We start from the raw sequence: 72,089 nt of genomic DNA on the forward strand, positions 1-72,089 counted from the left end.
TTGAAAAAGGAAAAAGATTTAGTAAAACAAGGCTTTTCTGCAGTTTTGTGAAAAATCTGCTTGAATCCGTCGTTTTTCCATATTTCAACCGTAATAGATCCCTTAAAATAAAATTAAAAGTCATTGAATATATGTAACATATCTGAATCATTTTAATTATTTATTTTAGAATAATTCACCTTTACTATTGAATAATCTTCAAATGCCGTCCAATGCCAAGTAAATTCTTCTCTATTTGTACTGAATACTTTCCGCACGATATATGTCGAATTTAACATCTTTTCGTAAACTGGACCGGAATTATCACATTCATATGTTCTTTGCATCTGTGCATAGTAATTACCCTAAATGTAGAATTGTACATATTTAATATATGCATACATAATGTTAAGTGTAGATATCTATAATATTATTGTAACTCACGAATCCATATTTAGGCACACTGTCATTATGATATTCAATAGCTTGACTCAGTCTAAGCAAAAGTATGAGAGCCATAACTCGACGAACCATTTTGTATGATGTCTGAAATGATACGTGAATATATAATATGAGCCGTTCCAATTGAAAGTGACATGAGTCCATAACGGCATGTTTGAACGTGTATGTATGTTTCATTATCGAATTTTGTTTTGCGCTCTTCTTATATTCCTCAAATATATAGATAAAGTCATGGGTTGGTCACATCCAATTTTTTTTTAAATCCTTCCATGACCTAATCATGGCGGAATTTATTTTTCACTACGCAGATAATTAATTGCACACAAAAAATTTTAAATACGCAATTTTCTCGAAAAGTAGCATATTTAAGAGGTATAGAAAATATGGAAGTGTTTTTTTAACAAAAATAATTTAATTCCTCTTTTTATGTAATTCCTTTTTCTATATACGATACAAATTCAATCCGGTGTTCAATACGTGTTTTTAATTTTTTATAATTTACATATTGACTGTGAATTAAGCAAAAATTGTCAGTTACCATCCAGATCTTGCCGGCAGCGTATATACATACATACATATGTAAATCGAATGATTACTCGATTCCGGATGCGATTTGAGACCACAACCTTTTTACTGGTAAGCAAAGGCTTAACCGGTGAGCCTTTGTGTATGTATGTGTATATATATATATATATACATATACAAGTAATTACATTAAACATATTTATTTTCATGACCCATTAGCTACGGTCATTTTAACTAATTTATTATGTTATTTTTACTGCTATTAGTAATGCTATTTTTCTGAAACATACCTTACGTAGCGGAGTTTTCGATTATGCAATTATCTATATATGAGGGAGTTTGGATACTACCCTCAACTGTTTCCTAGTGCTTTTGTGCAAGGTTCTGTTGGCTATACTTCCCTATCTCATCGGCGGGATATGCATCTTGTGTGTCATTTCTTCAAATTATTAAGAGGTGATATTTACAACCCAACTATATTGGAAGAAATGAAATTTTGGGTTCCATCTCGCCTCATTGATTATCGATTGCGTCCATTGTTCCAAACTATTAAAGCAAGAACTAATGTTCTTGCTTTTTCACCAATCGCTCGAGTCTTACGCTGCTTGAATTTGGTCAGCAATCACATTGATATTTTCAATATTTCACCGGATAATCTATCCGTATTTTTACTGTTTTTTACTTTTAATTCAATTTAAACTATTTATATATGTGTTTTTTTTTTTTGTGTATTATTTTCATTTTTGATTTTTCAATTTATTAATTCTCAATTTTTCAATTTTTAATTTTTATGTACAATTTTTTAAATGTTTTATTTTATTTGTTTTTCTATTATTGTTGTTTTATTTTTTCTTATGTATTTGATCTTTTATGTATTGTCTGGCCACAGTGTCATATTGGGGTGACCTGTAAAGACTCTGTGGTATACTTGTATATTAAAATAAATAAATAAATAAATAAATAAATAAATGTAATCATAAATACTCGTTTTTTATTTATTTATTTAATGTTTTACAAATTTATTTGATATGTATTGTTTTTTGATAAACGTATATACATATGTACATAAAAATATCATGTGTACATATGTATGTGCTTGGATATAATGTTTTTTTATAAGCCAATTCTATGTTTCACTTCGATATCGGTTCAGTATCTATTCTTACAGACTTCCGATCGTTTGGATACTTTGCCATTTTATACATTTTTGTCAACGACGGAAATTTAAATCGTTTCTGATAGTTCGATGGTGAAAAATAATCGTAATGAACACGTTTAAAATATGCTACAATTTTGACCATCTCGACGTCTAATGGTAAGTTGCCGTATGTATTCTATTGGTATATTTATTTTATTGTATATGTAATACAAATGTATAAGAAAAAAAATGTTCTATTGCATATTTTCATATTTCAAAAACGTTCAATTGCATTTTGCAAACTCTCCCGATGTTTCAATCAAAAATAAACTCCCATAATGACGTTCTTGTTTCGAGAATTTGGCTACATTCTTCAAATTTTCGGTTCGCATCCTATATGTAATTAAATAAAATAAAAAAAAAAACAGTTTGATTCATTGATTTGTTTTTTACAAATAGTTGTACCGTCTAGTAATTATTCATCGAAACAATCCACCTAATATAAAAACTGCAATCACATTGATTTTATGTAAAAAAAATCGGATGTGACCCTCTCACGACTTTATCTATGTATTTGAGGAATATAAGAAGGATAACAAAATTCGATAACACTGAGCAACAAAAAATCACGTTTTTGAGTTACCAGAGCGCAGACTAACCAATCTTTACTAACTTTGACCCACTAAATTTGAATATGATAATGATTTTTGTTGGTTGGTGATCGTTTACGAGATATGAGCGCTTAAAAAAATGCGCAATTTTTACAGTTTTTTGGCTTTTGCGGTCTTTAACTCAAAATCTACTATTGTTGTGCTCAAAGTGAGTATTGGATTTGCAAAATAGCAAAATTGCAAAATAGCACGGAGAAAAAATCCGTAAAAAAATATATTTTTGACTTTTAAAATTAGCTAGAAAATTAATTAAACAAAAAATAGTGTGGCCAGAAAACTATCCTAATAAATATGTTTCAATAGAAAATACTCAATATTATATAGTATTAACAGTGGGAAAAAAGTGAAAATACGTATTTTGACTTTTGATTTGAACTGGACGACTACTTAGAGAGATTTGAAAGCTAAAAAGTACTACAAATGAAAGATAAAATACCCGACTATAGATTGCAATATTCATTTTGAACAGAAAATTAACAGATTTAGAGAAATCGACCGAACAACACCAAGATATAGAAAAATCGCGTGATTTAAAAAACACACATACATATCTCCGAATCTCGAGCCAATCAATACTTTTTACTAGCAGATTCGTGTTTACTGGGCATAGATCTATAAGAAAAGTTACATATATCTCGTCTCTGAACCAAAAAAAAAGTCGTCATTTGTCGAACAGTGTATTTTATAATTAATAATTAATATTTTCTATTACATGTAAAAAAAATTCAGTCTGATTCGTTTATCGGTAAGGGAGATAATTGAATCCAAAAACTTAAAAAAGAGGACACCTATAAGGGTAGGTACCATTTCCGGTCATCTTGAAAATTTGAAAAAAAATTACGTCGTATCGATACAAATTTCAGTAACTGATACTAAGTTTCAGTTCGAAAGGACGAACGGTATTCAAAAAATCCCCAAAATACACTTATACACAGACACTTACACAGATGATAAAAACGTGATCAGTGATCGATTCTGAGTTCGAATCAGTCAAAATATGCTTCAAATATCATTGCAGCTAACCACAAAATCTGCGAAACAATACAGGCCGTTCATACCATTTCGTGGAAACGGCGAGTCGGCGTCGAAACGGTCAGAGCAAATTAGTGGACTATGACTGTCATTGCTCATCCCACCATTGTTCATTATATAATATTGTTTTATGTTTTTTCCTTATTATTTTTTAAAAATTATATTTTTGCCAGCACTTTAATCCCGGTATTCAGACTGGTTTTAGCACCGGGATTCACGGTACCAAAAAACACCGGGATCCCGGAATCCCGGGATTGGAAGCCTTATCTACAACTAAATGTGTATTATCAGCAAAAGAAAGCCTTCAGTCAGCTAGAAATAAAACTGAAGTCAATTTGGGAAAGGAATCTACCCAGGAGAAGAAAAAAATAAAGAAATAACTTTTTCGGTGAAATTAAATTTTATTTTATTTTTTTATTTTTTTAACGTCAAGGATTCTACGAACCAACAATAGTTACATGGTTTCATACAAAGTCTCTTTCCAAATTATTATATATTAAGGTTATTATATAATTATATATTAAAGTATTTAAAGATATTATATTTCATCAAACTTGATTGTATGTTATTTTTTTTCATGTTTCTTGTTTTTTGACACTTTTCTTTGCATTAATATTGGTTTGACTATAAGTTCGACGTTCGCACATATAAGAATTCCTTTTTTAGAATAAAATTCCAGTCTGCTTCTCACTTTTCCGTAAAAAAATCTACTTCCCAAAAATTTGTGCAAGATAATGTTTGGATTTATCGGATTCATCGTATAATTTCCCTAAAAATTCACATCAACTTTGGTAATTTAAGATAATAATTGAATTGTTGTATCACAATTTCATACATTACTTTTGAGAAAATACAATGTTTCAAATCTATTGCGTTTTTTTTATTAATAAAAATATCGAATGACTTAAAATGACATGGTTCATCTGAAGATTTGTTAGACAAAATTTGATAGGCGCCATCCTTCCATATTTCTCCTGTTGTTAATCCCTAAAAATAACAATTTTATTTTTAAATTGATGTAATAAAATCTCAATATTGGATTTGTAATTGATATATTAAATATTTGAAAGTTGAAAGTTGTTTTTTTATTTATATAATTTCACCTTATTTATCGAGTAATCTTCCTTCGAATACAAATGAACATAAAACTCTTCCTTGAATTTACTGAATTCTTTTCTTGTGATGTTGATCGAAAATGACGTTCGAAGATTTTCAGGAGTGTCGTTTAAATTTAAACAATTTTCAACTTTTTGTATTTGTGCGTAGAATGCACCCTGAAAATTAGGAAATTTAGAGTATTTTATGTATACTAAATATTTTTGTGAGATAAACTTACAAATCCCGGTGCGGGTGTGCTCTCATTATGATATTGAACGACTTGACACAGTATATTTATCACAAAATAAAGATCAAAAATCAATATCAATAAACTTCGATTCATTGTGTCCAGTGTGTAAAGTTAAAGTGAATTAAATTTCACATAAAACACACTGTTATAATCATTCAGATTCTAGATATGATATGCATTTTATATTGTGCATTGAATTTTTTTATGTCTCGTTTTGATCCATTATTTTTATAACATTTATAATGATATTAGTATAAATCTATTAGATATAAGATATATGTTGATGGAATTTTAAATGGTTGAACCAATCTGATCCATCCCAACCCGCAAATTTTTCTAATTTCGTCCACCCATCATACTTTCGGGCCTCCTTTTTCAATCTCTCGGGTACTATTACAGCACTTATTTTCTCCATCTTTCAATTCCTTTTTCGTTTCCAGATCCGGATTCCTGTTTCAGTTCCAGATCCGGATTCCTGTTTCATTTCCGGATCCGGATTCCTGTTTCAGTTCCGGATCAAAATTTTTTGTCAGTTTTGGTTCCCTTATGTATATAAAAAAAAAACATCATTAGTGGTGTGTTTGTGTGTAATTCATTTTTGATGCATGTCGTTAATTTTTTTTTCTATTTAAATAAATTGAATAAAAAGGAAATGAATGTTTACTTTTAGATTAGCCATGTTTAACCCTCCAGAGACGAGAGATTTTTTTCATTAATAAAAGAATATTACAACCATATTTCTTTGACAAATATTCATCTTAATCAAGCAAAAATAATAATAAAAAAAAAATTAAAGCGCTTTCAGGTAAAAATCCATGTAGCCATATGGCTACGCTCGTCGTTATAGGGGGCGTGTCAGTAATTCCGCGCGACAACAGATCGCAATACGCGAGACGAATATCCTGCCTTCCAAAATATTTTTAGATAAAAGAAAAAAATCCAAGATGCCTTTAGTTATGTGCTTAGTCTATTTATAACCATGATCATGCGAAAATTGGAACTCGAGATTTTGACTGATTCGAACTCAGAATCGATCACTGATCACGTTTTCATGATCTAGAAAAAAATGTGTGTGTGTGTGTGTGTATTTTGGGGATATTTTTAATACCGTTAGTCCTATCGAACTGAAACTTAGTATCGGTTAATGAAATTCTTATCGACACGTCGTAATTTTTTTTCAAATTTTTAAGTTGACCGAAAATGGTACCTCCCCTTATAGGTGTCCTCTTTTTTTTAAGTTTTTGAATTCAATTATCTTCCAAACCACTAACTTAATCAGACTGAATTTTTTTTAAATATGATAAAAATAATAATTTTTATAACCTTATTTTTTTTAAATATTTCTATCTGAACCGGAAGTAGTACTTTTACTCTAGAGAATCGAGGTTTTTTATGTTTTTCTCAGAAACCTTTTGTTTTATTGAACTGAAATTTCATATCTAATAGTTTAAGCTTAATACCAAGTTATAAATAAAATTTAGTAAGTATCTGTCAACCGGAAGTGGCAGTTTACTCTTGTTCGATTTTTCTTCCACTATTTTTTTCGACCCCTTAAACATGTGTGTTCGTCACAAAATCTTGTCCTCGTCAAGAACTGCGCAAAAATATCGACACCAAATGCCCTTCAAGCCCTGTCGTCTGATCATCTACCGATAATCTTCTCAATCGACGGGAAACCCGAGGAAATCATCAAGCATAGTTGGGATTACGGGAGAGCTAACTGGCGAGAGTTCAAATCGTACATAAATGACCAAACTATTCTAATATCTACCACACTCACAAACAAAACGGAAATCGACAGTTCCATAATACACTTGACGGAATCAATAACTCAATCCAAACACCTTTACATACCTAAGACACAATACATTGAACACGAACTAGATATAACTGACTTTGTTGCAAATCTAATTAAAAGTAAAAATAAACTCCGTTAAATTTGGCATATATCAAAAAATCCAGCTCCATAAATAAGCTCACATATCAAATTAAAATTAGAATCAAAGAAATCAAAAAATGAAGCTTGGTCTAAAAAATTAGAAAAATTAAGCTCAGTTGATGGCTCTCTATGGAAATTAGCTAAATCGATTCGCAGGACAAAAAACTCGATTCCTCCATTAGATGATGCAAGAATCACAGTGACGCGTGATTGCGACAAAGCAGAACTATTATCAAAATCTTTCCAAAAACATCACACACTCTGGCACAGTGGCGGCTCGTTCATATATGTACACTGCGGCGCTGCAGCACCCCCAAGAAAGTTTGATAGAAATGTAATTTTATATACATTAATTGTATCTATAATAGATACAATAGCGAGCAGTGTCGAGCAGCGCAGCGTTACACTCTCGAAAACGACAACGTTTTTACTTTCTGCTAACACCTCTTTGTAAGCGTTTTATACTCTAAATTTTCATGCCAAGCTTCCTATTTATTGAATGCAACATTTACCCCATTACAGGATTAAAGTCATGGCTCTGAGTGTAACGGAAATAAAAGTTATAAAGTTTTCAATGTTGTCCCTAAAAGAAAAGGTGAAGATCAAACAACGAGGTCGTCCAACCTCGGATATTTTAATAGCCCAATACGAAACTAGCCACATTAAAAAATATATTCGGGCTTTTAATTCAGATTGGTACGAAAAGAAGAAATGGCTCTGTGGGTGTGACATACAAAATACACTATTTTGCTTTCCTTGTTTATTAATGGGCGGAGATTCAGTCTGGACTGAAAATGGCTTCAATAATATAAGCAGTTCAATAGAAAATGGCTTCAATAATATTAAAAATTTATCCAAGCTAAGTATGCGGTGTTCTTGGAGAATTAACGAAGCTCTTAAAAAATTTGATTACACTCTGATGACATCTGCAGAACCTGAGCGATGCTTTTCTACGGTAAATAGAATCAAAACTTACCTCAGAAACACAAGAGAGATTGACAGCTTTATCTATGCTTTCAATAGAGAAAGATATGATGAGAAAAATAAAAAAATAAAAATAATGAAAAAGCTATAGACAAACTTGCCAATAGCAAAAATAGACGGATGAATTTTGTTTTGAAATAGCTTTATCTCATTGTTGTTATTATTTTTAATAAAATATAAGTGATATCCACTTTTACTGGTTTTTAATCTACCACAGCACCCCCAATTATCATATCCACGAGCCGCCACTGTTCAATATACCCAATATTTAATCGCCATAGTTCTTTATCAACTCAAAATAAAATAAAATTATATCGCGCGCTCATATTACCATTATTAACCTATGCTTCACCTAATAACGCCTCGAATACTAACCTTTCCAAGCTCCAAGTAATACAAAATAAATCCCTAAAAATAATTTATAATACATCCATATATACTAACTTGAAAAAACTGCATGCCATATATAATATTCCGTTTGTTACAGACATTACTAGCAAACTAACCAGTAGATTCTATGAAAGAATCACTAATAACCATACTAACACACTTGTGAAGAGACTCGGTGATTACAACAACATATCTATACCCTTCAGGTATAAACACAGATTATCTAAACATAATCTGCTTTAGGTAATCGACTTTAGAGAGGCTTTAATTAATATTATGTATTAGATGTATTAGAGCATTTATAATAATTGTAAAATAGAAAATGATCAGTAGATCAGTAGCTATTATAATACATAGATATAAGATGTATTGTGAACATAAGTTCGTAATAATAAAAAGCAGTTAAAATTATTATTTTGAATAAAAATACCAATAATTTTATTTTACTAGAAACGGTGGATAAACGTCAACGACTATCTCGCCGGGCAGATTTCAAACGCGTCTTACACGATATTTTTGCACCATCGTAATGGCGGAGGATCCATTTACTTATATTGATGACCAAAATGAGCAATATGGCAAAGTATGAAAACGATCGGATAAGAGGCAAACTTTTTCCTGAATTGTAATCGTAAGTGAAACGTAAAGGAGGTATGTAAAAAAAAAGAAAATAGGGGGTAAGGCACAGAACAATATTGAACGCAAAAGAGGGCCACGGTCATAAAAAAATTGAGAAACACTGATATATATAGTATCATTAATACGTTCTTACATACATACTAAAAAGTATGTATTTATGATAATATTATACATATACATATGTATACACAATCGAATTGAAATATCGACTATCATGTAGGTACATATGAACATATGTACATGTATGAAGTTTTATAACAATTTAAATATTTTGAAATGTTTTCTTTCAAGTCAACAGTGTCTTATATAGTTTTGATTAAATACCGAAATAAACTTACAAATCCAAAAGTTGGCGTTGTCTCATTATGATATTGTACATAGTCGTCGATTTTTTCTATTTGCTTGTATTTTATATCCTGAAAATTCAATATTTTCATTTAAAAATTGAATATGTTTGTTGGAATTAAAATAATTACAATTACAGTTTTAAATTTGGACACATTTTGATTTGTGATGGCTCGTATTTATCTTGTATTTATCGTGAAAAGGGAAAAAACCAGGACCAAAATACGACAATCCATATTATTTGGTGGGTAAAATTCAAGTGATCTGAAGTTCAATAAAAAAAGAATTATATATGTACGTACAAACATATTTACACACGTAGTTAGATAATGATTGTAATTATTGTCTGTACAACAAATGTACACACTTATCCAAACTTAATGAAGTTTTTAATACCATATTTTATTAAACATTATATTTTATGGACCATATGTGGTTGATTATTTTTTAATCGTCCGTAATAAGTCAACCTAATACAGCATCCTAATGGAGATACATTTAAAATTGAATAATTTGTAGCTTAAAAAAATGATACATCTATTGTATTTTATTTTCTCGGACGTTCGGAAGTAACAAATGGAATATTAATGAATTTTAAAACTTAATTTTTTTCAAATACAGTACACTCTCGATTATCCGGGCTAATGCTGGGGAGGAAGGGCACGGATAATTGAAAAATACGGATAATCCGAATAATCAAATTTTGGAACCAAACATCCATCGTTTGTTTTCAATATGCCGTCGTTGGGATGAGAAGGAGCATTATCTAATAACAATACTACTTTCTGTGGCAATCCCTTATTTTTTAAACAATCTTGCACCTTTGGAACCCATTTCTTTATGAACCAATCTTCAAAAATCTCCCTGTCCATCCATGCCCCTTTTTGACTATGTATAATAATCGACGGGAAGATTTTTCATTTCAATTCCCTTAAAAGATTGAAGTTTCTTTATTTTCCCAATCACCAAAAGTTTCATTTCATGAGTTCCTGATGAGTTTCCGCAACACATGACAGTTATCCTTTCTTTATACAATTTATGTCCAGGAGCGGACTTTTCTCTCATTGAAGCCAGCGTTTTTGTCAGCAAGCTCTTCTAGTACAGGCCTGTTTCATCTGCATTACAGATTTGATCGGGTTGCAAATTTTCTTTTTGCAAATATTCTCAGAATTCATCATCAATTGAAAATAATTAAACATACGTATGTTACGAAAAAATCTGCACGAATACACCACGGAATACATCCACTTGTTACTTCTTCAAAAGCGACTGAAATAATTAACGCAATCGTAAACGACGTTTAAAAAGGGAACGAAAAACATTTCTATGTGACGTCATTTGTTTCAAATAACACGCGTGTTTACAGTCGAAATCAATCGGTGCGTCTAATAATCATATAAGAAAAAAATTAAATCAATTTAAAAAAATTAATTATTATTTTTCAAGCACGGATAATCCGCACCCGGATAATCGAGAGTATACTGTACTTGATACCTTTGTGAAGGAGTGGTTATTTTCATAAGACATTAGTGCAGTGGCTCTTAACCTTGTTGTAGGTACTGACCCCCACCAGTTTCATATGCGCATTCACCGAACCCTTCTTAATTGGAATCCTTCTTAAATTATTTTAATCTTTTTGATATCTATTGTGAATAATACTGATAGTGACTTAACTAATAACAAAAAAACATCGGGATCCCGGGATCCCCGTGTTTTCTGGTACCGTGAATCCCGGTGCTGAAACTAGTCTGAGTACCGGGATTACGGTGCTGGCGGAAATTTCTTTAAAAGAATTATTTTTACAAAAATAATATGGAAAAAAACATAAAACAACATTATATAATGAACAATGGTGGGATGAGCAATGACAGTCATAGTCCATTTGTTTGCCACCCAATTATTCAACCCGTTTCGACACTGGCTTGCCGTTTCCACGAAATGGTATAAAAGTAGTACTTTTAATTTAGAGAATCAAGATTTTTTTATGTTTTTCTAAGAAATCCTTTAATTTATTGAACTGAAATTTTATATCTAGAGTTTTAAGTTTAATACCAAGTTATGTATATAAGTTGGTAAGTATCCATCAACCGGAAGTGGCAGTTTACTCAATTTTTTCTTCCACTATTTTTTCGACCCCTTTAACATGTGTGCTCTTCACGTAAAAATTCAAGTATAATTGTTGTATCAATGTGATGAAAAAATAATCACTAAATATGAATTCCGGTTATGAATCACTAAATTCATAACCGGAAGCGGGATTTTTTCCTCTTGGAAAAGTCAAAAATGTTGTGACAACGATTCTTTCCACGCCCTGAACATATTTAGCTGAAAATTTATATTTGTATTCTTTTTTGGTCGGAATTCGTAAGCCGGAAGTAGAGCTTTTGTCTTGTGTAAGTGTTCCTACATTTGTGTTCAATTTGTATTGAAAATGCTCATAGCCGGTATGTGTGAACGTGTATGTACATATGTACATTATACATACATATGTTCGATTATCGAATTTTGTTTTTTATCCTTCTTATATTCCTCAAATACATAGATAAAGTCGTAGGTTGGTCACATCCGAATTTTTTACATAAAGTAAATGTAATTGAAGTTTTTTTATATTAGGTGGATTGTTTCGATGAATAATTACTAGACGGTACAAATTATTTGTAAAAAACGAATCAATGAATAAAAGCGATATTTTTTACTTTATTTAATTACATTTTTGGATGTGTTTTATTTAATCTTAGAAATTTATGGAAGCGAACGGAAATTTAAAGAATGTACCCAAACTCCCAAAATTACTACACCAATATGGGAGTATTTTTTGCGTGAAACATCGGGAGAGTTTGCAAAATGCAATTGAACGTTTTTGAAATATGAAAACATGCAATTTAATTTTTTTTCTTATACATTTGAAATCCCCGGATCGGAAATTCCCAGCACCGCAATCCCGGTGCTGAAGTAACCTTCCGGGATTGGAAGCACTAGTATCCACCAATTTGAAAATATTATTTATATTATTAAAATTAGTTATCGCGACCTAAAATAATTATTAAGTTACTTTAGGCGATGAGCATTAATTTCATCTCAAATGTTTTATATGTACTCGTATGTGAGTACAAACGAGGCGATTCTGCATTTTTCCATTTCATCTACATATGTATGTACATCTGGGTCTACCTCACGGGCCGGAATGTGAAATTACCGAAAACGCAAATATCGGAAGGCAAAGATTGAAAATCGAAAGATCAAAAAAAGGGTGCATTGTAAACGGTACATACTCACGTGCACACTCACTTAATTTGCGCGAGCAGAATACAACAGGAACAAGAGGAACAGGCTTTTCCTCCCGTATTCTGCGCGCGCACATTATTACGGGAGGAAAAGCCTGTTCCTCTTGTTACTGTTGTATCCTGCTCGCGCAAATTAAGTGAGTATGTACCATTTACCATGCACCCTTTTTTTATCTTTCGACTTAAGATCTTTCGATTTTCGATCTTTGCCTTCCGATATTTGCGTTTTCGGTAATTTCACATTCCGGCCCGTCACGGAGACCGGTACATCTATATATAAAGACGCGTAATCTGTATGTGTTGGGTGTGTATGTGTGTGGGTGTGTGTGTGTAGGTGTGTGTGTATGTGTGTGTGTGTGTCTTAACGTTGGCCGAACATAATGAATGAATCGATAAAAATCGATAAATTCATTTTTCGTCGGAGACAACTTTGCCGCGTGTCGAGAACCGACGATCTCAAATAGCCTCATATAGGTCTAATTGAGTTTCACGGTCTCAACCACGAAGCCAAAGCCACTTCTTCTATGGGAGTCTGCTTATTTTTAAGAATTGAAAATTATTACAAATAAAGAATTGAAAACTATCTATGAGAGTCTACGAAAATAACGGTTCCGGTTCCAGATTTTTTTTTTTAGTTTTATACGAGTATATAATAATGTTTCATCGGGCTATTCACTAGTATGTACATAAATATATTCGATATATTACAGAACGACAATAATCCACTTAATTACATAAGTATATAAAACATATATATTTTTATATTATATTTATTTAAGAAGTAATACATAAGTATTACTTCTTAAATAATTATAATATAAAAATATATATGTAAATACTAAAATCCTCGATTTGCGTTGATTAGTTGGATTCTTTATCTGTTGATAATCTCCAAATAAATTCTTCTCTATTTTACTGGACATAACTACATACAATGTACATATGCAATTTTTAGACCGGAGAAATATGCAATTTTCTAATTTCCCTCGATGATGAGTCTAATGGAAAACTTGAGTTGTATCAAGGAAACGTTAAATAAACAACCAATCAATCGAAACAACCAATCCAACCCGAACTATGTCGGGCGAATCGGCCAGTTAAAAAAAAAATAATTACAGTAGCAAAAATGCAGTCAATCATTATATCTGGTTTCAATCAAAACAAACAAATGACTCTCATCTTTATTTTTAGCACAAACCTTGCCGAAAAAACATGGGCAAAATCTCATATTTGAACGTATTATTTTAAACGAGCAGAAATGAATGATAATTGGTCTATTTTTGTATCATTTGATTTATATCGTCGAAAATATTTAATTTCACTTTGAACAATGAGAAATTGCTTCGTTTTTTTTTTTAATCTTTTTTAATTCAAGTCCAGATAAATCGATTATTAATTGTTATTTTAGGTATTGCAAATCAAATATTCACAATAGATACTATTTTTTTTTAATAAAATGAATACGAAGCTAATATTAAATTGATATTAGACGTATAATATTTTATCCTAATTGACCGACGTTGGTTGGGTGGTTGGAAAAAAAATAAAAAACGATACTTTTTCCAAAAATTTCCGTATATTTAAAAAATATCGGTATCGATAATGGATATATGTATGTACATATATTGTGTAGCAATGGAAAAAAAATTGTTTTGTAATTAAGAACATTCACCGAAAATTAAAAGACAAAGGTTTAGATTCAACTTATGTATTGATATATCTATTTGAATAAATGTACATATATTTTATGAATGTATATGATTTCCTTTTTTGATGTTTAAAATTTTTACCAATCCATTCACGGTTTTATATACATATTACACATACAAAGCAGTTGTCCTTAACAATATGTAAGTAATATGTACATACATACATACTACTGTTGCAGTATGAAGTTTATATTTTTCGTCGTATATTTCTCGGCATAATCATCCCTTCAACGTTTGCGCAGAAAGTTAATCCTTTTTCAGAATAAAATGAAACTGTCATTTTTGCTTTGCCATAAAAAAATTTGCTCCCCATAAGTGAGTGAACATAAAGGTTTGGATTTATTGGAGATGTCGAAAAGTTACCCTAAAAAATTTAAAACTTAAGCAACATACGTATGATATGTGGATGAAATTGATTCTAAAATTTTAAAAATAGATATCACAAATTACTTTCATATATTTGCAATTACTGAAGTTGTTCTTCAATCCTGCATTGCTTGCAAATAATGCAAAAGATTTATAAGAACAAGGTGCTTCCGAAGTTTTGTTGAAGAACTGTTGGAAGCCGCCATTTTTCCATACTTCACTTATAATCGAACCCTTAAAATACCATAAAAATCATCATTTTTAATTTCGATAATTGCAAATATTTCAAGAGACGTCTTTATATAATATTATCACCTTAACTACGTGGTATTCTCCGTCTACGGACCAATTCCAAATGAATTCTTCTCTGTATCTGCTGTATACCTTGCGAACGATATAAAATGAATTGTATATACTTTCGTGAATTGGACCGGAATAGTTGCATTCGTTTGTCCTTTGAAGTTGTACATAATATGGGCCCTTAAACCGGATTATGTATTAGAAAACTTAAACTGTTTATTCGATTTTGATATAACTTACAAATCCTTGCACAGGTACACTGTCGTTATGAAACTGTATCGCTTGGCATAATCTAAACGAAACGATTGCTATTATCAATATATGTTGATCCATTTGGTCTGATTTATAAAACGGTAATGAATTGTGCATTCAGTATATTTTATATATAATATAAAAGTTGTGAAAATAATACCACATACATTAAGATATTTAATAATATATAAAACATATTTAATGACGAGTGTCATTTTAAATGTTGTTATCTATGAGTGTTATTTATTTCATTTTATACTCATACCAGTATATTTTATACTCATACCAGTAGTGGCCACCTTGTTTGTTATTAGGATTTATATTTAGTACTAAATTACATACATTATAATAATTCGAATCTCTCTGAGCATTAGCTCAATGATGTATACATGTATGGTCGAAGTCAAAGTATGTAATGGTAAATCGATCCCAATTTAATATCTTCGATTCAATTTACTTTATATTTTGTCATGTCATTTTTATATTTATTTAACAGGAAGGCCTAAAAGGTAACCCCAATGCACCTTCCTGGCCAGAAACATTGTACATTTGATACAAGTATAATTAGTATTATACAAAGTAAATACATATCAATTAACATCCACAGAGACATCTATGGTCAAATTTGTTTTTGATTTTAAAATGATTTTTATTATTACGAAATTATGTTAACAATACATCTAATATCTATTTTAATAGCGAATGATCTACTGTTCATTTTCTATTTTAAAATTTTAATTTAATTTTGTTAGTAATCATAGTATTATTATTTATGGCCCTAATAACTATGTATGTATTACATATTAGTAGAGGTCGAACCGGAAGCGTGCCGTTTATTGTTAATTTTTCGCTGTGCTTTGTTCAATTTTATGAAGAACCTTTTATTTTTGAACTCTAACTTTAATTATTAGTATTATACAAAGTTTAATTAATATAATACTAATAATTTAATTTTTTAATTAGTATAATATAATTTAATTTTTTAATTAGTATAATATAATTGAATTTTTTAATTATTATAATATAATTTAATTTTTTAATTAGTATAATATAATTTAATTTTTTAATTGGTATAATATAATTTAATTTTTTAATTAGTATAATATAATTTAATTAATTATTAGTATTACCGAACAACATCAAGATATAGAAAAATCGCGCGATTTAAAAAACACATATCTCCGAATCTCGAGCCAATAAACATTTTTTATTACTAGATTCGTATTCACTGGGCATATATTAATTTTAATTTTGTTCAGTGTAAACAAAGAATGGGATTTATGGATTTTATTTTTAATTTTTACACTTTTGTTATTTTTTTTTCTCTCTGAATGATGTATTATTTTCCTTTTGTTACTTTTTTTTTTATAATTTTATTTTACCATGTTTTCTGCTTTTGCTTTTTTCCTTTATTTACAGTTTACTTATTTTTATATCATGTTTTTATATATTTTTCAAATGTAGGCCATTGTGGCGCATTAGGTTCTTCCTGTAATGCCACAATGGTCCAAAACTATTAAATAAATAAATAAATATATAAGAAAAGTTATATCTCGTCTGTGAACCAAAAAAAAGTCGTCATTTGTCGTACAGTGTAATTACCCTGAAAAAAAATATATTGAAAGTGTATTATACATAACTATATTATGTAGGAATCACAAAACATTTTCACGAATTACTTTATAGGATGCATTCCTTATTGTTTTTCATCTTTGATCTATCAACTAAAAAAAAAGTGCAAGGCTTTTATGCAGTTTTATTGAGGAACTGTCGATAGCCGCCGTTTTTCCACATTTCACCTGTTATCGATCCCTAAAAATATATTAATAATTTCGATTAATGAGAAACGTCAACTTTTTTAAATACTTCAATCTCTGATTCACCTTGATTATTTTATAATCTTCAACTGCCGTCCAACTCGAAGTAAATTCTTCTCTGTTTTTACTGAAGACATTGCGAACCATTTTAAATGAATCGTTCATACTTTTATGAACTGGACCGGAATCGTTACATTTGGATATGCTCTGAGTCTGTACATAAAAATGACCCTGAAAACAGATTATATACATGTAAATACATATATATGTACATATATTATAAATTTTACGCTCTGTGCAAGATCAAACTTAAGGTCTGACCTCACTATTGCGTCTGCGACACGAACGGCAGCGTGCGGCCAAATATTGTTTGTATGATATTGAATGAGATATAACACAAATATTGTTTGTATGATATTAAAATGAGATATTTCATACAAACAATATTTGGTCGCACGCTGCCGTTCGTGTTGCAGACGCATAGTGCGTTCAGAGCTTTACAAATCCTTGTGCGGGTAAGCTTTCATAATGAAACTGTATGCTGTATATTAAACAAAATCTAAGCGAAAAAAATATCTGAAAATCCCCTCTGGATATATGTAGTCTGAAATGATAGTCAGTAATAAAATATTTAGGAGTAACGTTCGATAAAAGAATGAGATGAAAGGCGATGCGGGGTATATCCTCAATATATCCAATATTTAATCGCCATAGTTCTCTATCAACTCAAAATAAATTAAAATTTTATCGCGCGCTCATATAACCATTATTAACCTACATATGCTTCACCTGTATGGAAACACGCCTCGAATACTAACCTTTCCAAGCTCCAAGTATTACAAAATAAATCCCTAAAAATAATTTATAATACACCCATATATACTAAGTTGAAAAAACTGCATGTCATACATATATAATATTCCGTTTATTACAGTTAGCTATTAAAATGTGAATAAATTTTTTAAAAAATCACTTAGTTTAATAAACCGGAAGTGGGATTTGTTCCTCTTAGAAAGGTCAAAAATGTTGTGGCCACTATTCTGGACACCCCTGAACATATCAAGTTTATATTTGTATTCTTTATGTACAAACTTAGAGCTGATAAGGTTTTGGTCAGAATTCGTAAACCGGAAGTAGTATTTTTTATTAAAAGAGTATTTCATTATTTTATTTTGACCTTTTAAATTATTTTAATCTCTTTATTTATATTTATTGTGAATAATACTGATAGTGACTTAAGTAATAAAAAAAACACCGGGATCCCGGGATCCCGGTGTTTTTTGGTACCGTGAATCCCGGTGCTGAAACTAGTCTGAATACCTGGATTACGGTGCTGGAAAAAATATTATTTCGACTCGCCATTTCCATGAAATGGTATGAACGGCCTGTATTGTTTCGCAGATTTTGTGATTTACTGCAATTATATTTGAAGGATGTTTTGACTGAATCGAACTCAGAATCGATCACTGATTGATTGTTTTTATGATCTAGAAAAATGTATGTGTCTGTATGAGTGTGTGTGTGTGTGTCAGCGTATTTTGGGGATTTTTTGAATACCGTTCGTCCTATCGAACTGAAACTTAGTATCGGTTACCGAAATTCTTATTGATACGACGTAATTTTTTTTCAAATTTTCTAGATGACCGGAAATGGCACTTCCCTTTATAGTTGTCCTCTTTTTTTTAGTCTTTGAATTCAATTATCTCCCAAACCGCTAATCGAATCAGACTGAAAATTGTTTACATGTAATAGAAATTATTAATTTTATACCCCAATATTTTTTTTAAGCCGAAAGTTACTCTAGAGAGTCAAAGTTTTTTATGTTTTTCTCAAAAACCCTTTGGTTTTCATATCTAGAATTGAAATTTCATATCTAGAATTTTAAGTTTAATACCAAGTTTTGTATAAAATTTGGTAAGCATCCGTCAACCGGAAGTTAAGTCGTGAGATGGTCACATCCGCATTTTTTAAGTCAATGTGATTGCAGTTTTTACTTACCTCCTTTACGTTTTTATATTAGGTGGTACACTATTTTTAAAAAACGAATCAATGAATCAAACTGTTTTTAAATTTATTTAATTACATATAGGATGTGTTTTATTAAATCTTAGAAATCTAGAAATGCAGCTATGACTCTCAAAACAAGAACGCCATTATGTTTTTTTTTTTGGCTGAAACATCGGGAGAATTTGCAAAATGCAATTGAACGTTTTTGAAATATGAAAATATGCAATTGAACATTTTTTTTTATACATTTGTATTCCCGGTGCTAGCACCGGGATCCCTGGATAGAAAATTCCCAGCACCGCAATCCCGGTGCTGAAGTAACCTTCGGGGATTGGAAGCACTAATTGCGAACCACTTATAATAATTCGTATATTTTTGTCAACTGCACCGTGAAATTTACATTCGGATATTCTTTGGACTTGTACATAATACCGCCCCTAAAATATATATAAATAATGTATAATATAATTTCTATGCTTTGTATTTTTATATATATTACAAATCCTTTCACGGGAACGGTTTCATTGTGGAACTCAATGCTATATACTGAACATATAAATTTAAGTGCAACAATTGTTATCAGTATACGATAGTCCATCGGATCTGTCCAATGGATAATAAAATGAAACTGAAATAAACATTGCATTTTAATAATAGAGCGTGTAAATTTCGGTGTGCAGTCAAAGCCGCTCGGTACATACGCGCCCCGACATAGCTGTATGGCGACAAACCGGCGAAAGACATAAACGCTTGGCGACAAAACCGCGCCAGAATATATGAAAAAAATTAAATATCTAGTTCGATTTGATTAATATAACAGAAGCATAATCCATTAGTGATTCCCCGCATTCAACGTTAACTTAAGCAATGCATGCTCTTGTATCCTGCAAGCTGTGTAACAGTAAAATAAAAATTTGGTAAATGAACATACATATATACATTTACCAAACCCATTTTGTTTTTATTTCGCAAACTTTTATATTAAAATGATATTGTAGAAATATAGTACATATGTAGATACACTATATACAATAATATGAATAATCTTATAAATTTTAAAATGTGTAATACAAAAATATTTATTTTTATTGACATGTATGTATGTATGTTCATACAATGTATGTACACTGGGGGCGACAATGGAAGTCGAAATTGATATTTTAATTTTTCCATTTTTACAATTTTCATATTATAAAAACCAAATATAGTATATACATATATGTACAGTTAGTACCTACTCTAATATGAGCTGGGAATATAATACAAAGATCTATTAAAGTTTCATTATTTATATATTTATGTATTTCCAACTTTCACCCGCACGAGCTATGACGAGCAAATCAGCCAGTTAAACAGTTCATTATATCAGGTTTCAATCAATACACACAAATGACTCTCATCTGTATTTTTAGCACAAAACATGCCGAAAAAACATGGGCAAATTCTTATATTTGAATGTACTATTTTAAACGAGCGGAAATGAATGATAATAGCTCTATTTTTGTATCATTTGATTTATATCGTCGGAAATATTTAATTTCACTTTGAACTAATGAGAAATTCCTTAATTCAAGTCCATATAAATTGATTATTAATTGTTATTATACATAGGTATTGCAAATCAAATATTCACAATAGATTATATATAAATCTTTTTAAATAAAATGAATACGAAGGTAAAATTAAATTGATATTAGACGTATAATATTTTATCCTAATTGACCGACGTTTGTTGGGATGGTTGGAAAAAAAATAAAAAACGAAACTTTATCCAAAAATTTCTGTATATTAAAAAAAATTTCGGTATCGATAATGGATATATGTATTTACATACATATATTGTGCAGCAATGGAAAAAATGTTTTATAATTAAGAACATTCACCGAAAATTAAAAGACAAAGGTTTAGATTCAACTTATGTGTTGATATATCTATTTGAATAAAGATATGTATACATATGTACATATATTTTATGTATGATTTCCTTTTTTAATATTAAATTTTTTTACCAATCCATTATCGGTTTTATATACATATTACACATACAAAGCAGTTGTCCTTAACAATATGTAAGTTTTATGTACATACATACATACTGTTACAGTATTACGCTCTATATTTTTCGTCCTAAATTTCTCGACATAATCATCCCTTCGACGTTTGCGCAGAAAGTTAATCCTTTTTCAGAATAAAATGACTGTCATTTTTGCTTTTTGCACTATATTATCAAGACGACATAGGTATGTATGTATGTACATAACATTTATCTTAAGCAACATATGTATGTACGTATGATATCTGTATGAAATTGATTCTAAAATTATAAAAGTAGATATCACAAATTACTTTCAGATATTTGCAACTACTGAAGTTGCTCTTCAATCTTGCAAATAATGTCAAAGATTTATAAGAACAAGGTGTTACTGAAGTTTTGTTGAAGATCTGTTGGAAGCCGCCATTTTTCCATACTTCGCTTATAAACGAACCCTTAAAATACGATAAAAATCAACATTTTTTCCTTTCCATTATTGCAAATGGCTCAAGAGACGTCTTCATATAATATTATCACCTTAACTACTTGGTATTCTTCGTCTACGGACCAATTCCAAGTGAATTCTTCTCTGTAGCCACTGAATACCTTGTGAACGATATAAAATGAATTGTATACACTTTCGTGAATTGGACCGGAATAGTTGCATTTGTTTGTCCTTTGAAGTTGTACATAATATGGGCCCTTAAGCCGGATTATGTATTAGAAATATTAAACTGTTTATTCGATTTTGATATATGTAACTTACAAATCCTTGCACAGGTACACTGTCCTTATGAAACTGTATAGCTTGGCATAATCTAAACGAAACGATTGCTATTATCAATATATGTATGTTGATCCATTTGGTCTGATTTATAAAACGGTAATGAATTGTGTATATTTTGTACAATTATGTTTGTCCACAATCACAATTGTACACAATATACACAATTGTAATTGTGATACAATATGTAAAACATATTTTATGACGAGTCTCATTTTGAAATGTTATCTATGAGTGTTTTTTTATATTTTCTATTTCATTTTTTTGTATATTTTATACTCATATCAGTAGTGGCCAACTTTTTTGTTATTAGAATTTATATTTAGTACTAAATTACATTATAATAATTCCAGTCTCTCTGAGCATTAGCTCAATGATGTATATATGTATATACATACATGTATGGTCGAAGTCAAAGTAATGGTAAATCGAACTCAATTTAATATTTACGATTCAACTTACTTTATATTTTGTCATGTCATTTTTATATTTATTTATTTTTAATTTATACCAGGCCTAACAGGTAACCCCAATGCGCCTTCCTGGCCAGAAACATTGTACATTTGATACAAGTATTATTAGTATTATGCAAATTAAATACATATCAATTAACATCCACAGAGACATCTATGGTCAAATTGGTTTTTGATTTTTAAATGATTTTTATTATTATAAAATTATGTTCACAATACATCTTATATCAATTTTAATAGCGAATGATCTACTGATCATTTCCTATTTTACAATTTTAATTTAATTTTGTTAGTAATCATAGTATTATTATTTATTGCCCTAATAACTATGTGCGTGGTAGACATCATCATTTGATAGCTGAACCTCCTGCCCGCACAGTTCTTTTTCGAATGGCTCCTATTCCAAGAGCTATTCGACTCCTTAATGAAATTATTGTTGCCGAGACTTAATGTGATATTTTCCACCTTAGTGAGCGTAAATTTTCGGATATTACTCTAACCCATTTATCTGGTAGTCTGCGCTCATTATTGTTTTCATGATTGATTGTGATTTATTAGTGGAATTTTGATTTACTCTCTTCCATTTGGGCCTCACAGGGATGTTTTTTTTATTTGCAGTTGGTTCTTATTTATTGGCTCTGGCTATAGGTGCAATGCATTCCTTGTTATATTTTATTATTGATATTTTTACTTTACTATTATGTTTTTTTTGATATAACATAATAGTAAAGTAAAAATACATATATGAGAGATAATGAGAGCTTATGATACAAATTATATATGGTATAGTGTGAAAAAGATAAATTTATAGGCATTTAAACAATTAAAATCTGACAAAACAAGTGGGTGGCGGAAAGTAAGTCATATAAGGCTACTGGCCACTAAAGGTCATCGTCTCCAAAATTTTTGCATTCTTAAACGTGTTTATTACTATAACTTTTCATCATCTAAGTATCGAAAGCGATTCAAATTTCTATCGGTGACCAAACCACGCAAAATGGCAAAGTTTCAAACCGATCGGAAGAATGTAGGAATTTTGCCTGAACAATTAGGGAAGTGAAACATATAAAAGCTATTTAAAAATAAAATTTGTTGAAATAAATATATTTTATTTGGTGAATGACACATATTTCATGAAATTATAATTATTCTAATACATAATTTCGAAAGAGACTTTGCATATATGTAACCTTCGTTCGTTCAAAGGATTCGAAGTCCCCGGGGGCGAAGGCTTCGGGGGTTCAGGCACCGGGGCGAAGGCGCCGGGAGCGCAGGCGCCGGATTCTGGTATACATATAATTTCGAAAGAGACTTTGTATATATGTTTGTTTGTTCGAGACAGTCAATTAAATAAAAAAAAACAAATGAGTATTCAAATAAATTTATATAAAATAAAACTATTCAAAAAAATTTAATAAAATGTTTACTATTAGATTAGTCATGTTTAAACGGTTTATATTACAAATACCGAGCGAAGCCGGGTTAAACCACTAGTTATTATATGTATATGGACGAATTAATTTCGGGGTCTTCGTATACATATAATCCGTATATGTCTGAATGTATCACGGGTTAAACCACTAGTTATTATATGTATATGGACGAATTAATTTCGGGGGTCTTCGTATACATGCATACATATAATCCGTATATGTTTGAATGTATCACATTGTTAATACATTTTATGCGGGAAACGGAGATTACAATCTTAAGCGAATTGTTGCTAAACAGCGGGAGACTAATCTTCATCGTTTTTTTAATCGGTTTTTTACCCATGATTTCCGATTGTGATTTCCGCGGGCAGGGGTAGGTAACTGAGCTTTTTTTATACAAAAAAATTTTGAAGACAGAAAAAAAATGAAACAATTTCCAACATTTCCATCATCTTTGGGCTATAAATGATTGCAAAATTAAAATATTGTTACGTATACTAAAAAGAGCCGCCGAGTAATTGCGATCGGATTAGGCCGGGTAGCGTCCTGAGAGACCGTGTGACCGGTGTAAGTGGTTTTAAGGATTAGCGACAAGCTAAGTTCATGTAGGCTAAACAATGGCGACCGAGTTGGCTGGTATTGGTCCTTTCGCAGAATTGACCTGTACCGTGGGGGCGAATGTCGGGGGAAGACATATCCGTACGTGACCATAACAATAGGTAAACAAATTAGACGTCGAAGATGTCCTGAGAGATCTATCCCTTATAAGGCGATACTTAGGCGATATCATGTCATTCTGGACTGAGCACTGAGCCAGTGCATGTATCTCCTTAATCATCAATAAATGCTGCGAAACGACTGTTGGCCTTTTACTTGGATCCTCCACCCACCCCTACGCAACAATATGATAATATTTTGACTAGGATGACCAGCTTTTTTTATACAAAAAATTGTTTCAAGTTGGAAATCAAATTTAAAAATATTCCCATCGTTTAGATGCTATAAATGTTGACAAAATTTATAATAAAATAATTTTTTGACTAGGGTAACCAGTCTTTTTATACAAATTTTTTTTCAAGTGAGAAAAAAATCTATAAATTTCCCATTGTCTTTATGCTATAAATATTGCAAGCTTAAAATATTATTTTTTAGACAGGGCTTACGAAGTGAAACATATAAAAGCCATTAATAAATAAAATTCGTTGAAATAAACATATTTTATTTGGTGAATGACACATATTTCATGAAATTATAATTAATTATTATATATGGACAAATTAATTTCGGGGTCTTCATATACATATATTCCGGATATTACTGAATGTTTCACATTGTTAATTGTATCAATGTATATCAGCAATTGGAGAAACGTCATTTTAGTTATTAATGTTTTCGTCCTGTTTTGATAGGCATAATTATGGCTTCGGCAGCTACGCACATAACTAATCCTTTTTCAGAATAAAATGACACTGACAGTTTTACTTTCGTATAGTAAAAATTCCCGCCTAAAATTTTGTGGGCGTAAGCGTTTGGATTTATAGGAAGGGTCGAATAATTACCCTGAAAAAAAATTTATTGTAAGTGTATCATAACTATATTATGTAGGAATCACGAAGCATTTTCACGAATTACTTTATAGGATATGCATTCCTTATTGTTTTTCATTTTTGATCTATGTACGAAAAAAAAAAAAGTTTTGTAAGTGCAAGGCTCTTTTGCAGTTTTATTGAGGAACTGTCGATAGCCGCCGTTTTTCCACATTTCACCTGTTATCGATCCCTAAAAATATATTAATAATTTCGATTAATGAGAAACGTCAACTTTTTTAAATACTTCAATCTCTGATTCACCTTGATTATTTTATAATCTTCAACTGCCGTCCAACTCCAAGTAAATTCTTCTCTGTTTTTACTGAAGACATTGCGAACCATTTTAAATGAATCGTACATACTTTTATGAACTGGACCGGAATCGTTACATTTGGATATGCTCTGAGTCTGTACATAAAAATGACCCTGAAAACAGAATAAATACATACATACATTTATTATAAATTCACGTTCTGTGCAAGATCAAACTTACAAAGCCTTGCGTGGGTAAGCTGTCATTATGAAACTGTATGCTATATATTAAAAATAATCGAAGCGAAAAAAATATCATCAGTATACGATGGTCCATTGAAGCTGTTTTATAAAATAAAACTAAATTCAGTTCGGTTTAATAAACGACATTTAATTTTCACGCCTGACTTAGTACGATATGTAATAGTGATGAAATCACTGTGCATCTTCCTGCGATTATTAACTATTATATCATCGTTTGTATTATATTTTTATAGCATCAATACATATTATGGACTAAGTACATATGTATTACACATCATCTATATACGATGGAAAGATAAGGTGATATGTGTGTATAGACATACATATGTATATAAATATGTATACTCTTTTACAAGTGCTTTATTTAAGAGATATTTTCACGAAACCAAACACCACTTCACGAAAAAATTCAAGTACAATTCTTGTATCAATGTGATGAAAATAAAAAAAAATACTAAATTTAATAAACCGGAAGTGGGATTTGTTCCTCTTAGAAAGGTCAAAAATGTTGTTCCCACTATTCTGCCCACACCCCTGAACGTATAAAGCTGAAAATTTATATTTGTATTCTTTATGTACAAACTTAAGGTTTTAATCAGAATTCATTAACCGAAAGTAGTATTTTTTTTAACAATATTTCATTATTTAATTTTGACCTTTTAAATTATTTTAATCTTCTTGATATTTATTGTGTATAATAAAGATAGTGATTTTAAATTAAAAAAAAAAAATACTGAATTCAATGAACCGGATATGGGATTTTTTCCTCATAGAAAGGTTGAAAATGTTGTGCCCACTATTCTGTCCATACAGAATAAAAAAAAAATGGACAAAATCCGACAACTGGAAGTAAGTAAAAGGAAACTAGTAGTTTTGTCTTGTGTAAGTTTCCATACATTTGAGCTCAATTTGTATTGAAAATGCTGTCATAACTAAAGCCCGGACCTAGAGGGTGCCGCGTATTGTTCAAATGTTGTAAATGCATTGTTAAAGGTTTGTCGAACCTTTTTTTACAAAGGATTTACAACAATGGAACAATGAGCGGCACCTTGGCTATCCTACCTCTAGTCATAACTATTAGTATTAAAAATTCTGCCGGTATGTTTGAATGTGTTTGCACGGTTCAATATCGAATTTTGTTTTGTGACATTCTTATATTTCTCAAATACATATGTACATAGATAAAGTCATGGATTGGTCACATCCGAATATATTTTTTTTCAAATTAAACAATTAAATATAAATATAATTAAAGGTTATTTGAAAAAAAATCGATCGCGTGGGGATCGAACACATGACCGACGACACATTTCTTTTAATTTTTTAAATTTAATATCTTAATATGGCAACACCCCTGCGATGATATTTCATCGGGCACAACGCTAGTTATATAATGTTTTCTAGTGCATGTTCAACAAATTTGAAATTTTTAGAATATTTCACATTATAATAAATGAATGACACACATTTAATCAATTCATAATCTGTTTATTTTTGTAATTATAAGGTATACACAACAGTCAGTATTCATTTTTCCTTCTATACTTTTCGTCCTGTTTTGATGGGCATAACAATAGATTCGATAATTTCGCAGAAAGATAATCCTTTTTCAGTATTAAATGATAGTAAAAGCCTGACTTTTCCATAGTAAAAATTCCCTCTTATAAGTTTGTGAGCGTAAACGTTTGGATTTATTGGAAAGGTCGAATAGTTGCCCTGAAAATATATGTAATATAGGCATTGTATATTGTAATCGTACTGAGAATCATGATAAACTTTCAAGAATTACTTTGTAATTAGTGCATTCTTCAGAGCTTTTCATTTTTGATCTATGATCGAAAAAAGAAAATGTTTTATGAGCACACGGATTATTCACAGTTTTATTGAGGATGTTTTGATATCCGTTGTTTTTCCACAATTCAACTACTATCGATCCCTTAAAATATACAAATAATTAATTTCAATTTCCATCAATGAATGAGAGAGGCTTATATATGGTTTGTAGATTAATTATTTCATAATCTTCACCTTACTTAATTTAAGTAAGGTGAAAAGGTCTTAGGTTTCACCTTAATTAATTTATAATCTTCCAATGCCGTCCAAGTCCAAGTAAATTCTTCTCTATTTTTACTGAATACATTGCGAACCACTTTGAATGATTCGTATGCTTTTTCATCAATTGGACCAGGAAATTTACATTTGGATATTCTTTGGAGCTGTACATAATATGGACCCTAAAATATATATATATATACATACATATATATATAAATAAAGTATAATATAATTTGTACGCATTGTATTTGTATTGATTAACATAACTTACAAATCCTTTCACGGGTACGGTGTCATTATGAAACTCTATGCTATATACTAAACATATAAATTTAAGTGCAACAATTGTTATCGGTATACGATAGTCCATCGTATATCTCCAACGGATAATAAAATGAATCTGAAATAAACATTACATTTTAATAATAAAGCGTACGAATTTCAGTGTTCTGTCAAAACCGCCCGGTACATAAGCGCTCCGAAATAACCACCCCGACATAAAAGCGCAGTGAAAAAACGGCGAAAGACATAAACGCTTGGCGACTTAACCGCGCCAGAATATATGAAATAAATTAAATATCAATTCGATTTGATTAATATAACTGAAACATAATCCATTAGTGATTTCCCGCTTTCAACGTTAACTCAAACAACGCATCGGGACGCATGCTATTGTATCCTGTAAGCTGTGTTACAGCAAAAAAAAAAATTCCACCATACGCCACTGATACATATGTACGTATATGTATGTACATACATTTACCAAAACCATATATGTTTTCATTTAACAAACTTTTACATTAAAATGACTTTTTTTCGATAAGGGGGCGAATATTCACAAATCTCGAAGTCTAAAATGATATTTTAATTTTTTCATTAATTCTGGCACGGTTTTGTCACAGGGCGCTTTTTACTGAGGTGGTTTTGTCTCTCGCAGTATTGTCACCACGCGATAATGTCGAGGCGGTTATGTCTGGGTGCTTTTTTCCGTCGCGCAAAGTCGGGGTACCTTATAATTATTGCATAATTTCAGCGGAAACTCAAAAACCCAATTATGCATAAACCTAATTAAGGAATTTACATACATTTGATGATATGTAATTTAGTATAACTGATTATATGTAAACCTGTATGAAGTAACCTGATTGCAATCTGTTATTTCGGCGGATCTCTCATTAATTTTAACAATTTGATTATATAACCTACGAGTGAAGTAAGAATACATATATAAGAGAGATAAAGAGAGTCTATAATGCAAATTTTATAAAATATAGTGTGTAAAAACAAAAAAGTTGTAGGCGTTTAAACAATTTAAATCTGACATAGCGAGAGGGTGGCGAAAAGGGAAAAAACGATCGGTAGAGTGTGGATAAATACGGCAACTTTCTAATAGACATCACCGAGAACGATAATGGAGTATTTTCAAACGTTTCTATTACGATTATTTTTCACCATTGTAATGGCGGATTTGATTTCCACATATACTGATTCTACTCTATTACAGTTTGGTTCGTAGTAATATGGAGTATGCCTCAATCATATGGTCTCCCTATTACCAAACTCACATTGAGCATTTAGAAACAATCCAGAAGCGTTTTTGCGCCATTTATCCTATAAGACTGGTCTTAAAAAACGGTCACCATCTTATAATCACCTATATAATCATCTATATAATCACCTCATACATTACACGTCGATCACAGGCTGTCTTATTAAATGGATTTATATCGAGATGGATGAATATTCCTTCTGGTGTTCCGCAAGGCTCCCTCTTGGGACCTCTATTATTCAATATCTTCATCTTCGATATTGAAAAATGTTTTCAGAATTCAAGTGTACTATTATTTGCTGATGATATGAAGATTTTCAAGAGAATAGACAACCGAAATGATGCTTTGGCCCTACAAGATGATTTGTTCAGGCTAGAGGCTTATTGCAGCATAAATAAGTTGGAAATTAATGTAGCAAAATGCTCCTGCATAACCTTCACCAGAAAACTATGTCCAATTGACTTTCCTCATTCAATCAACGGACATAGACTCACAAGGGTATCGGAAATTAGGGATTTGGGAGTCTTTTTAAACTCTGATCTATCCTTTAGTAAACATATTGACAATGTTGTAGCTCGAGCGTCAAAGGCCCTCGGGTTCGTCATCCGGTCCTCCAAATGCTTTACTTCTATTAAATCATACAAAATATTATATTGTGCATACGTAAGAAGTATTGTTGAGTTTGCATCCCAAGTTTGGAACCCAGAGTACTCTGGTGCAAGAGACAGATTGGAGCGCATTCAGAAGAGATTCTTGAGGTACATCAGTAGCCGTTTTGGATTATCCTATACTTCCTATGAAGATGCTTGTAGGTGTCAGCATCTACTTCCACTTGTCAAAAGAAGGGAGATAGCTGACATCTCAACAATTTTGAACATCCTTAACGGCTCGATCGACTGTCCTCAATTATTGAGCAGACTATCATTGCGTGTGCCAAATAGAATGACTAGATGTAATGAGCTCCTTTACATACCTAATACTTTTTCTAATTATGGAAGAAGCTCATTCATCTGGCGTGCAAGCTCCACCGTCAACACACTAATTTTAACAATTTCTATGTTTGACTTATTTAATATTAATGCTATACAAGCTAGAGTGATTATTGCAAATTTGTTTTTCGATGATTAATTTTATTGAAAATTTACGATTGTGATTATGAATTTTTATTTTGATGTATTTATTTTGTCTTTTTGTTTTTTGTTATATATTATATTATTTTTATTATTTCATAATTTTTATCATACTATTATTCTTATTGTTTTGATATTTTTATTATACTGTTATTTCTATTTTTTTCTTTTTGTTTTCTCTAACTATCTTACTCTATTATCATTTTTGTTTCTTATTTTAAATGTTTGAGCTTTTCTTTTTTTTTACCTATATGTGAAAATTATTAATGGTTTACTTAACATAATTATGTTTTTTTACTATCAATCTATGTAACTATATAAACTGTAAATTTTCCAAATAAATAAATAAATAAATAATGACAGACTTTCTTTTTCCATATTGCAAGTTTGTCTCAGCGCAGAAGGGTTTCTGATTTGTTAATTTTATATAAGATTGCTAATGGTATTCTCGACACATCTGTTTTAAGTGAGATTAATTTTAACGTTAATGCCCGATTCACCAGATGCACAAATCTTTTTTATCCACCAATTAGTCAAAGCAACACTTTCAATAGTGCAATCGTTCGTATATGCCGTATTTACGATATCTTAGATGATTGTCCTGACCTCTTTAGTGACTCTTTTAGTATTTTTAGGACAAAGGTGAAGAAAATAATATGTGGTTGATTTGCTTCTTCACCCTTATTGTCTTTCTTTTTCTTTTTTTTTTACTTTATCTGTTTCTTTTCTTTTTTTTTAAATCTTGATGTTTTTGTAATTTTACTTTTTTATATCACCATGTGGTGCTCACTGTAAATGGAATATTATATTTTTATTTATGTTTATTATTATTTTTTGTCTCATTATACAACTTTCTTTTTATATTTCATTCTGTATGTGTGCCTATTTAAATACAATAAAATAAAATAAAAAACCGATCAAAATGGCAAAGTTTGAAAACAAACGGAAGAGTGTGGATAGGAACCCAAATTTTGTTAGACGAAAGAATCGAAAGCGAGCTAATAAGAGGCTAGTAAAAAAAGAATAGCGAGGAATGTCAGGGATTTTAACAGTGAGCTAATTGAAAACACTATTAAGAACAACCGTAGCCTCAACGTACAACTGTATATTTTCTAAGGCAAAAACCAGATGTTTGCAGTCAGATCAGGGAGAGGAGAACTAATTAGAAATAGACATGAAATTATAGACATAGTATACCCGTTTTATTCAAAATTATACACGAACAACGACGGACAAATTGCTGCTCCAAAAACGACACACGGCCAAAAGGTTCCTGCAGCATTGCCTAGCGAAGTGGAACCCAGGCTAAAAACTGCAAAGAACGGGAAAACCTCAGTGGAGGATAATGTCCCTATTGATTTGCTTAAAATGAGGAGGCACTCCCCTAAATAAAATCTTAGCTAGGATTTTCAACAAATGCATCCAGAATCAAACAAAGCGATGATAATTTTGATTTAAAAAAAAGGAGATACAAGTGACATCCAGAATTACCTACCCATTAGTCTACTTTCAGCGGTTTACAAGCTTTTCACAAAGATAATTACAGATAGGTCGACGAATATTCTCGATGAAAACCAACCTATAGAATAGCCAGGATTTAAGTCAAATTTCAGCACAGTGGAACATATCCAAGTAGTCGAACTAATCGAGCGCGCCAACGAATATCAACGGCGATTGAGCCTAGGTTTCGTTAATTATGAGAAAGCTTTCGACACAGTTAGTCATAATGCAGTATTTAACCCTTTACAAACACATGAAGTGCGGGAACCCTATGTGGGGCTATTAGCTGCAATATATAAGAACGCCACAGCTTCGGTTAAACTTTTTTCAGATACAAATAGATTTAATATAAGAAAAGGCAAGCAAGGCAAATTGACACCATCTCTCCTAAACTATTCAATGCGGTGCTTGAGGGCGTAAGCATCAACGGTCACTTCTTTAGTCATCTTCGGTTTGCAGACGATATAGTTTTAATGGGTCACAATCCAGCTAACCTACTTAACAGACTAACACAGCTGGACAGGGAAAGTAGGATTAAAAATTAACGAAGATAAGATCAAACGAATTGTTATCGTGTGCCTGATAGCATTTCATTAGATGATAAAATAGTAGAAGTAGTAAATAATTATTTATATTTAGGCTAAATAAGGGACATGTCCGGTAAAAAAGTAGAAGGAATAGAGACGTATGAAATTAGCGTGGAATGCATTGGACGAATGAATGTTGTTTTTAAATAAAAAATGCCACTCTGCCTGAAGAAAAAGATCTTCGATCAATACGTTTTGCCAGTGATGTATGGATGTGAAATTTGGACATTGAATGCCAAGATGCAGATGAATTCAATGTCCAAAACTTGGATATTGAAGCCAAACAAAATCCAATGCACCCAAAGAAATGTGAGACGCTGTATGTTTATTTAAATGTAAATTTATTTAGTCGACGGATCAACTCCTATGACAGTAAACTTCAAAATACCAAAAAAAAATTAAATACTTAATTATTTTTATTTTTAATAATAAATTGTAGTGTGTGTATGTGTAGGTATATTGTAAAACAAGACATTTAAAATTTGAATAACAGATATTTTTATTGACAATTATGAAATACGGATACAGGAGAAATCAAGTGCGAGCTGCCGTTTTATTTTTTTGAATTTTCCGTTTTTGTTCTAATTGTTTGACGACAGCTTCTACCGCATTGCAAAAAATATAACCTTTGCTTGAATAAAATGACAATATAGATCTTGCTGTACCATAAAAAAATTTATCTCCTACCATTTTATGAGCAATATTGTTCGGATTTCCCACAGTCAAAGTGTAGTTTCCCTTCAAATATTAAAAAGACAAAATATTTCATCATTTCAAACACTATTTTATAACCTTAAGACAGTCTTCACAAAATTACCTTGGCATAGATACATTCCTTCGGATCCTTGATGTTTTCTTTCATAATGAAAAAATTGAAAGTTTTGTCTATACAAGGATTATTTGAAGTCTTGTTGAAAATTGTTTTGAAACCGTTGTTTTTCCACGTTTGTATAATATAATTTCCCTGAAAGTTCAGTTCAAGTTACATACGTACATTATCGTATACAAATTTGGTAATGCGAATTTGAAAATTTACTTTTGTAATTTTCAATTCCATATCCATTATGAAATTCAATATCATGTCCTCTTTATTCTCCAAAAATCTACGGTGAACTGTAATGGATTTTTGATAAACGTTTTCATGAATTGGACCTGTAATATTACACGCTGATATATTCTGAATTTCTATTCCGTATACACCCTGTGTATAAAAAAATTATTTGTACATATATTTGAAGTATTAATAGCTTAATTTATCTTAATTTTTATTGCACTTACGAAACTCGCTGGGATTTCTTTCCTATTATTTTGTTTCATAGAATCACACGACCAAATTATTATCATAAAAATCTTTAAGACAAATATATACTGATACATCGTGTCATATGCAACTGACAGGAATAATATTACAGATATTTTATAACAATGTTATTGAAAATATTTTATGACTCTGCGTAGGACTATAATTGCTTTATTTGTTCGACCTCATAGAAAAAAATACCAAATCAAAATTAATCTATTATTAATTATTTTTTTAGGTATTATTAATATTATTATGGCGGTGATGTTTGCAATAGGAAAATAAAACCATTATATAACCATTAAGTAATATTTTTTAATTTATATTTGCTATAAAAAATTGTCACAAAACTAAATTCGAATTTTGTTTATATAAAAATATGTACTTCTAAAATGTTACATAGTCGATGAACTTAATAGTCAATTAATTAATTATTATAACAAAAAAAAAACTGGAGTAAATATGTCGTAAATTATTATTAACGACCAGATAAGATGATTAATAAAACTCATTTTATGATTTTATTGAATTTTTTGATTATGTATTGTTTATAAAATTTTCTTGCGTTTAGTTTTGTGCTGCTGAAATCATATTTTTACTGATGCAATGCAATATTTTTATTTCAAGTGCGAGCTTTCGATGTATTCTTTTTAGCTTTCTGTTTTTGTTTTATACGTCGGAAAGAACCTTCATATGAATTGCAAAAAATATATCCTTTTCTTGAAGAAAACGTCACCAAAGATCTCCCTCTTCCATAAAAAATCTTGTCCCCGAAAATTTTATGACTAAGATAATTTAAATTTTTCAGTAAAAATGTGTAGTTTCCCTTGAAAAATTAAATTTTATTTTATTTATATGGCCTTTTAATTATAATATGATTTATTGTAAAAAGTTACCTTGGCGAATATACATTTCTTCGGGTCCGTAATATTTTTTGTCGACAAGAAATAATCGAAAATTTTTCGTGCACAAGGATTATCGACAGTCCTATTAATAACAGTTACGAAACCGCCGTTTTTCCAAATTTCTACTAGGAAAGACTCCTAAAAATTACATTTCAAATTAATACAATTATTAATTGTTTTGTTTTATGGAACTAGCCAAAAGGAGAATTTATTAAAATGCGCAATTTCACTTTACTCATTTAATTTGATGCTAATGAAAGACATTAAAATTTTTATTATTGTAATAAAAATATTGGTTTTACCCGGCTTCGCTCGGTATTTGTAATATAAACCACTTAAACATGGTTTATCTAATAGTAAACATTAATTTGTAAAGAAATAGTATTCAACCATCGTGATAGAAACTTTGATTTGTTTTTGAAGCTTCCAACCAAACCTTACAACTTTACAAAGTCTCTTTCGAAATTATATATTAGATTAATTACATTTTCTCAGGACAATAACTTTTTGGTTAGATATTAAATACAATAAGTAAATAACTTTCATTGTAAATAGTACTGAGCGACAAAATATCGCATTTTCAGTTATCAGAACCGAGCTAATCAATCTTTACTTAATTTGAACCATTGGATTCGATTGTGATTTTTGTTGATTCTCTCGATTATGAGATATGAGCGTAGTTAATTTTTTTTTTTGGTTTTTGCGGACTTTAAATTAAAATCTAGTATAGTGATTTTTATTGTCTTAAAATACTTATATAGTGAATTTCAAGACAGAAACACCTGCAAATTGACCGTTTAGTATAAATACTGACACATCGATATACATATGTATTTATATATGTACATACATTCATTGTTCTTCATTGATCGTTCATTTTTATTATTGTTCCTGACCATTAATTACAATGACCGATAACAGTATTTAATGTAAGCAACCAGTTAAATATAGAAAATATAAGTGAAATATTTAAAATATATACATATGTATTATATAGGTGAAAAAATATTCTCGAAATTAATTTCATTGTGCAAAAATACATACATATGTACATACATTAATTTGTATATATGTATATACTATATATGTACATACAGATGTATGTATGTATGTTGAATAAGTTTTTCACATTGTAATTATTTTAACGAATTGAACTGATACAAATTTAAATACATAGATAATATTTAAAATTATACACATTAATTTATATGTATGTACAAATGTATGGATTAGTATATTTGATAAATTAAAAGAAAATCCACTTTGAGGACTGTTGCATTTAATTAGGTTATTTATTAAAAATAACCTCTGTCATTTGCAATTCCTCATCAATTATAAAATTCCATATCATTTCATCTCTATTTTCACCAAGCTTACGGTATACCGTATTGGACTTTATATAAACACTTTCGTGAATTGGACCTTTAAGATCACACGTTGATATGTTTTGAATATCGATTTTGTATGGTCCCTGTATTAAAAATTGATACGTCTTAACATACATATGTAAGTAGAAAAGTATATCTTAATATTTTCAAGTAATACTCAATATATTTTATTTTATTTAAAACTTACGAATCCACTAATCATTGCCTGAGTATCATTCTGTTTCACAGCATCACACCACCAACCAAAGGTGAAAATAATTAAAACTTTGAAGGATAATTTAATACATCGAGCCATCGTCTCGTGTATAGAAAATGGAAGTGAATCAAGATATATTTTATTTTATTTTGCAATGCCTGTCTATGGTTGCAAATATTTAAATTCATACTGCAATTACTTGTTTTTTATTCAGTAGTATCAATTTGAATAGAAATGAATTCAGGTACACGTTATTAATATTTATTTCAATCTGAATTGTAAAACGTAAATTCGGCTTCACATACAATAGGTAAATGAAGACATTATCTGTCATATGTATCATTAAAATGTTTGAATCCAAATTATTTGTATATATAATATTTGATGTATAATATCCATTGTAGTTTAAGTAATTTTGCTATTCATTGTGTACATACATTTTAGATATGTATGTACTTGCATATATGAATGAATGTATGTACATATATGTATATGTGTATATGCATTCATGTACATATGTACATGCATATATTTTATTTTTACATACATAGATATATACCAGGAAGACCCCAATGCGCCTTCCTGGACAATTAATTACAAACAATGCAGCATTTTATGATTAAATAAATCACTGTATTTCCAAAAGCTGAAGAACACGAAATAACAATTAATTAATTAATTACAGAATTAATCCATTGAGACATATATTGATTTTAGATTTGTACATAATTTTTACAAATTGTATAAACAATAAATACAGAAGATTTGTGTCAACAGGAAAGATGATTTTTTTCCAATTTTGAGGAACCGTCTCAACAATGATCAGATAAAATTGGCAAACTCTGATAAGAAAAGATCGATTTGGAGTCACAAATACCCCCAAATCTAACCAGCAGTATAGCGGATCAAACCCACTGATCACTTGGTGCTAAACATACACGCTACCATTGAGCCACACTGCTGGCTATATGTACATATATGCGTTGCCGATTTCCCAGACTTTTTCAATTCCCGGTACACGGGACGGAGCTCGGGATCGTTCCTGACATTCCCGGGATTCCGATACATACGATGTAGATTTTTTTTTCAATTTAATTTATTTTTTATTATCTTTTCATTTCCTATCATTTATGTCGAGGCAATTTTTATTTATGTTATTTTGTAGTTTTGTCTTTGATAACTCCTTATTTAATTCTCCAATCATCGTCAAGCACAAAATTACCGTCTCAACTTCATTAGAAGTTAAAAGAGTTTCTTCCATTGTCAATACAATAAGGATAACTCGTTTCATAATAGTTTCATCAAAGGATATACACTCACCTTTATTAAACCATTTAAATAACGTTTGTTTCAAATATTTTTCCCGGGATTCGAGATAAAAATTCCCGGGACACGGCAGATCAAAAATTCAGTGAGTTCCTGGGAATTTCTGTCTGAAACCCTAGTAGATACGTCGTATCACTATATGAAGACTTGTAATGGTAAGAAAGTTCATCGGGATTTTGATTGATTTCTATTATTATTTTTATAGAGTAATTATGAATTTTAGGATACTACCAAAAATGATCTTTTCTTAGAAAAAAATATTATATTAGAGTTAATTCGATATAACTATAGCTTTGATTGGTTTTAAATTAAAAGTTCAAATTAGTATTTACATATATATAAACATATGTTTTTTATATACACTGCTATGTGAAAATATTTAAAATGTATTGAGTTATACGGTATATATTTTTTTTAACTTTCGATTTTTGTATTAAAGTGCAAAAAATGGTGCTTTACCGGACATGAACTATCCGGCAAGATTTTCGTACACTGACTATTCCGGAAACTGATTTTTTCGTACATGGTTTTTGAAGACACTGATTATTCCGTCAAAAGCTGATTAACTTGAAGGTATAACTTTAAGATTAACTTGAATAATGAATGTCCGGAAAAATCACCTTTTCACAGCATGGCAAAGTAATAATTAAAATAACAATTAGTATTGATTTTTTATTATTTATTAGTTTGTATATCTTATATAAGTTTTTCTTAAGATTTATAAAAAATTTTTTCATATGAAATATTCATATTTCATTTTGAGTCAAGTGCGAGCTTTCGATGTATTCTTTCCAACTTTCTGTTGTTGTTTTATTGGTCTGATGACACTATCTATTATATTGCAAAAAATATATCCCTTTATTGAATAAAACGACGTTGAGGATCTGAGTTTTCCATAAAAAAAATTGCGTCCAAATATTTTATGAAAAATATTATCCGGATTTTCCAGTAAAAAGGAATAGTTACCCTTGAAAGGTTAAAAAAAATTGAATATTATGTCAATTTAAAATATCTTCTAATTATAATACGTTCGTTTGATTGTAAAACTTTACCTTGGCGAAAATACATTCCTTAGTGTCCAAAATTTTTTTTGTCAGTATGAATGGTTCAAAAGTTTTATGAACACAAGGATTATTGTAAGTACTATTGAGAATAGTAACGAAACCGACGTCTTTCAAAATTTCAACTTGCAAATTCTCCTAAATATTACATTTCAAATTAGCACAACTTATTTTAAAATTGACGCATTTCATTAGGATATCTTCATGAGATTAGACTTATTAAATATATATGTGTAGAAGTAACCTTTGTCATTTTCAATTCTTCATCCATTATAAAATTCCATATTAACTGATCTCTATTTTCACTCAGTTTACGGTGCACTGTACTGGACTTTCTATAAACACCCTCGTGAATTGCACCTTTGAGATTACACGTTGACACGTTCTGAATTTCGACTTTGTATGGGCCCTGGATTAAAAATGACACGTTTTTACATACGGGTCTACGTGACGAGACAGAATGTTAAATTACAGAAAACACAAATATCGGAAGGCAAAGATCGAAAATCGAAAGATCTTAAGTAGAAAGATAAAAAAAAAATGGTGCATGGTAAACGGTACATACTCACGTACATACTCACTTAATTTGCGCGAGCAGGATACAACAGGAACAAGAGGAACATGCTTTTCCTCCCGTATTCTGCGCGCGCACATTAATACGGGAAGAAAAGCCTGTTCCTCTTGTTCCTGTTGTATCCTGCTCACGCAAATTAAGTGAGTATGTACCGTTTACCATGCACCATACCATACATACAATATCTTAATATTTTCAACTCATTTTATTTAATACTAGCTGTATTACCCGGCTTCGCTCGGTATTTGTAATATTAATCGCTTAAACATGACTTATCTAATAGTAAACATTTTATTAAATTTATTTGACTAGTTTTATTTTATGTAAATTTATTTGAATACTGATTTGTTTTTTTTATTACATTGACAGTCACGAAGAAATAAACATATATGTATAGTAAGTCTCTTATAAAATATTATATGTACGCCAACGGCGTCTGCGCCCCCTAGGGGGCCAAACTCTAGGGCTTCGCCCCCGACGTCTATGCCCCCTAGGGCTTCGCCCTTGGCTCCTCCTAGGGGGCGTAGCCCTAGGGCTCCGCCGTCGGCGGCTGCGCCCCTAGCGCTTTGCCCTCGGCGCCTATACCCCCGAGAACTTTGAATCCTTTGAATCGGAAAAAAGTGAATTATTTGTTCGATGACGTCACGGATTTCTACGAACGAAGGATACATACATACATACAAAGTCTCTTTCCAAATTACATATATATATATATATATTATATATATATATATATATATATATATATATATATATATATATATATATATATATATATATATATATATATATATATATATATATATATATATATATATATATATATATTATATATATTATATATATATATACTAGCTGTATTACCCGGCTTCGCTCAGTGTTTATAATATAAACCGCTTAAACATGACTTAGCTAATTTAATTAAAAAAAAAAAAAAAAATTAAAAAAAAAAATAAAAAAAAATAAAAAATAAAAAAAATAAAATAAAAAAAAAAATAAAAAAAAATCAAAAAAAAAATTTAAAAAAATCAAAAAAAAAAAATCAATTTTTTTTTTTTGCCTTCTAGGGCTTCGCCCTCGGCACCCCCCTGAGCCTTTGCCTTCTAGGGCTTCGCCCCTCCACGCCCCATGAGCAATTGCCGTTTAGGGCTTCGCCCCCATGATCAGTTGCCTTTTAGGGCTTCGCCCCTCCGCGCCCCCATGATTCAAAGCCGTCTAGGGCTTCGCCCCCCTTAGTTAATGCCTTTTAGGGCTTCGCCCCCCGCGCCCCCAAGATTAATTGCCGTTTCGGGCTTCGCCCCCCTTAGTTAATGCCTTTTAGGGCTTCGCCCCTCCGCACCCCCATGATTAAATGCCGTCTAGGGCTTCGCCCCCCCTAGTTAATGCCTTTTAGGGCTTCGCCCCCCGCGCCCCCAAGATTAATTGCCGTTTAGGGCTTCGCCCCCCCTAGTTAATGCCTTTTAGGGCTTCGCCCCTCCGCGCCCCCATGATTAAATGCCGTCTAAGGCTTCGCCCCCATGATCAGTTGCCTTTTAGGGCTTCGCCCCTCCGCGCCTCCATGATTAATTGCCGTCTAGGGCTTCGCCCCCCTTAGTTAATGCCTATTAGGGCTTGCGCCCCATGAGGCTGGGCCCCCCGGGTCCCCTTCGGGGCCCCACGGGGCTGCGCCCCTTGTGGCGCCCCCTTTTGAGCCCCATGGGGCTGCGCCCCATGAGGCTGGGCCCCCCGGGCCCCCATTCGGGGCCCCACGGGGCTGCGCCCCTTGTGGCGCCCCCTTTTGAGCCCCATGGGGCTGCGCCCCATGAGGCTGGGCCCCCCGGGCCCCCTTCGGGGCCCCACGGGGCTGCGTCCCTTGTGGCGCCCCCTTTTGAGCCCCATGGGGCTGCGCCCCATGAGGCTGGGCCCCCCGGGCCCCCTTCGGGGCCCCACGGGGCTGCGCCCCTTGTGGCGCCCCCTTTTGAGCCCCATGGGGCTGCGCCCCATGAGGCTGGGCCCCCCCGGGGCCCCACGGGGCTGCGCCCCTCGTGGCGCCCCCTTTTGAGCCCCATGGGGCTGCGCCCCATGAGGCTGGGCGCCCCCTTTTGAGCCCCATGGGGCTGCGCCCCATGAGGCTGGGGCCCCACGGGGCTGCGCCCCTTGTGGCGCCCCTGGCGGGGCCCCATGAAGCTACTCGCCTTGCGCCCCCGCGGGGGTGAATCCATTGAAACGAAAAAAACAAATCGGCGCCCATGGATCGAAAAAAAAAAAATCGAATCACGTGTTCGATGACGTCACCGATCTACGGACGACGACGACGACGACGACGAAAACGACGAAAACGACGACCAAGGATACATACAAAGTCTCTTTCCAAATTATAGATTAGATTAGATGAAACTTACGAATCCAACTGTTGTTGCCTTATTATTCACCCTCGCAGCATAACTCGATTGACCGATGGTAAAAACAATGAAAACTCTTAATAATAATATACATCGAACCATCATTTCGTGTTTAGAAAATGGTAGTGAACCACGAAATGTTTGATTTTGCAAAGCCTGTATATTGCAACAAAAATTGAAATTTTTGTTTTGTGGTTCAAATTGAGTTTCAATTAATATGTACATATGTTATCTTTTTTTATTTTCAATTGGGATTTAAAAAAATAAATTCATCATCGTCCATAATGGATGAAGACGTTATCTATGTACATATGTACATATGTATCAAATTTATCATCAAAATGTAAATTATGTATTTAAATCTAAATTATTGTTATGCTTATTTTACTATTCATTGTGTCTGCATATATAATATGTAGTAGTACACATACATACATACAATAGTTTGGAATCAATTTATATTTTATCTATTTATTTTTAATATGTGTGTAGTAGTATCAGTTGATGAAGTTTTGCGATCGTGAGAAATTCATTTCGATTTATTTTATTATTAACTTTCTGTTTGTCTTGTCTAAGGGCGGAAACACGCAGCGATGACTTTTTAGATACTTTTAAAGATGCGAAAAAAATGGGCCGCGCTTTGCACATATTCATCGAACGCCCAGCATGCGTCGTCCCAAAATGACCCCTTCGAGTGTTTTCGGTAAAATTATATCCTTGCTTGACAGTGATCGAAAATGGTGTATCCCATATTTGAAAAAATGTAGGAGAAAATGTCAACGTTCCACGTGCCACGTTCCGCGTTGTGTGTTTTCGCCCATAAGTTTCATGTGTGAGCTTTATTCAACTTTTTTGTTTTTGATTCAAAGGTCTAACGATGAAATGCATCTCACTGTAAGCAAGGTTTCAAAACGATCGGAAAAATGTAGGATATAATATCCATATGTTGTCAGACCAATGAGAAAAGTGAAGTATACATAGGAGAGCCTTGTAAAACACCAACGCCTTGTCCATACAAACGTATTACACTTCTCCCTTCCTCAATTATGGCACCAGAGAAATTATTTTTTAATATGCTATGGTTATCCACCATTGGCATGTATTTGTGGTTTTACTTTATTTGATTAGTTATTTTTTATAGAAGCTAGGAGCCGCCAAACATTTATAAAATCGCCTCTTTTTTACACCCACGAAAAGAGTCCAGCGTGCTTATTTAACGGTTGATTCTTAAAAAAATACCAGCACACAAACATATAAAATATCTTTTTCATACCGATGATGATTTTTTTTAAATTGGTCTAGTTTCGGCGGAGAAAACTGGAGAATACGAATCCTCGATTTTGTCAATTTAAAATAGGTATTATCTGATCGAGGCGCAACTGTTGCATTCACTCAATATATATATTGATATATATTGTCGCATTCACTCAATATATGTATGTATATATCGAAGAAAGGAACGGTAACAAAATTAAGGTTTCGGGTATACAGCCCTCTTAATGCTGCCATAAAAAATATTATTTCCCAATACTTTATTTTGTTTTCCACTTCTGTATATATATAGCAAGTCTCCTAAAAAAATAAATCCGTTTTAAAAGTGAAAATTTTTCGAAATAGATTTTCTTGATTTTTTGTACAACAATTTTTTGTCGCGCTTGTAATAAAAATTAAGCAGTTTGCTAATATTTCAACCGTGTACATTTTTATTATCATATATATAATATGTATCGCTATTCCATCTGTGGGTCTGTCTAAAACGTTAAATATGAATAAGTATGTTTTTTTCGTTAAATTCGCATTTATTGTTAAAAATATTCAATATGAAATATCCATTGCAGTTTCAGTGACCTTATCTATTACTACATAGTACGTACTAAATGAGATTTTTTCTTAGTGAGTGTGTGTTTTTGTGTTACAGGATTTATTATGAATTCAATGATTGTACAAAAAAACACTCCTTTCTTCGAAAAAAACGTCACAGTAGTTCTTACTTTTCCATAAAAAAAATTGTTTCCGACAATTTTATATCCAATAGCATTCGGGTCAAATATTGTAGAGTAATTATCCTGAAAAAAAATGTAGGTATAAAATTGGAAAATTTTTGAGTTTTGATAAGATATATGTAAATATGCAAGAATTACATACTTTTCCGAAAATACATTCGTTGGGGTTTTTGATATTTTTTTTCAGCAGAAAGAAGACCATCGTCTTATCCTTACAAGGATTACTTGAAATTTTGTGATGAACCGTATTGTAATTATTGTTTTTCCATGTTTCAATCAAACAAGATCCCTAAATGTAAATGGAATGGCAATAAAATGTATTAAACATTAAAAACAGTCGATCCAATAATGCATGAACGACCAATCATTTACTATTAGTGTCCGTTCGTTTGAATACGTTTGAATATAGTTTAATAATTGATCGAAAGCATATGTTACTAAAGTCACTGACCAATTAAATACGGGTCATTAAATGGAATCATTCAAATGTCATAAACGCGAGTAAAATTGTATCAAATTTAGTACATGTGTATAGTTTATAATAATGCTAGCGTTGCACCCGTTGATAACTGGTGGTTCTGCAAAAAGAATTGATACGTGCATTAAAATAAAGCTATATGTACATATACTACGTTTACTAATAAAAACAACAAGCAACAAAAATTGTTGGAATCGGAACTGAAATAGGAATTAGGAATCAGAATTAAAATAGGAATCGAGAATCGGAATTGAAATAGGACAGAGAATCGAAACTGAAATCGGGATTCGGAACTGAAATCGAAACTGGGAATAGGAACTGAAGTAGAAACCGGGAATTGGAATTAGAATCGAATCGGAAAAAATAACCAGGAATCAGAATTAATATAGGAATCAAGGATCGGAATTGAAATAGGAACCGAGAATCAGAACTGAAATTGGAATCAGGATTCGAAACTGAAATAGAAACCGGGAATCGGAACTGAAATTGGAATCGAGATTCGGAACTGAAATAGAAACCAGGAATCAAAAGATATCGTCGTCATTGAAATTTTTTTGGCCATTGAAAACTTACAGAGTGTCTTTCAAAATTGTGTATACATATGTATATTAGATTTCTTTGATAATTTTTTTGTCAGTATTTCATTTCAAAGTTCATTCATGAAAACTATTTTATACAACAAAATATGATTTATTCTAGTAAATATATGTTTTCGTAATCGAATTCATATTGTCAGATATTTTGAATCCCATATTGGCTAATGATCCCAACTAATATGGGTATTGGAAGGTCTTGGCCCCAAGGTTCGAAGGACTCTCATACAAAAACGCTCGTTATAATAATATTTAACGCCAATTTACCTTCGTCACTTGAAGATCGTCGTTAATTACGAATGTCCATATTAATTTGTTTCTACTTTTGTCAACCTTTAGCCCAATTTTTGTAAAATTGTAGACACTTTCGTTTATTGGTTCTGTGATATTACAATCAGTCAAATTTTGAATAATCGTTCTAAATGGTCCCTAAAATATGACAGAATTTGTAAGAATACTCATTTAAAAGAATTAAAAATATTCATCAAACTTACGAATCCAAATTTCGGCACACTGTCATTGGACTGTTTTGCACCACGACAGGACTGACAGGAGAATAGAATTATATTTATGAAAATCTTGAGAATTAATACAAATCGAAACATCGCTTGTTAGACGCAATACAGAAGTAAGCTTTTTTATTATTTTTATCACCTACATTTAAATAGTAATATCAATATAATATATCCGGGCAGTGTAAAGATTTTTTTTATGATTCCGCCGCATGCATGTACGTATGTATGTGTATAATATTATATGTTAATAATAATTGTGATTGATGTATTAATAATGGCATTTTGATATGTTTGAATAATATTATGTTTTCCATAAATATAAAATAGTGTAATTTATATATCTATGTATAAGATACTATGTATATAGAGATAAATATTTAAGAATTCAGTTTATATATATTTATTGGTTTGCAAAATTTACTACAAATACATATGTATTACATATTTTATTTTGAAAAAATTAGACGTCAAGTGCGAGATTTCATAGTATTTCTTTTAACTTTTGGTTTTTGTTTCAAAGGTCTAATGATACCTTCGATAACATTTCAAAAAATGCATCCTTTTGTCGAGAAAAATGATGTTGAAGACTTTAATCTGCCACAAAAAAATTTGTCTCCAAATACTTTTAATTGCAATTAAATATATTTAACATTACAATTAAATATATGTATTTAAAAGGTATTTGAAAAAAAATCGACCACGAGAAGATCGAACACATCACAACTCATTTCTTTTAATTTTTTTTAATTTAATAACTTAATATGCCAACACCCATGCGATGATATGTCATCGAGTATAAGATAATGGTACAAGTCTTCGTCAAGCTGAATCAAATTTCATCGAAGGAAAACGATTTTTAATTCAGTAAATTTTCTAGCAATCTATATGGAAACATCTGATGATGCCCGAGAATTGTATTATGAACAAAAGCCATAACCATTGATATATGTATACATAGGTTGCTCGTCGCTGAGAAACAACAATGAAAAACGAATTGCTAAATATTTGCCGATTTGTTTGAAGAAAACTCTCAGCCGGTGCCACTTTAAATGTATGTAACTTACGAATCCAGTTGTGATTATTCTGTTATCACAAATATAATTCGTGGATGATTTGAATTAATCAAATTTTATTTTTGCGATGCCCCTCCATTGTCTAACATGTTTAAATAGTATTTTTGAATAATAGAGTCCAGCATTGTACAAGTATAATAGCCAAATTAAGAATCATTACCATATTCATCATTAAAACGTAAATTATGAATAAGTATGTTTATTTCGATATTTTACATTTATTGTTAATAATATTCAATATGAAATATCCATTGCAGTTTCAGTGACATTTTCTATTCTTCACGTAATACACGAGCGTTCTTCTTAGTGAGTGTGTGTTTTTGTATTACAGGATTAATTATGAATTCAATGATTGTACAAAAAAACACTCCTTTCTTCGAAAAAAACGTCAAAGTATTTCTTACTTTTCCATAAAAAAAATTGTTTCCGACAATTTTATGTCCAATAGCATTCGGGTCAAATATTGAAGTGTAATTACCCTGAAAAAAAAGTGTATGTATTAAATTGCAAAACTTTTGAGTTTTGATTAGATATATGTACGTACATATGTAAATATATAAGAATTACTTTCCCGAAAATACAATCGTTGGTGTTTTTGATATTTTTTTTCAGCAGAAAGATGTCCATGGTCTTATCCTTACAAGGATTACTTGAAATTTTGTGATGAACCTTATTGTAATTATTGTTTTTCCATGTTTCAATCAAACAAGATCCCTGCAATGTAAATGGAATGGCAATAAAATGTATCAAACACTAAAAACAGTCGGTCCAATAATGTATGAACCACCAATCATTTACTACAGTTTTAAACTTAATAAATATTGTTGCGTAGGGGTGGGTGGAGGATCCAAGTAAAAGGCCAACAGTCGTTTCACAGCATTTATTGATGATTAAGGAGATACACGCAGTGTCGCTGCTAAGTCCAGAATGAATTATATCGCCTACGTACCGCCTTATAAAGGGTAGATCTCTCAGGACGCCTAATCTGTTTACCTGTTGTATAGTCACGTATTCGGATATGTATTTCCAAGACATTGGGTCTTCCCGTATCGATTCTGAGAACTAACTAATAACGGTCATTGTTTAGCCTAAATGCACTTAGAGTCCAGATATAATCTTTGGACGTAAGTGCATGCATTTAGTTAACCGATAACAGATATCCGTTGGTCTAAGTACAATTCGCTCAATCCACGGCGTACGTAACAATATATTAGTTTTATTTGATGACCTTTTTTGTCAGAATTTCATTCGTTAAAAAACTATTTTATACAACAAAATATGATTTATTCTATTAAATATATGTTTTCGTAATCGAATTCATATTGTCAGACATTTTGAATCCCATATTGGCTAATGATCCCAACTAATATGGGTATTGGAAGGTATTGGCGTCCAAGATCGAAGGACTCTCATACAAAAACGCTCGTTATAATAATATTTAACGCTAATTTACCTTCGTCACTTGAAGCTCTTCGTTTATTACTAATGTCCATATGAGTTCGATTCGACTATTATCGACATTTAGCACAAGTTTCGTCAAATTATAGACACTTTCGTGAATTGGTTCTGTAATATTACAATCAGTCAAATTTTGAACACTCGTTCTATATGGTCCCTAAAATATAACAGAATTTATAAGAATACTCATTTAAACGAATTAAAAATTTTCATCAAACTTACAAATCCAAATTTCGTCACACTGTCATTGGACTGTTTTGCACCATGACGGGACTGACAGGAGAATAGGATTATATTTATGAAAATATTGAGAATTAATACAAATCGAACCATCGCTTGTTAGACGCAATACAGAAGTGTGCTGTTATATTGTTTTTATCTCCTAAATTTAAATAATAATCAATATAATCTATCCGAGCAGTGTAAACATTTTTTTTATGATTCCGCCGCATGCATGTATGTCTATAATATTATATTGTATTATATATTAATAATAATTATGATTGATGTATTAATAATGGCATTTTGATGTTTGTATAATATTATGTTATCCGTAAATATAAAAAAAAAAAGAATAATTTATATATCTATGTATTAGATACTATATAGACATAAATATTTAAGAATTAAATTTATATATATTTATTTGTTTGCAAAATTTACTACAAATACATACATAAATATATTGCATACTTTAATTTGACAAACTTAGGCGTGAAGTGCGAGATTTCGTAGTGTTTTTTTTAACTTTTGGTTTTTGTTTCAATGGTTTAATGACACCTTCGATAACAGTGCAAAAAATGCATCCTTTTGTCGAATAAAATGATGTTGTAGACTTAAATCTGCCATGAAAAAATTTGTCTCCAAATACTTTATGCCCTGCTTTATTCGGATCTCTCATTAAAATGGATGATTTCCCTTTAAATACAAGATAAATATATATTAAACATCAATTCGAATTCCTTTCAATATCAAAAAGATTGCCTATGAAATTTTACCTTAGCGAAAATGCATTCCTTCGATTTCGTATTAATCATTCAAGAACTCTAATTGGACACGGATTATTGGATGACTTGTTAAAAATATTAATGAAACCATTGTTTATCCAGGTCTCAATAGTGTAAACTGGGTGAAAGTTATATGTACATACATATTACTAGTTGGAATATATTCCATCTAACTTGGTACCATCTACCGTTATAGTTGAAGTGTATTTTCAATTGTAATATGTTTTGACTAGTTGTAATACGTATATTCTTTCTAACCCACGTAGATAAGTTGATTCATATGGTGAATCAAATTTAAACTGGTCAAAATATGTTTATTACAACTGAAAATACAAGTCAACTATAAGTTGGTACCAGGTTAGAAGGTTTTCGTAAAACGTCACATGACTAGTAAATTGAGTTGGAAATAGGTTTTTGAGCTCTTTTTCCTATTATGCTGTACATTAACATTAGAAAAATATAATACTATGATTACCAACCAAATTAAATTAAATTGTAAAATATAAAATGATCAGTAGATCAGTAGCTATTAAAATATATCAGTAGATCAGTAGATCAGTAGTTATTAATAAAAAGCATTTAAAAATCAAAAGTGATAATTCCAATATAATGTAATTTAAAAGACTTATCTTAAAAACCATTGTGATTTTCAATTCTTCATCCATTACAAAATTCCAAATCATCTCATATTTATTTTCTCCAAGCTTACGGTATATCATTTTAAACATTCTATAAACGCTCTCGCGAATTGGACCTGTAATATTACACGTTGATATGTTCTGAATATCAATGATGTATTGACCTTGTGTAAAAAATTGACAAGATTAAATATATGTATATAATATATATATATAAATTATTTTAATTATAATGCAACTTACGAATCCAGTTACGATTGCACCGTTATTGTTTTGTTTCCTAGCATCACATGACAGAGCGATAGTGAAAATAATAAAAAAAATATAAGAAAAATTTATACAGAAACATCGTTTCTTGTTGAAATAATTCAAATGAATAAAAAATACGTTTCTATTGTTAAAAATGCGATGTTAGCCTACATCACTCGGCTTCTCGTCATCAATTTCCATATTTTCGTTTGAATCTTTCGTATCATTTCTTTCTTCTTTCAGAAATATACAATCATAAGAAAACTCGGTTGATATGAGAGTAACATGGGTTGAATTGTATATAAAAAACATAATTCGTTATTTAATTTTGTGTTAAAATACGTTAAAAAGTCGTATCCCTATCGGTCATATCAAATCATTCTACCAAAATTAAAAAAAAAATCATTTACAATGTTACATTCAGATCTTTGTTAATGTGTCGAATATAACTCGACATTAAAGAGCAAAGTATTCAAAGCATTGTCGTAAATAATCGACACACGAGCTGAAAGGGTTAATGATAATGTAGTGGCGTAAAAAATGTTTTTTGTTAGTCTTACGGTATCAATTCGAATCTGGATTAATATATTAATAATTATTTTAATTTGAAATCATTGTATACAATAATAACTAATACAGTCACATCTATTAACTGTCAAATAATTACAAATAATATATGTATGTATATACTATATACATTGCAGCTGTATTCATTTTATTGTTCATAACTTACGATTTTTTTCCAAAATTTAGATTTACAATAGGAGAAAAGCTGGCTTAGTGATTCACCCCACAATATAAGGAACATTATGTTGAACATATGGGATTTCAATTAAGCAGCCCTGATAATTAATCTCAATTTAGCATAGCATTGATCTGGTGGACCATAGTATTTTATTTGTAAAATTAAGACGTTTTGGCTTATCAAATGGTCCGATGCGATTTCTTGAAAATTACTTTGTCTATTATTACCCCAATTCCTCAAGGGAATTTATTTCACATTCTGGGGTGCCTTAGGGATCCAATCTGGGGACATTGTTCTTTTAAATTGATATTAACGACATTTCAAAAGTAACAAAATACTCCGACTTTCTTTTATTCGCTAATGACCTCAAACTATTTAAGACAGTTAAGTCTTATAATAACGCAGCCTTTATCCACTTAGATTTAGATGCACTGTTAAATTGGTATGTCAAAAATGAATAAACTTCAAAAATAATAAGTATTCAAAAATGCTGTGTCCTCAATGTGACAAGATCATCAGATGATTTATCCCTATCACCTATGTACATGGTGTTGAATTATAGTTAGTAGATGATTTTAGCGATTTGGTTGTCTTCTCAAGGAATTTTTGTTTTAAACAACACATAGATAATATTTGTTTACGAGCCACTTATGTGAATGCTGGGATTCTTACTACGAGTTAGTAAACCTTTCTAAAGTGCGTTGATGCGTAAATTTCTTTATGAATCTCTAGTACGTAGCATTCTAGAATTTTCTTCCATTATATAGAGTCCTACTCATACGACTCATTCATTGAAGATTGAGAGAATCCAAAATTTTTTTCTCAGATATCTTTATATGAAATTGAATGGTTATTATCCCTGACTATATCCTAATGCTTTTCTACTAGGGGCAGTATGATTTAACTCATTGGAGTCACGTCGTGTTATGTTTCTGGGTAAGCATTTTTTTTAAACTATGAACTGGATTAATACACAACCCTCGGGTTCTTAATGAACATAAGTTTCCCTCACTTAATAAGTTCAGGGCCTCATAACTAAAGGTTCGCAACAGAAAATTGGGAAGGAAACGCCAATTTTACAGGAATCGTTTCAATGAAAATCAGAAAAATTGGCAAATTCTGATAAGAAACGATCAACCTTGATAAATCAAGGTCTGGCCAATAGCGAGACTTAGCGGGAATCGAACTCGTAACATTAAGTACGAGATAATTCAACATTCACCACTAGACCACGCTACTGGCTTATATGTATGTTGGGCCACAGTGACGCGTTAGAGTACTCTAATGTCACTGTGGTCAATATATTAAATAATAATAAATAAATAAACAAATATGAGCCGTTATAATTGAAAGCAGGGGAAGTACAATTTTCAGTTCCAAAAACACTATTAATTCACACTAATATAACTGCTCATATATACATATGTAAGTTGCATGTTATAAATCAATTTAATATTTTAAAAATGAATGTATGGTTGTTTTGATGGTTTGGTGTTAAATTATTTTTATTTATCGGTATTACATTGAAATTAATTATAATAAAAATAAATTAAATACATATGTTAAAATGTAAATAGTAAGAGTCACTGGTGTGCTTTAGTTTTATTTTGTTTAGTTTTTCGCCTTTGTTTTAATGGTTTTATATCAGCTTCAATAAAAGTGCAAAAAATACATCCTTCCTTTGAATAAAATGACACCTTGGACCTTAATTTGCCGTAAAAAAATTTGTCTCCGAATAATTTATGTGCGGAGCTATTTGGATTTCTCATTACCATAGTGAAGTTTCCCTTTAAAATATTATAAAAATATATCTTATATCAATTAAAACATTTTTTAATTATAATATGTTTGTTAAATTTTACCTTAGAGAAAATACATTCCTTGGGATCCTTAATACTGTTTTTCGCCGAGAAAAAATCAAAAACTCTATTTGCGCAAGGGTTGTTGGAACTCTTGTTTAGAACAGTGTTAAAACCGTTATTTTTCCAAATTTCTATATGAAATATACCCTAAAAGTTGTATTTGTAAAAAAAAATATTGTAAACTATTTCATTTTTACTTTATTTGTATATTATTTATCGTAATAAACTGCGAACTGAAGATTTTGATTGTTTTTCACTCAATATTTTTTTGATTGTTTGCACTTTCAGTCAAATGATGAAATAGTCAAAATGAGTTTTGGATTTTTTCAACATTCAACATTCAACACCGTTCAAGTATTTGTCGGCCATATTTATATGACGTATTTGTCGGCCATGCAAATCCACAGTTTTCAATATAGAATTATAAATCAAACAATGTTTTAAAACGAGTAGTAGTTCTTTGTAAATTTTTGATATATGTATATATATATATATATATATATATATATATATATATATATATATATATACAAATTATTAAAACTAAAATAGAATATATATATATATATATATATATATATATATATATATATATATATATATATATATATATATATATATATATATATATATATATATATATATATATATATATATATATGTATATATATATATATATATATATATATATATATATATATATATATATACATATATCAAAAATTATAATATATATATATATATATATATATATATATATATATATATATATATATATATATATATATATATATATATATATATATATATAATATAATCCAATTTTAAAACTGACCAATTAAGATCGGAATTTTACCTTTGTAATTTGCAATTCTTGATCCATTGCAAAAAGCCATATCATCTCATCTTTGTTTTCGCCAAATTTTTGGTGCATAGCTTTGGAAGATGCATAAACATTCTCATGAATTGGCCCTTCGATATTATTGCACCTTGATACATCATGCATATCGAAATTGTATTGACCCTGTGGTAAAAAAATTTACTTCAAATCATCCGGGTAATTTCAAATATTCCCCAACTTGTTGTAACTTACAAATGCAGCTGGGATTCCTCCAGTATCATTCTTCCTCACAGCATCACACGACTGGCCAACAATATAAACAATAAAAAATATATATCGAACCATCATTCCAGTGTATAAATGAGAAGTGAAGCAATGATTATTATATTTTGATAACGTTTTTATATTCAAATTTCGATTAACATAGTATGTATGTATGTATGTTCACTTTTGTATTAAAATTGCTTTATTTGAACGGCATTTGCTTTACACGTGTTTATATAATATATCAATTTATAATATATTATAGACTACAAACAATGAGAAAATTTAAACATTATCTGCATCGTTTACAATAGAGTTCCAATGCATATGTACTATGTATCGTTTATTTCAATTTTTAATTTATTAAAATTAGTTTAAAAAAAAACTAATGACTTGACTTGGAAACGTTTTATTAATTCATTTCCAATTACGTAATACTTTTTACCTGTATAATATAAAACCAACAATTGAAATGCAACTGATTTTCATACTATAAAAATATAATACAGCATTAATCATTATGCTATAGTAAATAGTACATGTATATGTATGTAATTGATATGATCCATATTTTAGGATTAAATGATGAAATCTATATTTTTTTTATATAAATCGACATATAATTCATATCTTTTCGCTCACTTTATTTATAATGATCAGTATGCTTGTCGTATTTCAATCAATTGTATCATTTTGACTTTGTCAAAAATTTTATTTCGCACTGTGTGACTACGATACAATTTTATCGTTTTCAAAATGATATTTTTTGCAATCGTTTGGTTGTATGTTATTGTTTTAATAACCGAAGGAATCGGTGATAAGATTCCTCGTTCTTCGGCAGCATCTTATGTTCGATTGTTTTTACTTTATTACGATAAATCAATATCAAGAGAACTTTCATAAAGTTTAAAATGTTTTAGGGGAAGTATTACATGTTCATTAACAAAATGGTAAAATGTAATGACAAATCAGTGTATAATAATTCCAATTTTGTCGTGGGAGAGAATCGAGGTCGTCGTCAAAATATAACGGCAATGATTGCAATACCTGAAGATTATCAATTGATCAAAGTACATATATTAAGTAAGATATTGTGGAAATTATAACTGAAAATATAATATTTAGACAACTGTCATACGTTTTCAGGTCTCTTACAGTTTTTTGATTTGGAAGAATGGAGAGTATATGCCAATTTCTGCAAAAACCGTCGAGTATCCGTGCAAAGATGATTTTTTGCGTAAAATAATCATCAGGAGATTTAATACTGACGTTAATTGTATGGTAAAAAAGGTAATCGGAAAGTATAGCAAGATGAATTTTTTGCGTTTCATAATTTATGTAAATTAATATATTTACAGGATAACTACACATATCTTATATCGGACTGCAATGCCATTTCCCACAGAATATTGGGAAATCTTTTTTTTTACACCAAAATGATGGTTAAAGTGGAATATTTTTCGGTGAAAGGCTCTACTTTTTGTCTTATAATAGAGGCAGAATCAGAACCTTTGTCTAATAACTCTAAGAATAAAAATAAGCAATGATTACAATACCTATTTAATTTAATAAAAATATACATTTCAGATTCAAATAAATATTTCGAAGTATAAAATCCTTGATTATAATTTAAATCATTGGTATATTTGAAGGTCTACTTTGAAATATGTTCGAACACCGATAACCTCATCAGTTTAGTGATTATTATTTCGGTTCTTCAAAATTCTTAATAATTGGTTTAGCATCAATTGGTTTGATTTAATATACATATATCATAATAATCGCCCTTTAGGAAATACATTCTTTAGTCCCTTTAAACAAGAAGATATCAAAAGTTTTATCCGTACAAGGATTACACTGTTCGACACGAAAAATGGTTCAGAGACGAGATATTACTTTTCTTATAGATCTATGCCCAGTAAACACGAATCTGGTAATAAAAAATGTTGATTGACTCGAGATTCGGAGATATATGTATGTGTTTTTTAAATCGCGCGATTTTTCTATATCTTCGTGTTGTTCGGTCGATGTCTCAAAATCTGTGAATTTCCTGTATTTCCTATTGAAAATGAATATTGAAATCTGTAGTCGGGTATTTTATCTTCCATTTGTAGTACTTATCAGTTTTCATATATCTCTAAATAGTCGTTCAGTTCAAATCAAAAGTCAAAATTACGCTTCTACAAAAGTACGCATTTTCACTTGGGATTTTTTCCCACTGTTTATACTATTTTATATTGAGTATTTTCTATTGAAACATGTTTATTGGGATAGTGTTCTGGCCACGTAAATCACGTTGTATTTGTTGTTTTTCCATGTTTCGATCAGAAAACTCTCTATATATTGTTTTTATTTCCATATTTCCTAATTTTTCTCGTTAAAAAAATTACTTTTGTGCTATTATTTTCATCTTAATAACTATTTTTAAATAACTATAAAATACAAGATTATATTGTATGTATTTTTTACCTTATCGTAGTAACAATAGATGAAGTTTTGTGATCATGCGAAAATTTAAACTCGAGATTTTGACTGATTTGATCTTATCAATTGATCACTGATCACGTTTTCATGATCTAGAAAATATGTGTGGCTGTGTATTTTGGGGATTTTTTGAACACCGTTAGTCCTAGAAAACTGAAACTTATTATCGGTTACTTAATCGAAACTTAAATTTTATCAGAAACTTAAATTTTATCTCCCCTTATTGGTGCCCTCTTTTTTAAAGTTTTCGAACTCAATTATCTCCCAAACCACTTAACGGATTAGAATTTTTTGTTTCGATTTAAAAGAAATTGTTAATTTATAAATAAATATTTTTACCTCAACCGGAAGTATGGAGTACTTTTACTCCAGAGAATCGAGGCTTTTTTATGTTTTTCTCATATACCTTTGGGTGTATTGAACTAAAATTTCATATCTAGAAGTTAATTGCAAATTATTTATTTTATTTATTTATTTATTGAAAAATCAACAGACCCCAGATGAAGAAATTCATTAAAAAAATAGAGAATAAATGTAGCAAAATATCTTTTATACATAAAATTAAGTGAAAACCCGTCAACAGCAAGTGACGGTTTACTCTTGTTCGATTTTTATTCCACTAATTTTTTCGACCCTTAAAATATGTATGTGTGTTCTTCACGAGAAAATATAAGAATAAAACCTTGTATCAATGTGATAAAGATATAATAGTCATCAAATCAATAAACCAGAGTTGGGACTTTTTCCTTTTAGAAATGTCAAAAATGTTGAAACCATATGATTTTTTTCGCACTACTACATTTATCATGCTGAAAATGTATATTTGTATTCTTTATGTACTACCTTAGATTTAACGAAGTTTTGGATATAATTCTTAACCTGGAAGAAGTAATATTTTTTAAAACAATATTTCATGATTTTATTTTGACCTTTTAAATTTCTTCATATTTTACACAATAAAATTTGAACAAAATCCCACAAACGGAAGAAGAACTCTCGTCTTGAGTAAGTTTCCCTATATTAGTGCTCAAACTTGTATCGAAAATATTTTCATGGCCAGTAAATATGCGTGAATGTGTGTCACTGTCGAATTTTGTTTTTATTCTTCTTGTATTCCTCAAATACACAGAAAAAGTCTTTGGTTGGTCAAATCCGATTAATTTTATTTGTAATACATTGTATAAATATAGTATTATTTGTAATACATTGATAATACATTGTATAAATATCTTAAAATGTACATAGTAAGGAGTGACTAATGTGCTTTAGTTATATTTTGTTTAGTTTTTAGCTTTTGTTTTAAAGGTTTTATGATATCATCAATCGTACTGCAAAAATACAACCTTTCTTTGAATAAAATGACACCGTGCACCTTAATTTGCCGTAAAAAAAATTTGCTCCGAATATTTTATGTGCAGAGCCATTTGGATTTTCCATTCGCGTAGTGTAATTTCCCTTTTAAAATATTATAAAAATTAGTCTTATATCAATTAAAACACCTTTTAATTACATATAATATGTTTGTTAAATTTTACCTTAGAGAAAATACATTCCTTAATACCTTTTTTCATCAAGAAAAAATCAAAACACTTATAAAATCAAAATCAAAGACGCAAGGATTGATGGAATTTTTGTTTAGAACAGTGTTAAGACCGTTATTTTTCCAAATTTCTACATGAAATATAATAAGCTTAAAAATTGTATTTGTTAAAGAAATGTAGATATACTAAATAATTTATAAATTATAAATGCATTATATATAAATACAAATAAAATACATTATATATAAATTCAAATAAAATACATTATATATACATATATGTATATATTATACGTAAAAAGGTGCATTGGTCCCAAGTTCTGCTGCATTTTATTATATTCAATGTTAATAAAAATAGTAAATATAGTGAATGAAAAAAATACAAAATTATTAATATTTCAGATATTTGCGATAAAATTAACATTATTATAAGATTTTATATCCAAAGAAGACTTTATATTCGATCATCACTAGAGACCCGTATTTTGGGCATCTATTTTTCTCAATTTTAGCATTTTCATTTTGCATTTTAGCGTTTTAGGGCATTAAAAATGTACAATTTAGCATCTATTTTTATGAGGAGTTTAATTTTAAATAATAAAAAATTTCGTTGAATTTTAATAAAACTTATAAACATATGTACAATTTAAAGATAACACAACCATTAAAAAATAATAGAAAAATTCAAAAACTTTTTGAAATTAAAATTACAATGATAAAAACATGAATATAAAAATACAAAGACAAAAAATATTTATATAATACCAATTAAAATTGATTAAAACTTAACATGGAGCATATTTCAACAGATTATATTTTGAGATTCGTGCGACGATCGGTAACAATTATGTTGTATTTACTAAAATACCTTTCAGCATCCACACTATTGACGGGACACCAGATGCAACCAAAAGTTTTATCCAATAAAAGTTTTACAAGCAATTTAAATCATAAAACAAAGTAAAATTTCGAGATATTAAATACCAACTTACCTTAGAAATATGATAAAGTTGCAGTAAAAGAGAAAAAAATACAGTGCTTTTCACAAAATAATGAATGATTTTAACGGAAACGCACGTCAATATTGAACAAAATTCAGACGCAAACCGATTTCAAACATCTTTCTTTTGTTTTTGAAGACCTTTTGAGGGATAATCCACCGATATTTTTTACTAGTGAATAGAGTTGCATTTAAGGATAAGATCACAAAAAAAATGAGGCCAAAAGTTCCCATAATGAGTTGTTTACGACCGTGACAAATTTACCCAAACGCATCTCGAGAGGGGTGGCGTAATATTCTGGTCAGGGACTGTATATATCAATTCGAACCTACAAACATATGTATATAATATATTATAGATTAGAAACAATGAGAAAATTTAAACATTATCTACATCATTTACAATAGATTTTCAATGCATATGTACTATGTATCGTTTATTTAAATGTTCAATTAATCAAAATCAGTTTCAAAAAAGTAATGACATGACTTGGAAATGTTTTATTAATTCATTTCCAAGTACGTAATACTTTTTACCTGTATAATATTATACCAACAATTGATATGCAACTGATTTTCATACTATCAAAATATAATACAGCATTAATCATTTTGCTATTGTAATAGTATATGTATGTAATTGATATGATCCATATTTTAGGATTATACGATGAAATCTATATTTTTTTTATATAAATCGACATATAAATCATTTCTTCTCGTTCACTATATTTATAATGATCAGTATGCTTGTCGTATTTCAATCAATTGTATCATTTTGACTTCGTCAAAAATTTTATTTCGCACTGTGTGACTACGATACAATTTTATCGTTTTCAAAATGATATTTTTTGCAATCGTTTGGTTGTATGTTATTGTTTTAGTAACCGAAGGAATCGGTGATAAGATTCCTCGTTCTTCGGCAGCATCTTATGTACGATTGTTTTTACTTTATTACGATAAATCAATATCAGGAGAACTTTCATAAAGTTTAACCCTTGAAATGTTTCAGGGGAAGTATTACATGTTCATTAACAAAATGGTAAAATGTAATGACAAATCAGTGTATAATAATTACAATTTTGTCGTGGGAGAGAATCGAGATCGTCGTCAAAATATAACGGCAATGATTGCAATACCTGAAGATTATCGATTGATCAAAGTACATATATTAAGTAAGATATTGTGGAAATTAAAACTGAAAATATAATATTTAGACAACAGTCATACATTTTTAGGTCTCACACAGTTTTTCGATTTGGAAAAATGGAGAGTATATGCCAATTTCTGCAAAAACCGTCGAGTATCCGTGCAAAGATGATTTTTTGCGTAAAATAATCATCAGCAGATTGAATACTGACGATAATTGTATGGTGAAAAAGGTAATCGAAAAGTATTGCAAGATGAATTTATTGCATTTTATAATTAATTTATGTAAATTAATATATTTATAGGGTAACTACACACAACTTATATCGGACTGCAATGCCATTTGCCACAAAATAATGGGAAATCATTTTTTTTACACCAAATTGATGATTAAAGTGGAATATTTTTCGGTGAAAGGCTCTACTTTTTGTCTTATAATAGAGGCAGAATCAGAACTTTTGTCTAATAACTCTAAGAATAAAAAGAAGCAATAATTATAAATCTTAATACATATGTATATAAATTTTGCGAATCACGTAAATATTCCGATGCATAAAATCCCTGATTAATTATTATTTAAATCATGTGTATATTTGAAGGTCTAGTTTGAAATATGTTCGAAAACCGATAACCTCTGCAGTTTAGGGATTATTATTACGGTTCTTCAAAATTCTTTATCAAATCTTCAAAATATTATTGTTTAAACATCAATTGGTTTGATTTAATTTACATTATTTAGTCCCTTATTACAAACCTCCTTTACGTTTCACTTACTATTACAATTAAGAGGACTTTTTTATATCTCTTATTTCTTATCCGATCGTTTTCATACTATGCCATATTGCTCATTTTTTTAACATGAAGTTATCATAAGTTTTATCCGTACAAGGATTATCGGAATTCTTGTAAAAACCACGTTGTATTTGTCGTTTTTCCATGTTTTGATCAGAAAACTCTCTATAAATGTGAAATATAAATATTGATCACAACAAAATAATTACAAATGATAATTTTCTGCAATAACCATGTATAATTTCAATATTGTTTTTATTTCTATATTTCCACATTTTTCTCGTTAAAGAAATCATTTTGTGCATTTATTTTCATCATAATTATTTTTAAACTCTAAAATACAAGATTATATTATATGTAATTTTTATTTTATCTACATACGTAGTAACAATAGGTGAAGTTTTGTGACCCTGCGAAAATTCAAACTCGAGATTTTGACTGATTTGAACTCAAAATCAATCGATCACTGATCACGTTTTCATGATCTAGAAAATATGTATATGTGTATTTTAGGGATTTTTTGAATACCGTTAGTCCTAGAAAACTGAAACTTGCTTATTGTTTGGCGTCAATTTTTTTCAAATTTTACCTTCCCTTATTGGTGCCCTCTTTTTTAAAGTTTTTGAACTCTATTATCTCCCAAACCACTTAACGGATTAGAATTTTTTGTTCCGATTTAAAAGAAATTGTAAATTGATACATGAATATTTTTACCTCAACTGGAAGTATATGTATAGTACTTTATACTGCTTTTTATGTTTTTCTCATAAACCTTTGGGTGTATTGAACTAAAATTTCATATCTAGAAGTTAACACCAAGTTATTTATTTTATTTATTGAAAAATCAACAACCTTCAGATGTAGAAATTCATAAAAATAAAGAATAAATATTACAAAATATCATTTATATATAAAATTTAGTCAACAGCAAGTGACAGTTTACTCTTGTTCGATTTTTATTCCACTAATTTGTGTGTGTTTAAATATGTGAGTTCTTCACTAGAAAATATAAGTATAAAATGTGATATATAAAAGTCATCAAAATCAATATACCGGAATTGGGACTTTTCCCTTTTAGAAATGTCAAAAATGTTGAGACCATATGATTTTTTTCGCACTACTAAATGTATCATGCTGAAAATTTATATTTGTATTCTTTATATAGGTACTAACATAGAGTGAATGAAGTTTTGGATATAATTCGTAACCTGGAAGAAGATATATTTTATAAAACAATGTTTCATGATTTTATTTTGACCTTTCAAATTTCTTCATATTTTACACAAGAAAATTTGAACAAAATCCCACAAACGGAAGTAGAACTCTCGTCTTGAGTAAGTTTCCCTATATAAGTGCTCAAACTTGTATCGAAAATATTTTCATGGCCAGTAAATATGCGTGAATGTGTGTCACTGTCGAATTTTGTTTTTATTTTTCTTATATTCCTCAAATACACAGACAAAGTCTTGGGTTGGCCACATCCGATTATTTTTATTTATTGGTAATAAATTGAATAAATATCTTAAAATGTACATAGTACAGGCACTAATGTGCTTTATTTATATTTTGTTTAGTTTTTAGCTTTTGTTCCGAAGGTTTTATGACATCATAAATCGTACTGCAAAAAATACAACCTTTCTTTGAATAAAATGACACCGTGCACCTTAATTTTCCGTAAAAAAATTTGTGTCCTAACAATTTATGTGCAGAGCCATTTGGATTTTCCAGTCGCATAGTATAGTTTCCCTTCAAAAATATTATAAAAATAAATCTTATATCAAATAAAACAACTTTAAATTATAATATGTTTGTTAAATTTTACCTTAGAGAAAATACATTCCTTGGGATCCTTTATACCTTTTTTCATCAAGAAAAAATCAAAAGACTTATGTGCGCAAGGATTGATGGAATTTTTGTTTATAACAGTGTTAAAACCGTTATTTTTCCAAATTTCTACATGAAATATACCCTAAAAATTGTATTTGTTAAAAAAATGTATACTATATAATCTATAAATTATAAATACATTAAATATAAATACATTAAGTATATATTATATGATGAATAAAATGTAGATGAGCTATTATGATCGAAAATGCGAACTAAAGAGTTTCACTGGTTTTCACTCAATATTTAACACTAGGAGTAAAAGTATGAAATAATCAAAATTAGTTTTGAATGTTTTTTTTTAATAACATTCAACAAAAGAAAACACCGATCAAGTATACATATTTGTGTCCACCATGCAAATCCACAGTTGCCAATATAGAATAATAGATTAACTATGTTTTAACCCTAGTCTGGATATGGTGGGTTTCAACGGACTCTCTCGTCTCTTTAAAATTCAACAACTCAATTATAGAAAAAAAAATCTCAATATCCTTATGCTACTTCTTTTATTGAGTAATCACCTTATTTATTTAATATAATAAAACAATTAAGGACTGCATATCTAGTACGTGACTATAAAAATAGGTAAACAAACGCGTTGAGGAAGATAAATTGAGCGACCTGCCCTTTATAAGCAGGTACTTATGCCATATCAAGGGATTTTGGACGGAGCAATGGCAGTGCGTGGATCTCCTTCATCACCCAATAAATGCTGTGAAGCGACTTTGGCCTTTTATTAGGATCCTCCACCCACCCCTACGCAACAATACTAATAAAAAATAATATTTACATAGGTGAATTTACTTATTTATTTTTTCCAAGGTGATATTTATTATTTTGAATTAAAATAAATTTTATTTATTCAATAGAAATCGGTGTACAGTCAAAAGCGCCCCGACAAACCACAAGAGCCAAAACCGCGCGGCAACATTATGAGAGACATATCCCCAAGGGTTCCACGACATAAGGTCCAATGCTATAAGATCCAACGACAAGGGCACCACGAAAGAAGATCCACCCGTTAGAATGCCCACCTGCTAAGTGATCCAGACAATAAAAAGTCCAACCGAAAATCATCCAACCTGTTAAAGGTCCAGTCACAAAAAGTCTGAAAACAAAAGTAATAATGTTTAATAAAACGCTCCATATTTACATAAATCGGATATCGAGTCAATTTGACTCGATACTCGATTGAATACTTGGCGGGTTTAAATTTTTTTAATGAATTTCCGAATGTAATAATAATGTTAGATTAGATCATTGCAGCACCTGACATCGAGTCAGGTGCTGCCAATCAGATTCAAAGGGTTCAAATTATTTTCCCAATACAACAAACAATAATATTCGATAGCATACTCGGCGAATGAATCGAATTAGGAGTCAGGTGTGGTCAACCGGGTTTAATTTTTTTTAAATTAATTTCCGAATGTAATAATAATGTTAGATTAGATCATTGCAGCACCTGACATCGAGTCGGGTGCTGCCAATCTGATTCAAAAGGTTCGCGCGGTTATGTCTCCCGTGGTTTTGTCGCCACGCGGTAATGTCGGGGCACTTATTGACCGAGCGGAAAGTCGGGTAGCATAGAAATCATATTATATATGACTTTTATAATCTACTAGTTGTTTTACCCGGCTTCGCTCAGTATTTGTAATATAAATAGCGTAAACATGGCGAATAAAATTGTAAATATTCATTTGTTTTTTTATTAAATTTATTTGAATCGAAAAAATATAATATTCAACCAATTAAATTGTTGTCATAGAAACTTTTTTGTTTTGTTTACGAAGTTCCCAACCAAAGATACAAATTTACAAAGTCTCTTTCGAAATTATATATGTACATTAGATTACTCTTCAATAAAATATTTAAAAATGTAGGCCAATATATACGTACTAAGGATAAAAAAATGAATGAGATATAGATGAAAAATGAATGAGATAAAATGAAAGTCAAAATGAGATATGGATACTTTATTATAAAATTTAACGTAGAAAGACGCGGGTCAAGTATACATACATACATATATACATATTTTTCGGCCATCCAAATCCACAGTTTTCAATATAGAATTATAAATCAACCATGTTTTAGCTAACACACTTGTGAAGAGTCTCGGTGATTACAACAAAATGTCTATACCCTTCAGGTATAAACACAGATTACCTGAACACAATCTGCTTTAAGTCATCGACTTTAGAGAGTCTTTAATTAATATTATGTATTAGATGTATTATGAACATTGATAAAGATTGTAAATAGGTTTTTGAGCTGTTTTTCCTATTATGATGTAGATTAACATTAGAATAATATAATACTATGATTACTAACCAAATTAAATTAAATTGTAAAATAGAAAATGATCAGTAGATCAGTAGCTATTAAAATAGATATAAGATGTATTGAGGATATAATTTCGTAATAATAAAAAGCATTTAAAAATCAAAAAATATATTTTTTGTATAACTTTGACGCAATCCTACCAACTGGCTGTAATTCATTAAGCTAAAAACGTCATTCTTATTCAATTCAATGATACAATTATAATTGTAATTTGAGAGATAATCTCCTATTTACAGCTATAAAATAGATATAAGATGTATTGTGAACATAATTTCGTAATAATAAAAAGCATTTAAAATAAAATAAAAAACCATGTTTTAAAACGAATAGTAGTTCTTTATGAATTTTCGATAGCTATATTTCAATTTTAGAATTTACACATTTATTGCGAGATTTTACCTTTATAATTTGCAATTCTTCATCCATTACAAAATTAAATGAAATCTCTTCTTTGTTTTCGCCAAATTTTCGGAGTATCGCTTTGGAAGATGCATAAACATTCTCGTGAATTGGACCTGTGATATTATTGCACCGTGATACATTCTGAATATAGACATTGTATTGACCCTGTGTAAAAAAAATTGCTTCAAAACATTCGAGTAATTTCAAATTCCCAACTTATTGTAACTTACGAATCCAGTTGGGATTTCTCCAGTGTCATTCTGCCTCACGGCATCACACGACTGGCCGACAATATAAACAACAATAAAAAATATATATCGAACCATCATTTCACGTATATAAAAGAGAAGCGAAACAATGATTATTATATATTGATAACGTTTCCGTTATTTATATTCAAATTTCGATTAACATAGTATGTAGGTATGTTCACTTTTGTATTAAAATTGCTGTATTTGCTCGGCATTTGCTTTACATGTGTATATATATCAATTCGAACCTATATATGTATATAATATATTATAGATTACTCTATTGTTGTAATTTTAACTCTGATTACAAACAATGGGAAACAATGGGAAAATGTAAAAATTATTTATATCGTTTACAATGGATTTTCAATGCATACGTACTCTGTATTATTTATTTAAATTTTCAATTTATTCAAATCAGTTTCAAAAAAGTAATCACACGACTTGGGAATGTTTTATTAATTCATTTCCAAGTAAAGTAATTTTTTTTACCTCTACGATATCAACAATTGATACGAAAGTGATTTTCATACTATCATATATATAAAGACGGTAATCTGTGTGTGTGTGTGTGTGGGTGTGTGTGTGTGTGTGTGTGTGTGTCCTAACTCTCGCCGAACATAAATGAACGAATCGATAAAAAATCGATTAAATTCATTTTTCGACGAGACGACTTTGTCGCGACTCGAACCGATCACCCCAAATAGCCTGAATATTGGTCTAATTGAGCTAATGGTCTCGGACATCACGCCAAATCCAATTTTTCATTTCGCCTTTTTTTTTAAACATTAATTGAAATATTCCTTCTCGCCATATAAAAATACGTAATTTTATTAATTTCATTTAGCGAGGTTTTGAACCATTTTTTTTTCTTTTCATATAAAACAATTAAATATATATTTTTAATTGAAATTATTGAAATTAATTTATATTTTAGCGATATTTGAAAAATAAAATTAATTCCAAATCGCGGGATCGAGCTGGGGTCCTCGCGCTCAGAACATTCACGCTAACCACTACACTACCTACGGTGTCGATAGAAAAAATGCTCTAAATTACGTACATAATATTCGATTACCCTTTACAAGTATGGGGAACCAATCATTCGCGTATCTTCAGCTTTCGTCGACAATCGAAAAAAATTTTTTCAGTTTTTTTCAGTTTTTTTCAGTTTTTTTTATTTTTTTTCATTTTTTTCAAATTTTTCATCTTTTTCATTATTTCCATTTTTTTCATTTTTTTTCATTATTTTCATTTTTTTCATATTTTTCTTTATTTTCATTTTTTTCATAATTTTCATTTTTTTGTGCCTTTGTCTTTCCGAAACCAGTGGATTCCATATCTTTAACTTTATTTTTATTCGAGTTTAAATTTCTTTTCGAAACCACCCGTTGAAATCAACGGGCCCTACACTAGTCGTAATATAATACAGCATTTATCATTTTGATATTGTAATAGTATACATATGTAATTGATATGATCCATATTTTAGGATTCAATGATGAAATGATTATTTTTTTATATAAATCGACATATAATTCATATCTCTTCGCTCACTTATTTTATATCGATCAGTGTTCTTGTATTTCGCACTGTATGACTACGATACAATTGTATCATTGTCAAAATGATTTTTGCAATCGTTTGGTTGTATGTTATTGTTTTAATAACCGAAGGAATCGGTGATAAGATCCCTCGTTCTTCGGCAGCATCTTATGTACATACGTTGTTTTTACATTATTTCGGTAAATCAATATTAAGAGACCATTCATGAAATTTAACGCTCGAAATGTTTCAGGGGAAGTATTACCTGTTCATTAATAAAATGGTGAAATGTGATGACAAATCACTGTATAATACTTTCAATTTTGTCGTGGGAGAGAATCGAGATCGTCGTCAAAATATAACGGCTATGTTTACAGTACCTGAAGATTATCAATTGATCAAAGTACATATATTAAGTTTGTAAGTATTGTAAAAATTAAAACTGAAAATATCATACTAAGACATCTGTCATACGTTTTCAGGTCTCTTACAATTCTTCGATATGGAAAAATGGCGAATATATGCCAATTTATGGAAAAACCTTCGAATATCCGTGCAAAGATGTTTTTTTGCGTAAAATTATCAGCAGATTTCATACTGACGATAATTGTGTGATGAAAAAGGTGATCGGACAATATTGCAAGATGAATTTATTGCGTTTCATAATTTATGTAAATAAATATATTTATAGGGTAACTACACATATTTAATATCGGACTGCAATGCCATTTGCCACAAAGTATTGGGAAATCATTTTTTTTACACCAAAATGATGACAATAGTGGAATATTTTTCAGTGAAAGGCTCTATTTTTTGTCTTTTAATAGAGGCAGAATCAGAAGCTTTACCTAATAACTCCAAGAATAAAAAAAAGCAGTGATTACAATACCTACTTAATGTAATACAAGTATACATTTTCAGATTCAAATAAATATTTCAAAGTACAAAATCCTTGATTATAATTTAATTCATTAGTATATATTTTGGAAATATATTCAAACACCGGTAATCTCATTAGTTTGGGATTATTATGACGCTTCTTAAAAAAATTTAAAATCAAAATAATTAGTAAGATGAAAACATATCGATAATAAAGGCAAAACAAACATATTTTAAATTGAGTTTATTGCAAAATAATCATATAAAATATTCATATTATGATAGCCGAAGCTTTATATGAAGAATGAGCATCGGAAGCATTTTTTTAGTTGTCCGATTTAGTTTGATAGGATTTATTATAAATTCAATGATTTTACAAAAAGTTACTCCTTTCTTCGAGTACATTTTATTAGAAACTCAAATTTTTCCGTAAAAAAATTTGTCTCCTATAATTTTATGTCCAACCATGTTTGGATCATATTTTGAAGTATAATTACCCTAAAAAAATGTTTTTTTCATTACTATTGAATTTTGATTTAATATATCATAATAATCACCCACCTTTTCGTAAATACACTCATTGATGTATTTAATCCCTTTTTTCAACATGAAGATATCCATAGTTTTATCCGTACAAGGATTATCGGAATTCTTGTGAAAAACCGCGTTATATTTGCCGTTTTTCCATGTTTCAATCAAAAAATCTCCCTTAATAGTGAAATTTAAATATTGATTAGAACCAGATAATATTAAATGACAATTTTCTACAATTTTCTACACTGTTCGATAAATGACGACTTTTTTTGGTTCAGAGACGAATCTCGAACTAATCAACATTTTTTATTACCATATTCGTGTTTACTGGGCATAGATCTATAAGAAAAGTTATATCTCGTCTCTGAACCTCTTTTCGTGTCGAACAGTGTAATTTATAAAACTTTCAGATGTATTAATTTTATAACATCCATATGTACATATATTCTACCTTCGTTATTTGAAGGTTATCATCAACCGCTATACATATGCCATATTATTTCATCGCGATTTTCACTGGACTGTTTTAACTAATTTTGGCTAATTTCTAAACACTTTCATGGATTGGCTCTGTATTATTACACTTCAACAAACCAAAAACAGCTATTTTGTATTTTCCCTGGAATATTATGTAATCGAATTTATGCTAATATCTGCATACATCATATAAACTACAATATTAATATTTTTCAGCAAACTCACGAATCCAGACTTCGACACATTGCCATTATCCTGCTTCGCAGCATGACAGAATAATAATACAAAAATCATGAAAATATTAATTGAACTTAAAAATTGATCCATTACTCTTACGCCTCCATAATGAATTGTGCACTTTTTATTATTTTTTTATCACAAAGATTCATCACAAAAATGCATTCACAAAGCATAGAAAAGTTTTTTTAGTTTACTAAAAAAATCTGAATAGTATATATTATTCAGAATTTTGATTAATCTATAAATAATTACATTTCAAAATACATATGCACATATATTTATATGTATATACATAATAATTTTATGTAAATATAATAATTATATAATTTGTTTAAAAATAGTTGGGAGTGGCGCCATAGCCGAGTACAATATGTAAAAAAGAACCCAATTATATTTAGACTAGTGTTGGGCCCGTTGATTTCAACGGGTGGTTTCGAAAAGGAATTGAAACTCGAATAAAAATATAGTTAAAGTTATTGAATCGACTGGTTTCGGGAAAAAATTGATGCACGAATGATAAATTACGAAGTGATTACGAATTACGAATTACGTTTTGTGCATCGCCGACGCCCCGACGCCTTTACCCCAGCGCCCCCGATGCCTCCGTCGCTCCGGGGCCTTCGGCCCCAGCGCCGCCGACGCCTCCGGCGCCCCCAGCGCCCCCGATGCCTTCGGCACCACGGGGGCTTTGCCCCCAGAGCCACCGACGCCCCCAGCACCCCCGATGCCATCGGCACCCCGGGTGCTTGGCCCCCGGCGCCCCCAGCGCCCCCAGCGCCCCCAGCGCCCCCGATGCCTTGGGCACCCCGGGGGCTTCGCCCCCAGCACCCCCGATGCTTTCGGCACCGCGGGGGCTTTGCCCCCAGCGCCCCCGGCGCCTTCGGCACCCCCAGCGCCCCCAGCGCCCGGAGCACAAAAATGAAAAATATGATAAAAATTAAAAATATGAAAAAAAAAAAAATGAAAAATATGAAAAAAATGAAAAATATGAAAAAAACTGAAAAAAATGAAAAAAAAATGTGAAAAAAACTGAAAAAAATGAAAAAAAAATGCTCCAAAGTTTTATCTGTACAAGGATTACTGGAATTTTAATTGAAAACCACATTATAATTATTGTTCTTCCATATTTCCACTAAAAAAGTTCCCTAAAATGAGGTCAATAATAGAAAATAAATGAATAATAATAATGAATCATACAACACTAAACTGCACTTGTATGTTGTAACTCGAATTTCGAAGGATTGTACACACTTTCGTGAATTGGTCCTGTAATATTACAAATTAACAAGCTCTGGACAACTAGCCTGTACTGATCCTGGAATATATTTATATGGACATATACTTGTACCTACTTAATAATAATAACTTAATTGATACTTTTCATGAAACTTATGAATCCAGATTTCGTCACATTGTCATTCCCATGCCTAGCAGCATGGCAGGATTGACAGAAGAATAGAAAAAAAATATTTTAAATAAAAAAAATATCAATTGATCCATGACCGAGTATGCTCAACACTGAAATACAACACTGTAAGTATTTACATATAATCCCATCATACAAAGGTATTGACGGAGCGTATAAAAACTATTTATATAATATAAATATTGTTGCATAATTCTAAATTGTGATTAATGTATTAATAATTGCATTTCCACATACATACATACATACATACATACATACATGCATATATATGTGTATATGTGTATATATATATATATATATATATATATATATATATATATATATACACACATACATATATGTATATGTACATATGAAGGCAAACTTAAGAGCTACAAAGCAATCGAATCGTTAAGTTAACGTATAAACCTTCGCGATGTCCTTGATTAGTTCTAAATTTAAAATAAAATTATTTTTATTTATTTATTTATTATGTTGCTAATTGCAACATGCAAGGGTTTTATAATAAACCTAACATATTTACTACTAATATTTCGTATATTTTTATTCACGCCATAATACACATATTTTATCATACATAAATAATGTTAGTTTCAAGTGCGGGATTTCGATATATTTGTTTTATTTTTTTGTTTTCATTTCATTTTTTTTATGACAATATTTACCGTATTGCAAAAAATGCACCCTTTTTTTGAATACAATGAGACAGTGGTTCTTAATCGTCCATAAAAAAATTTATCTCCGATCACTTTGTGTCCTATAGCATTCGGATTGTCTATTAAAAAAGTATAATTTCCCTACAAATATTTAAAAAAAAAAACTTGTATAAAATTGGTAATAATAATGTACACGATTAATTGACAAATTTTACCTGAGCGAAAGCACATTTCTTGGGGTCCGTTATAATTTTTTTCAACAAGAACAAATCAAAAAGTTTATCTGTACAAGGAGTATTACTGGAACTTATGTTGAGAACGGTATTGAAACCCTAAAAGTTGAATTCATTTAAAGATTACATATTCAAATTAGTCAACACAAGACTTACAACTTAAGAGGGCTGGACACCAGTGCCTTGTCCATACAAACGTATTACACTTCTCCCTTCCTCAATTATGGCACTAGAGAAATTATTTTTTAATATGCTATGGATATCCACCATTGGGATGCATCTATTGTTTTATTTTTTTTATTAGTTATTTTTTATAGGAGCTAGGAACCGACAAACCCACGAAACGAGTCCAGCGTGCTTATTTAACGGTCGATTTAAAAAAAAAGCTGATAGTTGCACAGAAAATATCTTTCTCATACCGATGATGAAATTTTTATAAAATTGGTCCAGTTTCGGAAGAGAGAATTGAAGCATACGAAACCTCGATTTTGTCGATTTAAAATACGTATTATCTGGTTGAAGCGCAACTGTCGCATTCACTCAATATATATA

This window comes from Arctopsyche grandis, chromosome 8, assembly GCF_051622035.1.
Source record: "Arctopsyche grandis isolate Sample6627 chromosome 8, ASM5162203v2, whole genome shotgun sequence".
NCBI classification, from domain to species: Eukaryota; Metazoa; Arthropoda; class Insecta; order Trichoptera; family Hydropsychidae; genus Arctopsyche; species Arctopsyche grandis.